This window comes from Phascolarctos cinereus, unplaced genomic scaffold (assembly GCF_003287225.1).
Source record: "Phascolarctos cinereus isolate Bilbo 61053 unplaced genomic scaffold, phaCin_HiC Scaffold_9;HRSCAF=440, whole genome shotgun sequence".
In the NCBI taxonomy this organism is placed as follows: Eukaryota; Metazoa; Chordata; class Mammalia; order Diprotodontia; family Phascolarctidae; genus Phascolarctos; species Phascolarctos cinereus.
In genome coordinates, this window is record NW_027556402.1 from 96,626,723 (window position 1) to 96,685,610 (window position 58,888).

Below are 58,888 nucleotides of genomic sequence, written 5' to 3' on the forward strand. Positions count from 1 at the left end.
CCCTTTACCCCTTTCTCTGTGTTTGTATATTCTTCTTACACACCCCAATAATGAGAAATATCAAATTCTACCCTCTTCTTCTCTCTACTAGCATATTTCTCTTTTTGTCCTCCCCCTTTTTTCCTTTTAAAATTCCCCAGAACAGAACAAGTCTGCTCCCAGGACTTCTGTTTTTCTTCAACTATCTCATTACTCTCTGAAAACATTAAACTTCTGAAGAGAAAGTTGTTTCTTCTCTTCCTACTAGGATATTTGTATTATATTATTATGTAGCTCCTTCCAGTTGCTCAAATAAATCAGCCTTTCTAGTTTTTTCTGTATTTTTGTGTTTATATTTCAAAGTTTTTGTTCAGCTCTAGTTGTTTTTTTTTTTTTATCAGAAATGCTTTAAAGTCTTCTTCCATTAAAGATCCATTTTTTCCTTGTAGAATTATACTCAGCTTTGCCTTTTGGAATATTATATTCCAGGATAGCCTCTGGTTTTCAGTAGAAGTTGCCAGGTCTTGTGTGTCCTTGACTTTAGTTTCTTGTTACTTGAACTGCTTCTTTCTGCATGCTTGCAGCATTTTTCCTTTGATATGGGAACTCTGGATTTTGGCTATGATATTCCTAGGACTTTTTCTTTAGGTGTTCTTTTTAGTACTGGCTCTTACTTTGCTGGATAGGCCCCTCTTTCCTATTGCCCATGGGCTTCTAGCTGACCTGTTACGTAATTTTGTGGTGAAAGAAGTCATTGTAGTTTTTTATTGAAATTTTCAGGCTGGTGCAAACCTCAGGATTTTGCTTGAGCAGATACATGAAAGTTTGCTGGTCTGCTTCTTGTTTGGACTGCCATTTTGGCAGGAAAGAAAATATAACCCATTCCAAATAAAACTTTAATGTGAAATATATTAAGATGTCATTTTGGCATAGAATCAGAAAATTTAGAGTTGAAATGGACCTTAGAGATTGCTTCATCTAATCCTCTTGGTTTAGAGATGAAGAGACTGAGGCCAAAAGAAAAAAGCCATGTGTCCAAGATACAATGGATAAAGAGCTGGGGCTTGTCATCAGGAAGGCCCATGTTCAAAACTCACCCCTGACTTGTACTGACTATGTGACCTTGAAGGAGCTACTTTATCTCTGGGTGCTTCAGGTAGCTCTGTAGGATTTATCTACTAAAGTACAGAGAGACTAGTATTAATGGAGAGAGTTTCCATACCAGCACTTTCCCATTTTGACAAAAATCACAGATTGTTTTTATGTACCTGAATAAAACAGAAGGTAACATGCTATGCTGGTGGAGGGAAGACTACTTTTTAACTAGGTGGCTCATAGAAGGGTTCTTGGATGAGGTAGATTTTGAGCTAGATCTTGAAGGCAGTATTTCAGTAGTTGACCTAAGAAGGAGGGATCACTATAAGCAAACACATGGATGCTTTGGAGAGAAGGATTTCCCTCATTTTGGTGGTAAGACATAAGATCTTTGAGACATTTGAGATTTGAAAGATCACAAGATGACAAATTTAGAGTTGGAAGGGGGGGAAGGAAAGGAAATAAGTATAGCGTACCTATTATGTGCCAAGAACTATACTGTTTTGGGTGGTTTTGTTTCTACAAATATTACCTTATTTGGTCCTTTTAACAACCCTTTGAGGTAGGCACTACTATCCTCATTTTACAGCTGAGGAAACTGAGGCAAACAAAAGTTAAATGTCTTGCCCAAAGTCATACAGCTAGTGTCTCAGGCTAGATTCAAACTCAAGTCTTCCTGATTCCAGGCCCAGAGCACTATTCACTGTACCACAAGCTGCCTCTAGGGAAGGAAATTTGAATTAGTACACAACCACTTCATTTTATAGATGAGGGAACTGAAGCCCCTAGGAATGCTCAGGATCATGAAGGTAATAAGTGGCAGAACCAGGACAATTTGAACCAAATTCTCTTGGCTCCCAATATTTTCCTTCTACTCCGTCATTCCTCTCTGGGTTCTGCTCCTGGCTTTTCAGATTTCTTTCTCTCTAATGTTATAGAAGCCTTTTCTTTCTTTTTAAAAAATAATTATTAATTTTTAGTTTGCAATTTTCACTTCCATAAGATTTTGGGTTCCAAATTTTCTACCCATCTCTCCCCTCACTCCCACCCCAAGATGGCGTGCAGTTTGATATAGGCTCTCTATATACATTCATATTGAACCCATTTTCACATTAGTCATGTTGTAAAGAAGAATTAGAACCAATGGGAGAAGCCATGAGAAAGAAGAAGCAAACAAAAAAAAGAAGAAAAAGAGAGAGCGAGCAAATAATATGCTTCCCTCTGCATTCAGACTCCATAGTTCTTTTTCTGGATATCGACAGCATTTTCCATCATGAGTCCTTTGGAGTTGTCTCGGTGCCTTGCATTGCTAAGGAGAGAGGAGTCTATCAAAGTTAGTCATTGCACATCGTGGCAACGTTCTCCTGGTTCTATATAGCAGCCTTTTCACAAGGAACTTTATTCCTCCCCTGTGATCTTCTCACCCTCGAAGCTGACTGTGCCCCTGGTACCCTTCCCTTGACTGGTTGCGACTTCCATTTTAAGGAAAATATGCAAGCCGACATATTCACGCCTTCATTCCTCTCTGGGCTCTTTTTCTGATTACATTTCTAGGCAGGTGCCTCCTCTTTGAGCTTCCTTTAATGTGTTATCTTCCCTCCATGGAATATAAGCTCCTTGAAGGCAGGACTGTATTTGTATTCACAGAGTTTAGTACAATTCCTGCTATATATAAAGCCCTTGAAAAATGTTTGTTGACTGCCTGCCTGACTGCTTTCTACTGTCTCATGCTATATCCCTGCCATCTAGCCTTATGTTGTCATTCATTCAGCAATAGTCTCATACTTTCATAGATTTAGACCTGGAAGGTAGTTAGTTGTCTCTTAGTCACTTAGGGCTAAAAACATTTCCCTGTTGAGGAAAAAAAGTTTTCTCTGTCATTAACCTTATCCTCTGCCTCAGCTGGAAAAGCTTCTTGTATTCCATTCTGGATATATGGCAGCCAGGTGGCAAAATGGATAAAGAGCCGACTTGGAACAGGGAAGACAAGAGTTGAAATCCAGTCTCAGACACTTAGTAGCTGTGTGAGCCTGAGTAAGTCACTTAATCTCTGCCTGCCTTATTTTCCTGATCTGTGAAATGGGGATAATACTAACACCTACCTCCCAGGGTTGTTATGAGGATAAAATGCAAACCTTTGAAATGCTATATAAATGCTCGCTATTATATTGATTTATCCCATGACCAAGCCATAAGCTGCTTGACTTGTATTGAATGAATAAATGGTGAGCTGGGATTTCAAAGCTACCGGGATATAAACTCTATAAGGAGGTACCAAATTATGTACCTAGTCAAGGGCCCTCAATAAATGCTTGGAAAAACAGTTTAGTACAGTGGAAAAGAAGACTGCAATTGGAATTCCACCTCTGTTACATCAGGCAATTCATTTAACTTCCCAAGGTCTCACTTTCCTCATCTGTAAGAGACAACTGTATGCAAGAGCAAGAGATAGGCCCTATGCAAGGGTGGGTGTGAATAGATGTCTTAGCGCCACCTGCTGGAAGCAGTGAGGAACTGCAGGACAACATTGAAATCACCGCAGCCACAGGCTTAGACAGCCCAAGCCAGTCAAGAGTAGCATTCAGCAGGGATTATATACACGGAGGATTTTGCAGGGTGGGAGGATAGCATATTGGGACTGATGCCAGATCAGAAGTCAGAGGACCTTCCTGAACTACTCCACTTTGTACATGTTATGTAAATACTTAGATATGTTCCTTCTCCAGCTCACTTTACAGATGAGGAAACTGAGGCAAAGGATTAAGTGACTTGCCCAGGGTCTCACAACTAGTAAATATCTGAGGTCAGATTTTTAACTTCCTGACTTCAGGCCTGGCATTCTATCCACTGTGCCATCACCTAGCTTCCCGTGCACAGCATGTAGTTGTTGCTAAATAAGTGCTTGTCAAATCTCTAATTCTTGTTATATGTAAGCCCTTGGGCAAGTTATTTGTCTCTTTGGGCTTCAGTTTCTTCATTTGCAAAATGGGGTGGGGGGGGGGGAAAGAGGGTCAAACTAAAATGGTTCATATCATGGGATCTTTGAACTTGAAAAAATATCATATTTTAATACAATGGGTCTCCTTTGTAATCTTAAGTAATTTATTTTATGGGTGTAAAAACAGTGGTCCATAGGTTTCACTAGACTGCCCAAAGGGTTTGTGAACAATGAAAAGGTTTAGAACCTTTGGACTAGAACATATCTAAGGTCCTCTTCCAACATTAGAACCTATCTGTTTTGGACTAAGAGACTTGGAGTTATATAGTTTTTCCGAGAGGTTTAACCACTTAAGAGTGTTTATTTTCCAAGAATTCTGGGTTGTTTGCCTTGGTTTTACAACACAACTTACCTTCTTAAATATTGTGAACTGAGCGTTTGTAAAGGTATTTGTACACTGGTGATTCACCCATATTTTCTGGCTGTTAGCCAAAGAAAAGAAAATTTTTGAAAGCATACCCAGGGGTTAGACTCTATTTGTTCTGAACTCCCCCGACACAGGGTTTTACAGTATTAATATACAATGCAACCCCAGTAGTAGTCTCTCACCTAGTTAACTTGAAATCACAAAACTTAATTCAGTGAAGATGTGAGAATATCCCAATGTCTTTCAATGTAAATTCATGGGAAAGCAGTAATGAAAATAAACACTGATTTTTATTTTTAGACACAGAGAAAGCATACTGTCCTTGTAAGATAGGGGCCAACATGCTTTTATTGCGCTATGCTTTCAGGTATCTTAGTATCCATGGTCATTATCATCTTTCTTCATTAGAAGGACCCCCCCTTTTTTTTTAGCGAGGCAATGGGCTTAAGTGAATTGCCCAGGGTCACACAGCCACGAAGTGTTATGTGTCTGAGGCCGCATTTGAACTCAGGTCCTCCTGAATCCAGGGCCGGTACTCTATCCACTGTGCCACCTAGCTGCCGCAGGAGGACCCTTTTAAAAAATGATTTTTATTGCTTTTGCTTTTACATCACCTAAATTCCCCTCTGCATCTCCTCTTTCTCCTTCTAGAGAACCATCTCACATAACAAACGATATTTGAAGTTTTTGAGGAATAATAGAAAAAAAATTAGCAAACACAATGAACATATTGGAAAACTCTGAAAATATAACATGTAATGTTCTATACCTTTGGACACCCTACTTCAGCAAAACATTGGGAGGAGGTGTCTTCTCACATCACCTCTTCTTTAGGGGAGGGGAGGGGTCAATTTTTAGTGGCCAGACATTTCATGGACCCCTGCCTGATAGTGTTTGTATTATTGATATCCATGGATTGAGAAAATTCACAATAGCAGAATGTAAGCTCCTTGAGGGCAGGGATTGTCACATTTTGTCTTTCATACCCTTAGCAGTTAGTACAATATTCAGCACAGAGAAAATAATTAATGCTTGTTGTTTAGAAATTTTCCAGTCATGTCCAACTTTCATGACCCCATTTGGAATTTTCTTGGCAATTTCCTTCTCCAGCTCATTTTATAGATGAGGAAACTGAGGCAAACAGGGTAAAGTGACTTGCTCAGGGTCACACAGCTAGTCTGAGGTCACATTTGACCTCCAGTTTTCACACTGTATCCACTGTGCCACCTAGCCACCCACATATGGTTTAGCAGCCCCCTAACAATAACTGGATTTCTGAGTCTCCCCATAGATTGGGAGCTACAGTTCTAGAAGGTAATATATAAAACATGTGACTGCAGAGCAACAGAATTGATTAAATGGGCTCTGATAGTATAGACTTAATTTGGAGCCAGAAGGCCTGGGTTTGAATTCCAGCTGCTTTTTACTAGCTTTGACTATGGAAAAATCACTTAACCTCTGAGTCTTGATTTTTCTTATCTGCAAAAATCTGATAATTTAAAGTATCTGATAATATTTGCCCTTACTGGGGGCAGAGCCAAGATGGCAGAGTAAAAGCAGGGACTCGCTTGAGCTCTCCCCCAAATCCCTCCAAATGCCTGTAAAAATGGCTCTAGACAAATTCTAAAGCAGCAGAACCCACAAAAAGAAGAGTGAAACAAGTTTCCAGCCCAAGACAACCTGGATGATTGACAGGAAAGGTCTGTTGCACGAGGCTGTGAGAGGAGCACAGCTCACTGCCACACAGGCAAAGACAGGGCCTCAGCGAATCTGGAGTAGCCTTAGGGGAATGAATAACGGGGCAGCTGTGTTGGTTTCTAAGACTTCTCAACTCACAAATGCCAAAGACAGCTTAGGTCAGTGGGAAAAGTGTGTTGGACCTGAGTGAGAGAGGAATACAGTCCTGGTCCCAGCCCTGGCGCAGCTCCAGGGCGGCAGTGGTGGTGGCTGCTTCTGGAGCTCTCGGTCCAGATGGTGGAGGTATCAAGTGGCTGACCAGTGGGGCATTGCAGGGATTTCTTTGCTGGTAATGAGGCAGGATTATTTCCCTTTGCCCATGCTTGGATCTGGGTTGTAGTCCTGAGTGGCAGCTCTGGGGCGAGAAGGAGTGCTGGCATGTTGGAGTTTATGGTGGTGGAGTTCCAAGGCAGAAAGATTGCTTGTGGTCATTCATAGACCAGAGCACAGACCAGGCAAGGAGTAAACACATCTCCTTTGATCATTCCACCTTGGAAGAACTGAAAATTTACAGATCCCTAGAAGTACCTCTGAAACCAGCTGCACAAAACCAATGAAGCTTGGGACAGTACACTGTCCACACTGGAAGCAGAGCCCTACCTTAACAATTTAACAAGAACTTGAAAGTCGAATAATTGGCTGGGAAGATGAGTAAACAACGTAAAAAAACTCGGACTACAGAATCTTACTTTGGTGACAAAGAAGATCAAAACATACAACCAGAAGAAGACAACAAAGTTAAAGCTCCTACATCAAAAACCTCCAAGAAAAAATATGAATCAGTCCCGGGCCATGGAGGAGCTCAAAAGGGATTTTGAAAAGCAAGTAAGAGAAGTAGACTAAAAATTAGGAAGAGAAATGAGAGTGATGTGAGAAAATAATGAACAACAAGTCAACAGCTTGCTAAAGGAGACCCAAAAAAATACTGAAGAAAATAACACCTTAAAATAGACTAGACGAAATGGCAAAAGAGGTCCAAAAAGCCAATGAGAAGAATGCCTTAAAAAGCAGAATTGGCCAAATGGAAAAGGAAGTCCAAAAGCTCACTGAAGAAAATAATTCCTTAAAAATTAGAATGGAGCAAATGGAAGCTAATGACTTTATGAGAAATCAAGAAATTATAAAATAAAACCAAAAGAATGAAAAAATAGAAGACAATGTGAAATATCTCATTGGAAAAACAAGTGACCTAGAAAATAGATCCAGGAGAGATAACTTTAAAATTATTGGACTACCTGAAAACCATGATCAAAAAAAGAGCCTAGACATCATCTTTCAAGAAATTATCAAGGAAAACTGCCTTGATATTCTAGAACCAGAGGGTAAAATAGAAATTGAAAGAATCCACCAATCACCTCCTGAAAGAGATCCCCAAAGGAAAACTCCTAGGAATATTGTAGCCAAATTCCAGAGTCCCCAGGTCAAGGAGAAAATATTGCAAGCAGCCAGAAAGAAACAATTCAAGTATTGTGGAAACACAATCAGGATAACACAAGATTTAGTAGCTTCTACATTAAGGGATTGGAGGACTTGGAATATGATATTCCAGAAGTCAAAGGAGCTAGGATTAAAACCAAGAATCACTTACCCAGCAAAACTGAGTATAATCTTTTGGGGGAAAAATGGATATTCAATGAAATAAAGGACTTTCAAGCATTCTTGATGAAAAGACCAGAGCTGATGCTCTAGATCATTACTGATTAGAGATATGCAAATTAAAACAACTCTGAGGTACCACATCACACCTATCAGATTGGCCAACATGACAAAACAGGAAAATGATAAATGTGGGAGAAGATGTGGGAAAATTGGAACACCAATGCATTGTTGGTGGAGTTGTGAAATGATCCAACCATTCTGGAGAACAATTTGGAATTATGTCCAAAGGGCTATAAAAATGTGCATACCCTTTGATCCAGCAATAGCACTTCTAGGGCTATATCCCAAAGAGATCATACAAATGGGAAAAGGACCCACATATACAAAAATATTCATAGCAGCTCTTTTTGTGGTGGCAAAGAATTGGAAATTGAGAGGATGCCCATCAATTAGGGAATGGCTGAGCAAGTTGTGGTATATGAATGTAATGGAATACTATTGTGCTATAAGAAATGATGAACAGGCTGACTTCAGAAAAACTTGGAAAGACTTATATGGTCTGATGCTGAGTGAAGTGAGCAGAACCAAGAGGACTTTGTACACAATAACAGCCATGTTGTGCAATGACTAATATTGATAAACTTAACCCTTCTCAGCATTACAAGGATCTAAGACATCTCCAGAGGCCTCATGATGGAAAATGCTATCCACATCCAAAGAAAGAACTATGGAAGTTGAATCACTATCATTTTTTTTCCCTCTTCTGTTGAGTTTTGTTTCCTCTTTCTGATGGTTCCTTCTATTGGTTTTAATTTTTACTTACAACTTCACTAATGTGAAAATATGTTTACTAGGAATGTAAATGTATAGCCTATATCAGATTGTGAGCCTCTTGGGGAGGGTGGGGGGGGAGGAAGGGGGAGAAAAATTTTAAACTCAAAAGCATATGGAAGTGATTGTTGATAAATCAAAATAAATTAAAAAATTAAAAAAAAAAGACCAGAGCTGAATAGGAAATTTGACTTTCAAATACAAGACTCAAGAGAAGCAAGAAAAGGTAAACAGGAAAGATAAATCATAAGTGACTTATTAAAGTTGAACTGTTTACATTCCTACATGGAAAAATGATATTTATAACTCATGAGACCTTTGTCAGTGTTAGGGCAGTTGGAAGGAAAATATATATACATATATACACACACATATACATAGAGGGCACAGGATGAGTTGAATATGAAAGGATGATATGTAAAAAAATAAAATTAAGAGGTGAGAGAAAATCATATTGGGAGGAGGAGAAAGGAGAAGTAGAATGGGGTAAATTTTCTCACATAAAAGAGGCAAGAAAAATCTTGAAGAGGGGGGAGGTAAGATTTGGCTTAAGGAGGGAATAGCATACACATTCAATTGGGTATGGAAATCTATCTTACCCTTCAGGAAAATAGGGGGAAAGGGGATGGGGGGTGGGAGGAATGATAGAAGGGAGGGCAGATTGGGGGAGGGGAGAATCAGAGGCTAACACTTTTGAGGAAAGACAGGGTCAAAGGAGAGAATAGAGTAAATGGGAGAGCAAGATAGGATGGAAGGAATTATAGTTAGTCTTTCACAACAAGACTATTTTGAAAGTGTTTTGCATGACTACACATGTATAACCTATATCGAATTGCTTGCCTTGTCAATAAGGGTGGGTGGGGAGGGAGGAAGGGAGAGAATTTGGAACTCAAAGTTTTAAAAATGAATGCTAAAAATTGTTATAACATGCAACTGGGAAATAAGATACACAGGCAAAGGGGTATAGAAATCTATCTTATCCTACAGGAAAATAGAAGGGGAAGGGGATAAAAGAAGGGGGGGGTGAAAGGGAGGGCAGATTGTGGGAAGGGGTATTCAGAATGCACGGTGTCTTGGGATGGGGGGGAGGGAGAGATGGAGAGAAAATTTGGAACCCAAATCTTTGGAAGTGAATGTTGAAAACTAAAAATTAATTAATTAATTAATTAAAAAAACCCTTACCCTTATTTATCTTACCTGCACATAATTGTGGTAAAGATGAAATTAGATAGTGTATATATTACTCTTATTACTTTATAAATTAAAACCTATGTATGTGTATAGCTGGACTGTGAAGATAGATAACATTACCCTTGAATTCATTCAACTTAATCTCACCTGTTTCAGATTCCATGGGTCCATTTCCTGAAATTGTGACTATATAAAGAATGCTTCCTTGAAGCTGTTCCAGTGGCAGATAAGGTCACCTCCTCAGTCACCTGACAGATGGATACAAGCTCTCCTGTGTTGGGTGAATGTTATCTGCCTGAATTGGTGAAAGATTAATAGAGTTCAATTCTGAGAACTAGGGCCTGATTTCATGAGAAGACTGTTGAAAAAGTTTTGGTATATAAGCCTCACTCTCTGCAACAGCTATTCCTGTCTGGGTTCCAGAGTCTGGTTCTAAGAGAAGGCCCAGAATTTAAAAAATAAAATAGGGGTGGTCACTTAAAGGGGAACAGTTGGCAGTATGTCCACAAGCGTAGATGTTACAAGCACAAGGTTTTGCCTGTTTCCCTCTCCCTAGTCTGACAATTGGTCTACCCTGTGGTAGAATTTGGTTTGGCTTTTTCATTTGTGGCCATTTTTTGAGTGGGTAGAAATGTGGCTAACCCTCAGAGTCATGACTTGATTGCTTCTCCAGTCCAAATTCTCCTTCTTCACTTTGAATTTCTGATCCCCAGCTAATTTCCTTCACCTAGGGCAACCATCCCAAGCACTTCCCCAGAGTTCTCAGAAATCCACCACACTTAAAACTTTAGGCTTGGCACACAGAACAGAGGGATGGAATCACAGATGGGCTAGGTTGGCTGCTTAGTGGATATTTGTTTTTTTTTTTCCCCATGCTTGTCAGTTCCCAATAGTGGGAGATGGTGATTAAAAAACTGGGATCCTAGACAATGGGGATGAGTCAGAACTTCATAGCCACTGTAGTCTGAAATTCTTTCCATTAGGATGTGCTAAGAACTGTGATTGGCCATGACTATGATATAAAAAGAATCCTTCTTTCATGTTTATAGCATCCAGAGTCAGAAGGAACCTTAACTTTAGAGGATGGCTAGTACAACCCTGTTTTTGTAAATGGGGAAACTGGGCCTAAAAGGTGAAATGATTAGCCCGCTGTCAGACAGGAAGTAGAATTTGACTCCAGGATTCAAGACCAGGTCTTGATTCAAAATCCAGTGTACACTTTACTACATTACACTGCCTTACCAAAGAGTATGCGATTACATCTTCTCAGAATAGGATCACAGAGTTAGAGCTGGAGGGACCAAAAAAGTCATTTAAGTCCAATTTGCTTATTTCATAGATGAGGAACTTGAGGTCAATAATTTTGAACATTAGAGAACTGACCAATAAATGTGATGCTTTTAGTGATATTATATATGTCAATACATCAATTGTATTTTTAATCATTTGACACATGTGCATTATGTGTGCATTATCTTCCAGGCTGAAACTACTCCATTTGCTTCCTTTCAGTTGGTCAAATTCTCTCATAATTGTAGAAGTTGTACCCCAAGTGGGACAAAATTTCCATGAAATATGTACAAGTCATTCATTAATAAGACTACCCTGCCTGTTTCATTTTCTAAGTCATTTTTTCATTTGTCATTATTAAGAACTTCATATTCAGAGAAGAAACTTCTGAAATCTGAATGAGACAGATTATTTAGGGAGAAAATCTGAAGTTGGAAATTTGGTTAACATGTAAAATTCATTTCCTCCTTTTACTTTATCTTTAACTTTTCTTGCTCATAAATGAATCTGATCCTCACTATAGCCCTGTGAGACAAGGAAGTAAGTTATCACTGTTGATAGTATTGGGTTTAGACCTTAGAAATCATCTAGGTCATTTTAAAAAGGGGGAAACAGTGTCAGAGGAGTTAAATCCACTTAATATCACATAAAGAAATAGAGATGGGAATCAAATTTGTGTCTTTTCATGTAGTTTTCCACCACACCTCTTGTAGTACATATCACTAGATATTTGAAAACTATTTAGATCTCCCAAGATAAAAAAGTCCTAAATAAAGCTCCATGATTTAAGTTGCTTAGCCATTCAGCTTTCTTACTTGCAAAATGACAGCAATAATAATCAATATTCTGTCTACCACACAGGTAGTGGGAATAGGATGAGGCTGGGTATCTGGGAGTACTTTTAAAAAAATAGAGTGTAATGTTTTATGTGAAGACCTGTTATTTTTAAAGCTCTATCAGCCTAAAATCATCCCAAATTGTTTGTTCTTAAAAGTCATGTTGCATACAACTAATCAATTTGAAAACTGATTGTAGGTATATATATATAAGGTAAGGTATAGATAGAATGGACCAAATTTAATGACCATATTAAAATAATTATAATTTTATTAAAATCAGAACAGATTGTTACTTTAATCTTATATTTCATCATTATTTCTGATAGAGCTGTATTTTTAAAGACTCTTTTCTTCCTCTTTCTAGTATATGACTTGAGGCTAAACACATGCCTTTTTTTCTAGTTTTGCCTCTGGCATAGACACACATAGACAAGTTTAGAGGGGTTTCTATAAGGTGCACCTTTATCAGTCTCAACAGTTTATTGGCAGTTTTATCAGAATAGTAACAGAGAAAACTGGTAGTGACTGTCAATAAAAGAAAAGTGACAGTGTTATGTTCTACTGGTAACAGAAGCAACTCAAGTTCAGAGAAGTAACAGCACAGTCATCCTACTCTTAACATGTGTACTTGGCAACTGAGTAGCTATAGAATGTTGTGAATAATGAAATGTGGGTGATTATTGGAATGTAGATAAAGAGCATCACTGGCCATGTTCCATGAGGGGATATGGGAATGAAGTTTGAGGAGTGACCAGAAACATATTCTAGCAGCACCTATACCTAAACGTGCAGCTTTTACATTCAAAAAGGGCCTTTCTGATTAGTTATCTGGCAAAATACTGCAGTAACAATAATCACTCCCTCTAACAATTCATATTTTTATAGTGCTTTAACATTCATAAAGCATTTTTATCACCACAACCCTGTGAGTGAGGTAGTGAAAGTATGATTATGCCCATTTTACTGATTAGGAAAATAAGCACAGAGAGGTAAATTCAAGAGGTAAATGGGAAAGCCAGATATAGACCCCAGCTGGCTTGACACCATGGCTGCATTCTTTCAGCTACCCTATTCTGCCTGCTCCTAGAGTTGTTTGTGTAGTTGTACTTTATTACAGAAAGGGAAAATTGGAGAATATCACCAAAAAGATGGACTTGGTATGAAATCATGCAAATTTCCCCTAAAGATTCACAAGTAGGTTTTAAAAGAGGCAATTTGAGCCATTTCCAATTTAAGAAATTTCTTTTTAAAAAATTACCAATATTCCAGTTCCTAAAGCACTTGTTTAGCTAATGACTGAAATGACAAACACATGAAACACTCACTGACTCTGCCTACATTTTTATCACTTCCTTTATATAGGTAGAAAACAGTCTACGTTTAACAGATGTTATAAATGATCGATGTTTATTTTACAGCCATTGAGGCAGAAATGCAAATGGCCAAACAGATTAAGGCACAGAAGAATAAAGATAATGCAGCTTATAAAAAAAATGTTTACATAAGAACATTGTTTTTGTTTTAAAAGTATGCACTGACTGTACAAAGGCAGCATGAAGTCTATTTAAGGGTGTCCTTGGATATTGCATTTGTTCCATAATACAAGCCTGCAACAAATACGGAACTTAGAATTCCCTACATCTTACAGTCTAGTAGAAGATAAGAATTATTCTTAATAAAACTGTTACAAAATAGTGTAAAATCTTGAATTTTTACAACAGCTTTCTGCATAGTTCACATAAAAAATTTTTTTTTGTATTGGTCACGTCCTGTCTACCTGGAAAACATTTGAGATTTACATTTCTGTGCAAAGCAAGTGAAGGAAAAAACCATCAGCTTTAATTTTCATAATGTAATACTTCACTGAGCTTTTTGCAGTTAATATAGCAATCTGGATTTCTAATTGTCACTGTCTATACATATGTTCATATACTGTCTTTGATAAACTAGATTTTAATGAAATTTCATGTAATCTTCATTTTTTTACAGACTGGATAACTTAAAAATGATTCATTTATTGAAATCCAAGGAGAAATACTAATAATGATGATGATGATGATGATGATGATATATTGGTTTTCAGGCTTCAAATCCCCCAAGTTATTCACCCATAAAAAAAGTGTGACTCATTGACAGCTAGTCAACTTCATACATGATAGTACAATTGACCTATGGCATTTGTCTGAAGAATTAAACAGGTCTAAGTGGGAAGGAATTGCACACGTCACCTACTTCTATAAATGAACCCCGTTACAGCCCCTTCTGCTTTTCTTCAACTCATAGTGTGTCCCCCTTCCTCCTCTCATAATGTCCCATTTCTCTCTCTTTTCTTCTTTGATTCTCTTTAATTTGTAAAAAAAAAATTATTTTAGGTCTATAGAGTAATGCTTTTAACTTCATGGGAAGCTCAATCTCATTAATAGCAGGCTGCAGGGTAATTTCCTAAGTATTTAAAAAAAAATAACTTAAAGCTATGTTTACTATGAAATGTTAGGGAACTACCCATCAAGCAAACCACCAATAAATGAAATTAAGTGAGATTAACATTACATTCCATTGTAAGCAGGTCCTCCACCACCTTCTGGTACCACCCAGTTAATATTCTGACTTGGATCTTTAATATCACATGTTTTGCAATGGACACAGTTCTGAGAATTTATCTGTAATCGAAATCCAACACTCTTTTCCAAAGGAACAAATTCATAAACTCCTGCAAAGTAAAAATGTTATCTTAATTTAGCTATAATTTGGGGGGGATTATGAATGTTCATAATTCAAAATTATAACTTAGCTACCCTTCCATTCCTTTTCAGTAATAGCAGTTACAGAAATCTTTTAATTTTGTTTTCCAAATGTTCATTCATTCAAAATAACTGCTGTGATATAAACTGCTATAGATACAACTATGATGTGGCTAGCTAAATAATTAGGGACAAAGCTAGGCTGGCCTCACTAACTGGGGGAAGGTAAGTTCTGAAACAACTGTGGAGAGAAACTAAGTCAAATGGGAAATTCCTCATTTCTCAAGCTAGTTAAAGGAGATGATGATTGTTGGAGAGACACCTGGAACAAGTTTCAAGTTCAGGTGGAAGCTGGGCCACTCTTTTAAACCAGCAAGACTTTTCTGTGTATGCTTAGCAATATGAATATTATGGGAAAGAAGAAAAAATAAAAGTACTTGCCTGCAGGACAGAATCGTTGTTCTGGCCCACTATATATCACCAAATTCCTATCCACAGGTAAGCTGTCATCCTTCAGTGTTAAGTGTGGTGGCTGGTTCTCTTCATGATTAGTACCACTAAGAGCCACTGAGGAGAGGAGGTCAAAACTGATCTGTCCATCAGGTTTTGGGTACTCAATAGGTCTACAATCCTTAGCTGGCTTTAGTTGATCACAGTCAGCACCTAGAAGGATTTTGAATTAAGTGGTTAACAGAATACAAACTCTAGTACCACAAAGAATAAAAACAACAATCTTAGTGAACCTTCTACTAGTTATATGGAGAATGTAGCAAAAACTAACAAACATTTCTTCATTAAAAGATTGTTTCCCTCCTCACTGTTTTCCCTTTGAGAAAGTCAGTCAGTCTATGAGTATTTATTAAGTACCTACTACATGACAGGCCTGTGCTAAGTGCTGCGGATACAAAAAGAGGCAAAGAGGCAAAAGACAGTCTCTGCTCTCAAGCAGCTCACAATCTAATGGGAGAGACAACATGCAAACAACTATGTACAAATAAGCTATATTCATGATAAAATAAGAAAAAAACAACAGAGCGAAGGCATTTGAATTAAGAGAGATTGGGAAAGGTTTTCTGTAGAAGGTAGGATTTTAGCTGGGGCTTAAAGAAAGCCAGGGAAGCCAGAAGGTGGAGATGAGGAGGGAGAGTATTCCAGTATAGATGACTGGAGCTGAGGGATGGAGTATCTTGTTTAAAGAATAGCAAGGAGGTCAGTGTTACTGGATTGAAGGATACATGGGGGAGTTTAAAATATAAGAAGACTGGAAGGGTGCGATTGGGTAGGGGTGTGTCACTAGACTGAAGGATACATAGAGGAGCTTAAGGTATAAGAAAACTGCAAAGGTGGGGCTGGGTGAGGGGAAGTACCTCTTTGAAGTTTTAGGTTGGGGGCCTATAGCTCACCTCAGCCTCAACACCAGCCATTTCACAATGACCTGAACGATGAGTATGAAATCTTATGGCACATCTGGCCACATCTTCATACTGCTATCAACTCATCTTCCTCCTCCCAGCCAAACTCTAGGCATAGATGCATCTTTTTATGACAATAGAGAATGTCAAGAAAATCTTTTTCCATACCAAAGAAAAATGAATATTATCCTCAATCCTCTTAATCTACTAGTAAGTATAGTATAATTTCCTTCTAAAGACTTAATGCACTGAATATGAAGACTAAGATTTATAATAACATTATATAAATATCAGTATAAAAAATTCTCTCAATAGCCCACCTACTTATAGAAAGATGACCCTATCTGATGACCCTGTTTGATGACACAAAATTTGATATGATGGCCATATATTTATATTTTATATAGTCTGGGGAAATTAATATAATGCTCAGATTACCTTTATGTTTCAATGTCCATGGTTCCATTCCTCTCAATATCCAGTAAAACAATCCAGTGTAAATCATCCCTCCATACAAACCCAATGGTGAGTGGCAGGCAGGCCTGATGTTTCGAACAGCATAAAGTTCCTTCCACACCCATGATTTCTTCAAACTGTCCTCATACTCAGGCACATGGAGTCCTATTATTCAAAAGTTTCAGCTCAGATAATTTGTGTGAAAGTGCTTTGAAAAGTAGAAAGCCCTGTACCAAGTAGTACTACTAAGATCTGAAGTAATTTTAACCAACAGCAAGAGTCAAGTAAAAATGGCATGAAAAGTATCTTTCGTGTGTAAATATATGTAGCACATTTAAAAAATTTCAGAATTTTATATGTGAAAAATATTAACATCTTGTCATTTAAAGTCAATGAAAGGTTTTTTTTTGGGGAGAGCATGGAAAATTTTCCACCCATCAAGGATATTACAGATCTCTGAAATACTGATAAAATGAACATGAAAAGACAAAGTTACAAAATGTATTATGAATAGGGATGCTTTTATATGGTTTGAACCATCTTACTGTTTTAGTTTAACAATGAAGACTTAAATCATTCCTGAAACTAATCTGATATATAAACATGTTGCTGACATACATTCTATACCTCTTCTATAGACCGTGTTCTCTTGAGTTCTACATCGCAGCCTTTTACTACTACTTTTCCTTGCCTTGGACTCCATCCCCTTCTGTCAAGTTCATATTCTGACTCCAATTTGCTGTTACATCCCAGTTCTGGTCCTTTGTAAGATGCACCATGCACAATGGCATTTAATATTTAATAAGTATATGTGAAAGAGCAGAAGTGTGGCTCTGAATGTTCATATAGCATTTGCCTGGTAAAACTGACACGGCATGGAAAAACGTGTGGCCAAATGATGTGGAATTTCTTAACAGATACAGCTTTTTGGTTGTCTTTTTTATTTTTGTCACTGAACCTTTCTTTGACAACAGTGTTTACTGACTGCTTTCATTTGTAATTTCTGCTTCCTTTCTTCTCTTTATACTTTTCTTCCATTCTGCCTCCTTTTATTTCTCAGTTTTTATTGAACAGGTTGGATGCCAATGAGTAAACTCCTTTCCTATCTGCAAACGCTTTCCACTGCTCTCTGCACCAAAGTTATTTCTTCAACACCAGAAACTCCCCATCCCCTATCCCCCTATTCTGGGTACTTGAGAGGACCAGAAGGTCAGTTTCTGGACAAAAGTTTTGCTGTAAAACTTTTAAAATGGTTCTTCTTCTAGAGTAGGGATTCTTAACCTTTCTTGTGTCACAGACCCCTTTGGCAGTCTGGTGAAGCCTATGAATCCATTCTCAGAATGTTTTTAAATTCACAAAATACCTAATAGCACAAAAGACACATTCTATTGAATACAATTATCCATACACACACAAAACAACAAAAAAAAACACCAAAGGTAGATGTCTAGTCATCAGGAGAATCTGAAGTACAGAAAAAAACTCTTGCTCACATTCTTTTCATAGCCCTCTTGACACTCCACTTTCCTATTTTACAATGAATGATTCTACTCACTTGCACAACATGCTGCTAGCTTCTCTACCTCTTTTCTGTGATGAGCCTCCCTTGACTTCTTCAGTTCATGCTTATATTGTATCTTACCTGGATTACTTTAACCTTTTTTTTTTTGCCAGGTTCCCTAGTTCCAGGCTTTCCTAACTACCAGTGCCATTAGCTATTTTTAAAAAATTAAACTAATAAGAAAACACACACACAGATAAATAAAACCCTTGTAACAAATATGTATATGTAAACCATTCCTGTACCTTGTATCCATCACCTGCCTAGAGAAGTCAGAAAGTGGTAAAAGTCACTACCTCAAACTGCTATCAGGATGAAATTTGCCATCTCTAAACCTGAGCTAATTTTCTTTCTCCCTAAGCTTGGCCTTCCTTCTGACTTCACATGAGGTGTCAGTAATAGCACTCATCAAGTTTCAGATGTTTCTGACTCTTTTCTGTCTAATCTCCTATTCATCAGTTAGAATCCCTTTGATTCTTCCTCTGCCATCTGTCTCACATCTCTTCCTACTGCTCTCACAACTCTTACTGCTTCCCACTTGGATTGTTACAACAGTTTCTTAAAAGGTCCATCTAACCTCCACTCATCCCTACCCCATCCATCTTTTATACTGCTCCTCTTAATACTAATCTTCCTTATGTACAGATCTCTTCACGTCATTTCTGTGCTCAAAAATCTTCAGTGGCTCTCTATTTGCTCCCAAGGAACAAATCACAGAATCAAATTAAGTCAGAACTGGAAGGGACTTTAGAAATTACCCCCCTACCCCTCCCATTCTTCATACTGATGAAGAAACAGAGCTTTAAGTGGTTAGTTACACAGCAAGTGTCAGAATTCCAACTCCTTTGCCTGGCTTTTTAGACACTCCATCATCTATTACCCTGATGGTGGGAAAGATTGAAAGCAAAAGGAGAAGGGGACAGCAGAGGATGAGATGTATAGATAGTGTCATGGAAGTAATAAACATTAGCTTGGACAGACTCTGGGAGATAATGGAAGATAGAAGCGCTTGGAATGCTACAGTCCATGGGATCATGAAGAATCAGACATGACTGAATAACAAAAATAATCTGTTAACAACCTACTTTTCCAGCCTTATTACATATTATTTCCTACCACTAGAGAGCTCTATGGTCCTTGAAAACGCACTGTTTTCTCCTACTTTTGTTATGCCTAGAATGTCCTCTTCTCCCTCTTCTTTGCTTGCTAAATTTCTACCAAATTTTAAAAGCCTAATTCAAATGTCTGTCTCCTCCAGGAAACCTTATCTGGTCCATCCTGTTGTCACCCTTCAGATCTCCATGTCATCACTATGCATTATAGTTATAGGTATAATATATCCCTCTTTAACTATACTGTAAATTCCTCAAAGGAGGGTACCGTTTTTCTATAGACTGCGTATCTCCTTTAGAATCTAACATAGCCATCTGTATTCAGCTGGTGCATAATAAATGTTTCCTGAATGAAATGGATTCTTTCTGCATTTAAATCCCTATGACAGTCTACTAGTTACAGCCTACTAGTTCACTAAAGATTGGGTTCTAAGATCTTCACCTTGCATTTGAAAGCTCTTCAGTTCAAAGTTCCCTTTTGTCTGCTCATCTCATTTCTATTTTTAATCCTCAGTTAAAACAGTGCCTGAAAAGCGACTTTTCTCTCTTGCTTTCCTAGGAGTCTTTTCAGAATGATCAGAGAAGATGCATTCATCTTCAAGTCAGAACATGGAACTCTTATGATTATCTTTCCCATCTTTACCTGATTAGGTTCTTGCCTTTGTTTTCCATACCCATGCCTAAATCGTAGTTATGCACAAGTTATATGCAAGATGAATATGCCAGTTTTTAGTTAAACAGCATATCTTGTTATGTCTGTGTAACACATCTGTACTATCTTGGAATGCAAGCTCTAGAGGGTTTATTGTGTTCTAGGCACAATCACATATTATATATGTGATTTTTACAGAATGGTCTGACAAAGGTAGAACATAACTCAATCTCACTTTAGTTTTCTTCACATCTTAAATGACAAAAGCAAAAGATGTAAAAAAAAACCAACCCAACAACAAACCCTAGATATTTTAAAAAATTTGAATCTGAAGATTACATACATGAGTTTTTACCATAACATATCATCTTATGAGCATAGTTCATTGCTTATATATGAAATAGGTATGAAAATAATAAATTTATGTTAAAATTTTTAAAAGCCTGATTTAACTTAAATTTTTCATATAATTTATATATATATTTACATTATCTCCCAGGGAGCCAATGCTTCTAATGGAGTAAGTGATGGGTTTGCTCCATACATTAACTAGGAAGTTCTTACCCAGTGTTTCTGACTGGAGATTCTCACTGGTTAGTTTGCTGAAAATGGATTCTGCAGCCAAAATGCCACTTTTCATTGCAGTGTGGGTACCTTTGATCTTAGGAACATTCATAAAACCAGGACTACAACCAATTAGCACTCCACCAGGGAAGGTAAGTTTTGGTATAGACTGAGGAGAGAGAAGAGAGAGAGGCATAAAGATTGAGGTTCCAAGCGATATAAGTAACATTAAAAAAACCACACACATCTACCTAAATAAATAAATAAAATTTCAGCCTGTGTAGTTTGGATACTGAAAAATAATTTTCTTTTAGTAAATATATTATAATTAATACACTGAAAAGATTAAAAGGAGGAAAAAAGCAGAGTCAGATGAATAACTACTAAATAAAGAGACATGAACTTTGGTAGTCCTCAGAGAGAGGTTAAACTTTTACTTTGTTTTTTATTTCTTGAGTTCTAGAATAGGGAAATAGAGGTTTGCTTCAGGGTAGCCCCAAAAAGGAATAGTTAATAAAGAAGGTGGAATTCACAAGATCTAGAGTATATCACTGGACAACAGTTAAGTAATTATACTTATTTATAAGCACTCCAAGGATATAGTTAGTAACAATTTTGACTGATGTAAAACTGAAGAACTAGCTAAAAAAAGTGGATTCTCTTAGTACCATATTTTATTTTTTAAAATTACTGATTTATTTAAGATTTCAAAGTACCTTTTTCTCCTACCACACCACAGGCAAGGTGCAAATATTATTCCCATTTTACAGATGAGAAAACTGATAGGCTCAGAGCATTGGCTTTTCAAGGTCCCACAGCTAAAACGGGTCAGGCTAGGATTCAAACCCAGATCACTGTGCCTAGTAAGGTACTGGTGTGACGCCCTTGGGATACAAAATCAGGGATTCAAGGAGCACATTTACTCCCTGTCTTATTCCTCTCCATCTCTAGGAGAAGAATTTTTCCCAATATTTCCCTCCTATTCTTCAATCCATGAGGAAGTGAACATTTATGAATTGCCTACTATGTGCCAGGAGATGGGATACAAAGACAAAAGTAAAACAAAAGTCTTTGTTCTGAAGGACTTTATATTCTACTATAGGGAAAACAATCTGCACATATGTAAGGAAATAGAAAATACCTACAAAGCAATTTTGGGGAGGAAGCTAGGAAGCCCTCTTGTAGAAGGCTGCTCCCGAGGAAGGGGGAGTAAGAGGTACAAATCAGCTAGTCAGTCAGTCTGTCAGTCAGAGGTGAGGAAGGAGATGAAGTCTAGGCTGAGATAGGAGATGGAATATCACGTGTGAGACACAGCAAGGATGCCAGTGTGGCAGGGGTGAGTAAAGGAGAATCTGGAGAGTGATTATGAATGGTTTTAAATGCTAAAGTGAAGAATCTACATTTGATTCCAGCGGGAACAGGGAGCCCTCTGAAGCTTTTCAAGGAAGGGAATAACTTGGACCTGCACTTTAGGAATATTACTTATTTTGGCAACTATGTGGTAGAAAGATAAGAGAAGGGAAAAGACTTGAGGTATGGAAACCAATTAGGAGAATACTGCAGCAGACCAAGTTAGAAATGATGATGATGAAGACCTGAACTAGGATGGTGACTGCATGAGATGAAAGAAGGGAATGAAGGTGAGAGATGCTGTGCAAGGAGAACTGACATGACTTGGCAACTGAATGGATACATGGGACAAGGAAGAGTGAGGATGGCTCCAAGATAGTGAACCTCAGTGACTAAAAGAATAGAGGTGTCCTTGATAAAAACAAGGAAGTTTGGAAGAGGGATGGGTTGGGGGAAGGGAGAGAAGTTAATGGGTTCTGTTTTGTACATGTTGAGTTTAAGATGCCTATGCGACATCTAGTTTGAAAAGCCCAAAAGGCAGTTAGTGATATGTGTGTATATTTTGTGGGATGGGGGATGGGGGAGGGAGGGGAGAAGCTTCAAGGTCAAGAACTCTTGCACTGAATCTTCTTATTAGCAAAGTGGGGCAAGATGGGGAGTGAGAGTAGAATAGCATGAAGCCTTGTGATTCCTAGGGAAGCAGAAGTTCTTCAAGGGAGAGAACTACTATTCCAGGGACAGCAACAACATGGATAGCCATTTCTATAGGCAGTAATGACGACAACTCCAAAAGACTGAATCACTGTTAGAAAAGCAGTCACATATAAACATATAAAATCAGGGGTTCATAAGTTCAGATCATGTACTAGAAATCTCTTTTTAATGCTGCATAGCAGAATGTCATAAAAGGTAGGTACTTCTTCATATCTTATTTAAGAGAATTTAGTTACAAAGGCAACAAAAAAATCTCATTATAAGGTGCTCTCAAGGCAAGGGACCCAAAAAGAAAATACTGTTTTAAGGCTCTAGTGATAATGATGCAATAAAAGGGAAATGTTGGTTATCTGTGACCTTTATGGACATGAAATCATATATGTTTTACTTCACAATAATATTATAATACTTTCAAAGATAGATTTATAGTTACATATAATTAATAGATATAAACTGGCATATAGAATTTAGTATTGTAAATTATGGATTTTTGAAGTATTACTAAAATTTTTAAATTTCATTTTGAATTTCAAAATTCAAAATTATTTAAACATTTTTTATGAATTCTACCTATTTACTAAAGGATACAAGGTAGGCTACAGAGTTAAATGAGATATAAAAATAGAACTTAAGCTATCTAAAAGGAGCAAAAGGAGTAAATGTAAATAAAGTAAATATAGTAAGTAAATTCTTAACTGGTCTCAGTTTGCTCAAAGCTAAAGTAATAGAATTTTCATTGATAATTTGTCAGGATAGAAACTTTTTACTTCAACTAAATTCAAGAAAGAATTTATTGCATTAGGGCTTTGCATAAAGGAGAGTGGGCAAGAGTAGATCAATTATGGTTATACAAAATATAAAAGCAAAAGGCTGTAAAAATTACTTTTTAAAAGACAATTTGCCTTTTGGGAAGGCTGACACAGTATTTGATTTACAATTTAAGGATGCTAACAATTGTTACATCCTTTAAAATAACGACCAAGTAAGATAACATATTCTTAAACAATAGGTGGTTTGCAGAAATTCTATAATTTTTTTCTTCCATTTTATAATTCTTTTCATCTCAATTTTACGCCAGTTTCAATATTAAATTTATGATAACAGAGATATACAGTATACAGCAGAGAGGAAAAAAACAAGGAAAATAACTTTGTGCTAAGAAAAGGAAAGAATAAATATTACCTGAAGGCCACCTTCATTGAGAGCTCGGGCTCCATAGGCAATCCTTTTCCCACCTTCCAGGGTTGGCTGAATGCTAGGATGGTGTTTCCACCTCTGAAACTCTCTAAAAGGGCTTAGGTATGGATTTTGATAATCTAAACCAACCTTTAAAAAAAGTATTTTTATATTTTAAGTCAGGCAGACCCTATCAAATTAGCTTAAATTCTATATGATGTCAAGTTAACTAATATTTACTCATATCACCTGTGAAAGCATTTAACATCTTAATAACTGGCTATCTCAATTTAAGAGAATAAATAGCATGTGAAATCTGTGTAGGAAAGAAGACCAACAAACAATATAGTAACAGATTTTTTAAAAAATCAACAGACATTAAGAAATCAGAATAATTTAATAGTATTCTGGAAAGATGTGACATACCATGGTAGATTTAGCTATGGAATAGACCTTAGATATCTGTTCCTTTCACTGATAAGGAAATTGAGGCCAGAGAGGGTAACTGATTTGCCTAAGATTACACAATGAATAAGTAGCTGACCTAGGATTTGTCAAGCATACAGAAGGATCAAATCCACTTCTACTTTGTTTTGATTTCTGCAGATAATCTAATAGAGAATATTCTAGGTATGCCAGTCATAATTACATATGAGAATGTACTTAACACATTCTTATAAATAATGAACATTTTTTATTTCTCTAAGAGTGATATTGATGGAAGTGAAGTGTAAACTATTAGTTTTTAAAGTCTTTTATGTCCTCTTATTTCTTTAACAAAAAAGATGCTTTAAATGAAACAAGTATTGGGGAAAAGAAATAACTTACCACAAAACCAAGAGCTACCATTGGTTCACTCTCATTCAAATGGTAGAGGAAAGACCCTCCGTAAGTATGTCTATCCAAGGGCCAACCAACTGTGTGTTCTACTTTTCCTGGTTTCCAATTCTTTTTGTCAATAATCCATAACTGCAAATAAGACACAGACATATTTAATGTCTTTCTTTGTTTCTCAGCAGTGAAAATTCCTTGGAAAAATATATATATGGACCATATATAACCCAAATATATACATATATGTCTATGTGTGTGTTTGTATATCCCAATTAAAATTTAATAAAAAGGATCAGAATTTTAAAAGTTTTTTTCAGGTGCCAGTTAATTCCTAAGTATATCTATTATACACGTATAAGAAGGACAATACCATATTAGGCCAATTCAATGGTTCTTTAAATGGTTTATTTTCCTTTTAAGGTTTTAAGTTTTAGTTTTCAAGGTTAATTTTCTTCTTTTACTTAAGAAAGTTTCAATAAATGCTATATCTTTATAAGAATTTGTAAGCTTTCAAAACAACGAAAATTCCCAGTATGATGCTGGAATTAAAAAAGTACAAGATCCAAGGTCTAGTAAACGCATACTTCAGCAATTTTTAATATCATGTGGCAAAAAATCAGGAAATGAAAATATCCCAACGTTCTTTATTTTCTTTCACACTATGGAGTTAAGAGTATGAATGGATATGACAAATGGGGTTATTTCAAATGAAATCAAATAAATCAAAGTAAAAATATATATTCTGTAAAATTCAAGAAATTGAAGATTTAAAGGAGAAGATAAATTAAACAATGTCATGCAAGGCTGACTACCTAAAATACAAGCCTTATTTTAAGACATATTACTAACAGAGACACAGATTAAAATCTGTTACAAAATCAATTAAAGATTAATTAAAAAGAAAAAGCTCTGAATAACCAGTACAGTTCAAGTCTTAGTCATTTAATTCATACAACATTTGATAAACACTAAATATCAATATAATAAAATGACCTGGACCATCTCTGCCGTAATGAGATTTGAACTGTAAATACTTTAAAGCAGATTACAAAATATTTCAAAGGCTCTTTACTACCTTTACAATAAAATAATTCAATTCAATTTAAAAAAATGTATGTCTATTTGCCATGAAAAATGGCTGTGTAATAATAACAACTGACTTAAACTTTACCTTTCAACTACTAAAATTTCTAAAATGACAAAATGTTACCTCCTTTAGCCCAATACCATAGGTCTGGGGTTCACAATTGGTCCTCAAATTAAACTTCTTATACAGCTGCTTGGCAAGATGTCCGTGACAACCTTCGCTAAAAATGGTCACTTTGGCATGTAGCTCTAGTCCTCTTTCAAATGTGTCCTGTAAAAGCACAGCATGCTATAATCAGCATTGCCTCCAACTATATGCTACAATGCAGACTTGTTCTCTGGGTGCATGAGGTTATGGCTATATACCTATCCTCAAAAGATCTCATTTCATTGGTCCACACTCTAGGAGGCTGTTTTATGAACTGCTGTGACCAAGAAAATCCATCATCTGGTGGTCACTGCCCTGATGATGAGCCTTTCTAAATTTAGCTATGCTGCTTGTCAGCTGACAATCCATCTACATGGCTCTTATCTGAAGAAGGCTTTTCTAGCTTGCTAGGACTTTTACTAGCAGGGCCTTTGAGAACCCATGCTAAACCTTAATAACATGAAGCATCAGAGTAGGGTCAAAGAAAAAATGTCAAATTAGGGCTATTCAAAATTTCAGATTATGAAGCTCAAATGACCAAGATTCTACTTATACCACATTCTTTTTGGATTAAAAAATGAAAAAAGTAAAAAAAATTATCAACAAATAAAGGTATGAGGAAGATAGCACGTGTACCCCAGAGCAAGACAATAACGTAAACCTCACTTCATAGGACTAGATTTGTAGCTAAGAGATGTCCAACTAGTTTTGTTGAGAAGTTTCTCAAGTGGGGCCAGCAGACAAAGCTGATCTTCTGGAAGGGAGATGTGCTTTAGTTTTGGGAAGGACAAGAGATATGGAAACAATGGGATTCACTGCTGAAGGGAAAAGGTCCTGGAACAAAGAGTCACAGTGAGGTTCCAGCATCATCTTGGCTTACCATATCACCCCCCACTCAAGGGATTTCTATCTTGAAGAGCCAGAGTCATGTGAAATTATAAGACAGAGGGAGCAGAAAGGACACTTGGCCTTGTCACATGGCCTAAAATGCCTGCAGGTCTCAAACCTATTTTATTTACAAGACTGCTTCTAGAGAGGCCAAAAAATAAGTGGAAAGAGGGCTAGCCTCAGCAGGGTTCAACTTCTGTCTGAAGCATAGACTTGCTATATGACTCTGGGCATGTCATTTAACTCTGAGAGGTTCAGTTTCCTTATCAATAAAATGAAGATAATAATGCACACACTACCAATAATCTCAACTGGTTTGTTATGAACAAAATGCTTTGTAAACCTTAAAGTTACTTGTAAACATAAATTTTTAGTATCATGATTAGGGATCAGAGCTTCAGAAAAAGGACAAAACCTTGGCATAGATACCTCTATAAATTGGCTATTGGCCTTTAAAGATAAATAGATCAATAAACTGGGCAGATGGTGATACCTCTCTTTTTAACCTAATGATTTACTTATCTGATGGCTGCTTTCTTCATTATTGGTTGCTAGCATATCAGAGCAGTTTTTGAGTCTAGCAAAGTGACAGACTGCACTTGTGTTTATTCTTTTATTACCAAGATTAATAATGGGAGGATGTTTTAAAAAGGATACATGTGGACTTCCAGGAGCCAAGATGGTGGAGTAAGAAGTAAGTCGATCTCACTCTCCCTTACTAACCTTGAAAATACTGGAAGAGTGGAGCCAGCAGAAAGACAGGGTATGGCAGTTTTTTAGCTTGTGAGGCTAGGGGGATTAATGGAAAAGGTTCCTCTTGCTGTGGCTCAAGGAGACCAGTACAAGACAGGAGACATCCCAGAAAGTCAGTGGCAAAGTCCCACCTCAGCAAACCAGCAGGAGATCCTGAGTCCCAGGGAGGTGGAGGGGGTAAGTGCCAACACCACGACCTCCTGTATGCCTTGACACAGCCAGGGGAATTGGTAGACACCAGGGCACAGAACCACCAACTGTGCAGCAGATGGGCTTTCACTAGTGGCTCAGCCTACCTGTGCTCTAGCACAGCCTTGGGTGAGGAGGTGACCTCCAGAGGCCAGACCACCCCTCTCCCCACACCCCATCCTGAGAGCTTCAGTGTAACCCCAGGGAAACGCAGAAAAACCCCACCTGGCCTCGACACACACCAGATACCACCACCAGCTTCAGCTCAGCACTAGGTAAGTTACAGCGTCTACAGCCTCCAGCTGCCAGAACCTAAGGCCCTAGCACACAAAGCCAGTAACCAGGCCCCTAGTCCCCTGAACAAGAAGTGTGGGACAGTGCCCCCTCTGTGCCCTAGAAGCAGAGATCAACTTTAAAAGCCAGGAAAAAGGCAAACCATAAACAAATAGCAACAAAGAAAAACAAAGACCATAGGTTCTTACTGCTACAAGTAAGTTATCTCTTACTTGGGTCAGTGTTCCCTGTGCTCTAGCAGAACTCAACTTTTTTTAAAAGTCTGGAAATAGGCAAACACCACAAGCAAGAAGCAGAAACGGACAGTGACCACAGATTCTTACTATGGGGACAAGGAAGATCAATGCACAAATTCAGAAAAGAACAACATTGTCAATATACTCACATCTGAAACCTTAAAGCAGAATATGAACTGATCTCAAGCCCAAAAAACCTTCTTGGAAGAGCTCAAGAAGGATTTTAAAAGTCAAATAAGAGAGGTGTAAGAAAATTGGGAAAGGAAATAAGAGGTATGCAAGAAAGACTCAATGCTTGGGAAAGGAAGGACAAAAACTGACTGCAGAAAACAAGTCCTTAAAAAGTAGAATTGGCCAAGTGGAAAAGGAGGCACAAAAGCTAACTGAAGAAAACAATTCGTTAGAAATTAGAATTGGGCAAGTGGAAGCTAATGACCCTATGAAACATCAAGAATCAGTCAAACAAAATCAAAAAAATGAAAAAATTGAAGAAAACATAAAATACCTTATTGGAAAAACAAACTGACCTGGAAAATAGATCCAAGAGAGATAATGTAGGAATTATTGATCTACCTGAAAGCCATGATGAAAAAAAGAGCCTGGACAGCATCTTCCAAGAAATCACCAAGGAAAACTGCCCTGGGGTCCTAGAACCAGAGGGTAAAATAGTCATAGAAAGAGTCCACTGGTTACTTCCTGAAAGAGATCCCAAATTGAAAATGCCAAGGAATATTATAGCCAAATTCCAGAATTATCAGGTCAAGGAGAAAATACTGCAAGAAGCCAGAAAGAAACAATTCAAATATCATGGAACCACAGCCAGGATTATGTAGGACCTTGCAGCTTCTACATTAAAAAATCAGAGAGCTTGGAATGATATTCTGTAAGGCAAAGGAGCTTGGATTACAACCAAAGATCAACTATCCAGCAAAATTGACCATAATCTTTCAGGCAAGGAAACGGACATTCAATGAAACAGGGATTTCCAGAACTTCCTGATGAAAAGACCAGAGCTCAGTGGAAAATCTGATCTTCAAATACAAGACTCAAAAGAGCCATAAAAAGGTAAACAGGAAAGAAAAAACAAAATGCTATTCAAAAAGGGCAAACTGTTTATATCTCTATACGGGAAAATTATACTTGTTAACTCTTGAGAACTATATTTTTATTATGACATTTAAAAAGGATATACATAGTCAGAGGATGTGGGTATAAGTAGACTTTGATGTGATGATAAAAAACCTAATTAAGGGGTGAAAAGGGATATTAATGGGAGAAGAAGAAAGGAGGCAGAAAAGGGTAAATTACATCACATAAAGAGGCATAAAAACATTACAGTAGAGGGAAAGAAGGGAGGGAGATAAGCATTGTTTGAACCTTACTCTCATGGGATTTTGCCGAAGGGGAGAATAACATACTCAGGTATAGAAATTTAACTTGCACTACAGGCAGTAAAAGGAGAAAGGGGAAAAAAAAGGAAGGAGGTAGCTAGAAGGGAGGGAAGAAGTACCAAGGGAAAAGAACGAAAAGGGAGAAGGCTGATAGAATGGAGGGAAGATTGAGGGAGGCTGTGCTCAAAAGCAAAACTCTTTTGAGAAGAGAAAGGAGAAAGAAAAGCATAAACAGGGGTAAAATAGGATAGAGAGAAAGACACAGATAGTAATCATAACTATGAATGTGAATGGGATGAACTCTCTTATAAAATGGAAACGGATAGCAGAGTGGATTAAGAACCATAAGCCTACAATATGTTGTCTCCAGGAAACACATTTGATGCAGAGAGATACACATAGAGTAAAGGTAAAAAGCTGGAGCAGAATATATTATGCTTCAGCTGAAGTAAAAAAGCAGGGGCAGGGTGATCTCAGACAAAGCAAAAGCAAAAATTGATCTAATTAAAAGAGATAGGGAAGGAAACTATATCCTGCTAAAAGGCACCATAGACAATGATGTAATACCATTATGAAACATACATGCACCAAGTGGTATAGCACCCAAATTCTGGCAAGAGAAGTTAAGGGAGTTACAGGAGGAAATAGACAGCAAAACTATACTAGTGGGGGACCTCAACATCCTCCTCTCTGAACTAGATAAATCTAACCACAAAATATACAAGAAAGAATTTAAAGAGGTGAATAGAATTCTAGAAAAATTAGATATGGTAGACCTCTGGAGAAAACTGAATAGGGATAGAAAGGAATATACCTTTTTCTCAGAGGCACATGGTACCTACACAAAAATTGACCATGCACTAGGGCACAAAAACCCCATAATCCAATGCAAAAAGACAGAAATATTAGATGCATACTTTTCAGATCATGATGCAATAAAAATTATATGTAATAAGGGGCCATGGAAAGATAGACTAAAGATTAATTGGAAACTAAATAATCTAATCCTAAAGAATGAGTGGGCCAAACAACAAATCACAGAAATAATCAATAACGCCATAAAAAAGAATGACAATAATGACACAACATACCAAAACTTTTGGGATGCAGCAAAAGCAGTTCTTATGGGAAGTTTTATATATCTAAATACTTACATGAATAAAATAGAGAAAGAGGAGATCAATGAATTGGGCATGTAACTAAAAAAGCTAGGAAAAGAACAAATTAAAAAGATGTATTTGTAGATATATCTTTTTGAAAAGGAAAAAAGTTCAATTCAATTCAAACATTTGTATTTCATAAGCATTTGCATGGGGGAAGTATATATTGGTTGCTGTTGTTCAGTCCTGACTGACTCTCTGCAATTCCATTTGGGCTTTTCTTAGCAAAGGTATTGGAGTGGTTTGCCGTTTCCTTCTCAATCTCATTTAATAGATAAGGAAACTGTGGCAAAATTACTTACCCAGAGTCATACAGCAAGTGTCTGAGACCAAATCTGAACTTAGGCCTTCCTGACTTCTGGCCAAGTGCTCTATTCATTGGGCCACCCAGCTGCCTCCATATATACAGGTAGAGTTCATCAATTCAGAGGGGAAAATAATCAGTCATAAGCATTTAAGTCCAAACATTCAAAAGAATGAGTTTGAAATGTTCTCTGAAAAGAATATTTGAATAAAATGAATTTTTTAAAACAGCACTAAACAGATATTTAGAAAACATGCAGACTCAGCTATAGGCCCAAGTTCTGCCCAAAGCCTGGGGATGAAACAATGACACTTGCTGGGATACTGGGGAAAAGATTGTTCTATACATGAAACTGAAATGGGTATACCAAAATAGTACCTCATTGCTGTCACACCTAGCTTCTAGCTCCCAAACACTATGACCTTAGGCTTTGAGCTGAGAAAGATTTAGAGGTCCTGATAAGAAAGGCCGTAAAAATTTCTGGGCTAAATTCCCATCATGTGTTCCTCAGGAGTAATTCCCAGGAACATGAGATCAGAGGCTTTCATGCTATGTTTTAACGGAAAAAAACAGGAGCCAAGGAGTCAGGAAATTGTATGACCTTAGGCAAGCAACTTAACTTTGTTGGGCCTTAATTTCCTAATCTGTAAAATGAGGGAACTAAACTAGATGTCACTTCTAATTCTAAAATTCTGTGAATCTAGAAACATTTAAAATTATGTTTTAAAACACCTTTTAAATATTTCAAGAATCAATGATTTTACTGGTAAGTAAAATCCTTTGGCCAGGGCAAATCACAAGTTCCTCCAAAAGTTGGAACAAGAGACTACAGCCAAAAAATTAACCTTCCTAAAGCTAACCTAGTGATATTCTCAACCCCTTAGCTAGGTTGGTTCTTGGAGAATAGATATACTGTTTGATGTCAGGCAGTAACAGAAGCCTTTCATTGCTTGTTCTTTGTGGCACAGCCTTCAAGAACCCAGGATCATCTACTTCCATTCACACCATGACGAGGTACAGAAGTAGGACTTTTGTGTAACACAATTCCAAAAATATGTAAACTCTATCATATAACCACATTGGTAGATAGTAGGATTACCTAACTGCAGTGAAAGCCCAATTAAGGTTGCGTAACATAAATCTATAGTGGACCCAGTCAGAATGGTTGTGTAACTTTCTCTATGGGAGTAATCCAAGGCTAAAGCTTGACAGGGCACAACTGGTGAGTCCAGGGCCTCAAGAAAAGAAGACAGTGGAGAGTTAAACCACTTCATCAACAGGTCAAGATGGAGAAAAGGGGAGAGAGTGGCTAGTGCAGGGGAGATGGCCTAGGAGAAAATTGAGGGATTAGAGGCTGTGGTGTGCACAAAGAGCAAGGTTTGGTAGAGAAGACAGAGGGAGAGGTGAAAACCCAGTAGATTATGGTCACATAAAGGGATTTCAGAATTCTTGAACATGGAGGTGGTACATTTGTGGGTGACTGCAAGATCAAAGTCATGGCCATCTTTATGTGCGGTTGAGGTGGGTGGAAAAGTGGGTCACAGAAAGTCAGTAAGTTGAGGAACTGACTTGTTAAGATGAGGGAGAATCAATGTGTATGTTGAAGACTTCTAGTATAAGGGCAGGGGTTAGGTAAGAAAGAAAATTTGAGAGCCATGAACTGAACTCATTGAGCAAAGAAGGAAGTGAACTAGAGGTCTGTAGACAACAGCTACCAGGATTTTGATTGGGTAGTAGATATAAATAGCATGAACCTCAAAGGAGAGGAGGTTACTGAGTGATGGAGGTGATGACAACCTGGAAGTGGCAAGAGGGAGCAAGAAATATTCAACTTCTCTGCCTCAACCAAAGAGCTGAAGGCAAGGCCAGAAATTCAGCTAGTACTGGAGAGGGTGTCCAGAGAGGCTGTGGCATCAGGGGGCAGCCAGGTCTCAACAATGGCTATAAGACAAAATGAATGGTAGAGGAAAAGATTTAGGGTGAAGGGAAGTTTGTTGCCTAAGGGCACAGTGGAATGGGTGGGTTGGTGGTTTGGGATGGGAAGGTGGATGGGGAGAGAAATAAGAAACCAGATGATGGGGGATGGGGAATGAGGTTTTTTGATGATCACCTACATGATTTCACAATCACTGAGGTGTGTAGATCATAACCAGGTATAAAAGGGGCCATTCTTTTTCTCAAAGGAAGTTGAAGATCAGGGTTGGAGACCAATACAGCACAAGATGGAAGGCAAACAAGAGATGGTCAAATGAGGCCCCATTTCACTACTTCGCCTCCCTCTAAAGGCTGTAGATTAGGCAGAAAATGGTCAGTAGGAGATGGAAGTCCTCTCCTTTGACAAGCACAGCAGGAAATGGAAGGCCTGGGGTCAAAGGAGTCTTTGCAATGGAAGTTTTCCACATTGGGGCTGGGAGATCAGGCTGGAAGCAGAAGGTAGAATTTGTCTTGTGCTAGCACCACGGAAATCATCCTAGACAGGCCCCTTGCCGCCTTCCCTTGGGAAGGCTGCCAGAAAACTTTTGTTGGTAGAATTTGTCCTCATTCCTTGGATGATGTGTTTTTTATTTTATGGTGTGTTTAAACATAAACCAACTCAAGTTCTTCTGGATGTAAAGAAAACATAATTCTTAAATAAGTAGTAGGTATAACTTGAAATCAAAAGAATAGTCTTTGGTGGCCACAGCATAGAAAGAAAGTCTGTCCCTACTCTGAGCTTTTCAATTCCATGTCTGAACATAGAGAAAGTAATCACTGCCAGTAATGCAATTTCCACATGTGGATAGCATATACTATATATAATACATGCATACAAAATGTAGCTATAGACTTCACATTAAGGTACTTATTAAGAACCAAATATGTGTGTAACTAACACATAAATATATATATCTACATATATAAATATATAATATATACACAGACATGTACGTACACACATATACAAACATATATGAATGATAGGAAGTTTGGCTTCAAAAGGGATTAAGTACAGACTGATTCTTTGTTCATTCCTCTCTTGGACAACTTCATACTATCATGTATGTACCTCAGGTCTTTAAGGCTCTGAACCTGAGCGCCTAAGCAATATTTCAAAGTTTCTTTTTTTTTTTAAATCATGAGAGGATTCTGGGAAGATGGTGGAATAGGTCAGAAAATTCTAAGCTCACCAGATTTTCCCCCACAAAAGATAAAATAGCTCCGGTGAACAAAGGAGGTGTGTGTGTTTGTGTGGTAAAAATAAATAAGAATAGGGGCATAACTGGGGTACTTCTGGGGACAATCAGAGATTTGAAGAAAAACCCCAGGACAAGGTTTGGTTCCTGTGAAAAGCAAACACCTTAAGGCTAGGGTCCCCTTTAACAAGTGGCAGGCTGCTTAAACAAGCCACAAGTCCTGAGATCAGCAGGTGCAGTCCTCTGCAGCAGCCAAAGGAACTTTTACCCTGGGAGTGTAAGGGGAGTTGGGTGTCTGAGCCAGGGAAGATCGAGGGAACCTCTGCTGACAAGGAATGGCAGACCCAGCACAATGGCAGACCCAGCTGTGCTGCAGAGAGAGAAGGAAAGAGGACATGCCCTGCCAGTGCTGAAGCAGTGGGGCAGGATATCGTTGGCTATGGACACTCACAGGAGGCTGGAGGTTTGGCTTTGATTCTAGGGTAGAGGGGAGAACTGAATATTTGAGGCAAGTTGCACCATTCCACATACCCCAAGACTAGAGGTGATTATAAAAATTAAGTTACTACCACCAAAAATGCATAGGTGAAAAAGAAAGAATCCAACCACAGAAAATTATTATGGGAATAGAGAAGACCGGGGTTCATTGTCAGAGGAAGATATTGAAATAAAGAAACTCTCTTCTACACCAAAGAGTAATGCCAAATGGTCACCTGCCCAAAAAGAATTTACAGAAGAACTTAAAAAGGACTTTAAAAATCACATGACAGAGATTGAGTAAAAACTAAAATAAATAAATAAAAACGATCCAAGAAAAATAAGAAGATTATGAAAAGAAAATCAACCAATTAGAAGAGGAGATTCAGAATCTTAAGGAAGAAAACAACACCTTTAAAATTAGAATTGGGCAAGGGAAAGCTAGTGAAGTTAAAAGAGACTAAGAAATACTACAACAAAACATAAAGAATGAAAAAAAAGAAGAGAAAGTGAAACATCTTATAAGAAAAACAACTGATCTGGAGAGCAGATCAAGAAGAGAAAACATAAGAATAATTGGAGTACCTGAAAGCTATGACCAAAAAGAGACTCTTGATACTGTAATACAAGAAATAAAGAAAATTATCCTGAAGCATTAGAACAAGAGGGGAAAGTAGAAATAGAAAAAATCCATGGATCACCACTTGAAAGAGACCTTATGAAGAAAACTCATAGGAACAGTATAGTTAAATTCAGAAACCCCCAGCTCAAGGATAAAATATTAAGAGCAACAAAAAGAAAACAATTTAACTATGGCAGTGACAGTTAGAATCACATAAGACCTAGCATCGGTGACCCTACAGGACTGCAGGTCTTGAAACATTATATACTGAAGAGCAACAGAACTGGGGTTCTGGCCAAAAATCTCACACCCAGCAAAATTCAGTATAACTCTGAATGAAAAAAAAATGGACATCTGATCAACTTGTCAAACTTTCAAGACTTCGTTAAAAAACAAAAAACTGAACTGAAAAGAATATTTGATACAGAAGAGCCAAGAGAAACATAAGGTACATAACAAAGACCAACTATAAGCAACTCAATAATGGACGGACTGTTTACCTTTTATGTATGTAAAACGTATGTCTAAGATTGTTATTAGTAATCGGGTAGTTTGTAAGAAAGATTGGGGTAGACCTGAATATGATAATGACTTTAAAAAGTAAAACTATATAGGAATAGCTAAAAAGAGTAATTATCTCTCACAACTGAAGCTCGAGAGGAAGAAAGTACATAGAGGATTTAGATAGGGGAGGAGGGCTGGTAGTTCTGGTAACCTACTTTTATCGGGAATGGGTTCAAGAGGGAATAATATATATGTAATATATATATGTATGTATACATACATACATATAGACATATGAATATAAAAGTCTTCTAAATTCAGAAGAAATAAAATGGTAAGGGGATGGGGGGAGAGGATAAGGGAGGGATTTTTAGAGGGAGAGTGAGGGAATAGGTAAAAGGGGGGTATAGAAAGGTGTTTAGATTTACAGACTTGGGAGGCATCACTGGAGGTAGGGGTAGGCTTAGCAACAGGAGGGCAAGGTAGCAAGCAGAAGTAAAGAAGAAGAGTCAGGAGGGATAGGAAATAAGAGACATGAACAAACATAAAAACAAAGATCAGGAGTAGAATCTGTTAGGGAAAGTATACTCTACATATGTATCATAGGTATATATATAGTTTTGGTTAGAGTAAGGGGAGGAAAAGGGGGAAAAAGAACAAATTGAAAAGTACACAGCAGAGAACAAAAAAAGCTTTCAAGGAAGCAAAGAAAAGATGAACAGCTCTCAACATAACATGTAGGATAGGCTTTCTTGATACTGACATTTATTGCTATGTATTTTGAATCCTCTCTTTATCTTCTGCTGTGCATATGACACTTTTTTTCCCTTTACTTTGAATTTAGATTTCAAAATTTAAGTTTATGATATATTTCTTTTTCTTTTCTCTATTGTGTATTTGAGTTTTGGTGTTTGAGTCCAAAATAAAATTTGAAAAAAAGAAAAGAAAAAAGTTCTGTTAACTAATATTTGAGAATTCTCTTAACTATTTGGGCAATTTATGGCATCGTTAAATTTTTTTTGTCAAAATGTCAAATGCATTTTCATCATCTTTAAGTTCCTTTAACACTTTTATCAATTTCTGAAAATTACATTATTATTAAGAAGTTTACCTTTGGTGCTCCATCCTTCTGTATGCCTACATCATTAGTAGCAATTCCTTTTACACTGCCATCTTCATGATATAGGACCTTATTTTTAAAGACAGAAACAAATTAATCACTATTTTTTTCTATAAAACTAAAATGTAATTCCTTTACATGAACAAATCTCTTCTCATGCATACATCTTATTAAACTACAACCTTCAAAATAAAAATGTCTCCTTATTAGGATCGTGGAAGAAGATTTCATTACCTCTGCAGCTGCATACCCTGGGTATACTTCAACACCAAGCTCTTCTGCTTGCTGTCCCATCCAATTAACCAAATGGCCTAAGCGCACAATATAATTTCCATGATTATTCATTGGAAGACCTACAAATACAGAATGTATACTCTTAAGTATTTACTGGTAATATATTTTAAAATAATATTCTTAAAAATAAAAATTAAGTAATAAAGATCTGAGTTTAGTATTTATTTATTATTTACTCATTTCAACATATTTATTTATCCATTTATTATTTATTTATTTCAATACACTAAGGATCCACGTTTCATCATTGTATGGGTTCATTCTCCATAATGTAGATTACAGTTCCTCTATCCCTTATCTATCACTGCTTCATGAGTTAATACCATTCATTATTTCATCTGAATATCACTTGATGGTCAAACTTCTAGTGATACGTCCCTTTGAAATTAACTAAGGCTGGTGGAACTGTGAACTGGTTCAATTTGAATGCAGTTTGGAACTATGCCCCCAAAGTCATTAAACTGCCCGTATCATTCAACCCAACGATACAACTACTGGGCATGTGTCCTAACAAGAAAAAAGAAAGAAAACAAAAGAAAGAAAAAATATAACTGCTATGGGCAATAAATATTCATAGCAGTCTTTTTAATGTAGCAAAGAACTAGACACTAAAATGATTTCCATTAATTGGGGGAATGGTCAAAAAATTATGGCATGTTAATGTAATAGATTATTACTGAGCCATAAGAAATGATGAAAGGGGCAGATTCAGAGTCAAGTCAACCAACATTTATTAAGCAATCATTAGATATCAGGCACCATGCTAAGCACTAGGGATACAAAGAAAAGCAAAAAATAGTCTCCGCTCTCAAGGAGTTCACAGTCTAATGGGGGTGGCAATATACAAACCACTATGTATAAACAAGAAATACATAGGGTAAACTGGATCAAATCAAATCAAAATCAAAGGAGGGAAGGTACTAGCATTAAGGGGAATTAAGAAACATTTTTTATAGAAGGTGGGATTTTAGCTGGTCCTTGTGAGAAGTCAGGGAAGCTTGGAGACAGAGATAAGGAGAGAGAATCTAGGTATGGGGGACAGCTAGTGAAAACGTGTAGGAAAAATGGACTGTCATATTCCAGAAACAGCAAGGAGGCCAATGTCACTGGATCATAGATTACATGGTACATGGAGAGGAGTAAGGTCAAAGAAAGTTATGAAGTACTTTAAAAGCTGAATAGATTTTTATATTTTATCCTGAAGGTAATAGGAGAGCCAATGGAGTTTACTGAATAAGAGAGTGATAACGCCACCCATATCCTTTAGGAAGATCAATCTGACAACTGAGTGGAGGATGGACCAGAGTGGGGAGAGATTTGAGGTAGGGAGACCAATCAGAAAGCTATGGCAACAATCTAGACATGAAGGGATGAGGGCCTACATCAGAATAGTGCTCATGTCAAAATCAAGAAAGGGGAATATATGAGATGTTACAAAGGTAAAACTGATAAGACTTGGCAAATTGATTGGATATGGTGAGAGAGAATGAGGAATTGAGGATGACATATAAGATTTGAGTGTGGGTGATTGGGAGGATGGTGATATCTTCAACACTAATAGGAAAGTTAGGAAGAAAGGAAAGATTATAAGAGAAACTTGTGAAAACTTCTATGAATTGATGAAAAGTGAAGTGAGAAGAATCAGGAGAATGAATCATACAATGACTACATCGCTAAAAAGAAAAATAACTTTGAAAGACTTAAGAACTCTAATCAATGCAATGACCAATTATGACTCCAGAGGATTAAGAACAAAATATACTATCCCCTTAACAGAGAAGTGATGAATTCATGGTATAAAATAAGATATGTATTTTTAGACATATCCAGTATACATTTATGTTTTGTATGTCTATGTATATGTTATAAGTGAAAGTTTAAAAAAAACTGGGCGGGGTTAGAAGGACTAAAGAAAGCAAAAAGCATTAATAAAACATTTTTTAAAATGTACAGAAGAGAAGGGGGTTTAGAGTGAAAACATTAACAAGCAAGATAGCTTTTGGGATTAGTGTGCTGAATTTAGCATTTCTTTTTTAAACCCCAAATCAAAAAACAATCAGTACATAATGATATTTGCAGTTTCACATACAAAACTCTTTTTCTGTTCTTTTTATATGAAAATATTTGCGTCTGTCAAATTAAAAAATAAAATAAACTTAAAAAAATGAGCCCAGCTCAGATGACAGACACATAGCTTATCGCTGAAGACCTTCCAATTTGTTAGGTGCTGTCAGAATATGTGTCTTTGACAACCCAGGGTTACTTCCTTACCACCAAGACGGGACAGAAGATCATTTGAATTGGGAGACAACAGACATAGAAAGAAGAAGTACGTATATTTTCATTACAGCTATTCATCTGTCCCAAATCTAACTTCTTCAGTAATGCTTCCATTATTTCGTTACATTTTGGTCTAGATTTGTGCTTATATTGAAATAAAAATCAAATTACGGCAAAGGATTTTAAAAAGCAAATTAACCTATACAACTACAGTACTTACCTCATTTCCACTTTCCTACCTTCTCATTCAGTGCTCAGAATCCCTCATTTCTTACCTGGAAGTATTGGCACAGGAATTCTAAATTTCTCGGTTAAAATTCCAAATTTATCTTCTGTTACAGGAGTGGTGAGTGGAGCCTTTATATCAAGAATGAGGAAAATATAGAAAGTTATTCACAAAAATATTTATTTTACACTTAAAATAAAAACACTGCATCCCTTTTTCATCACTTTATGGGGATTAACAGATTTTATATTATTTTAGGTGGTGACAGATCTCTGAGTTAGAACTTATAAAACAGTCAACACACTGAGAGACCTGTGAAGAACAACTTTTCTTTTTATACCAGAATTGGTAACATTAATCTAAAAAACATGTACTTCAGTTATTATATAGAAAAGAGGAACAGAAACCATTCTGGATCCGATTTGCTCAGCATGAAATGCACAAGGATGGTATACATTTTTTAGCTTTTTCCTAAGAGTTTTCTCATGTTACCTTATTCTATTGTCAGAATAAGGTAATATATTATAAAACTACCCTGTGAGGTAAGACATCACCCTTACAAATTAGGAAACAGGTATGGAAGTATGTGCCCAAAGTCAAGTTAGCAGCAGAGCTAAGAATAGACAACAACTATTAGACATCAATTTGCTCTAGTCTATGTTAGTTTATACATCTTGAGTACTTTAAAAGATGCATGATTTTCTTGGTGTAGCAACTCCTTTCCATGTGCTTTAAAACACTGCCTTCCTGAGTTCCTATGGCTGAAAAAACATCTCCTAGCAGCCAACTTTCTTCTGATATGGGGGAGGAGGAGAAGGGGTGATAGAGACTGTGAGAAAAAGGGACAGGGAGATATAGAAAGTGTGAAAAGGGAAGGAAAGAGAAGAAAGAGAGGGAGAGGGGCTGTATGTTTATTTTCAAAATTTAAGTTAGCTTCTCTGGATTGGAAGCATTGTTTCAAGGTTATAAATAAGATTTGAAGAAGAAGGATTACATAACAAAACTTAATGAAAATCCTCTTTTTTTTCCAATACAAACGGTTCAACTTTCAAACGTAGGTTGTATCATAAATCCTATAAATACGCAGAAAATACTAAATTAAATTAAAATCTCAAAATTACAACCTTGACACTTAAAAATAATTTTAGTCCTAGTTTTCTCTTTATTCACTAAAAATTTTCATAATTACCCACTGAGAAAACTTTTTTAAATGAAAAATATTTATACAAGTATTTGGATTGGAGATGATTTTAAAAAACAACCAATAGCTGTGCATACCCCTTTCTCTTTCCAGTCTGGGAAGAGTTCTTCAAAAGCAGATGGTTCAAGACAAGCACCAGAGAGAGTATGGGCTCCTATCTGAGCAGCTTTCTCCACTAGACATACTCGAATTTCTTTTTCATGTTTAGCAGCCAACTGTTTTAGACGAATAGCTGCAGAGAGACCAGCGGGGCCTCCACCAACTATTACTACATCAGCTTCTTCTGCAAATCTCTCCATGTTCACTCCTTTAAATGAGGTTTAAAAAAAAAAGAATTAGATATTATTTTCAGATATTTTTGTTAGATATTATTAGATATTATAAATTCTAACTTAAATACAATATTTATAGTAAGTATATTGCTGTAGTAGGTGCTTCCTAAATCCTGGAATAGTGTTGATTTTATTAGCCTTGTTGAATCAAGTGTCAGCTTTGATTCTTCACATATACCAGGCATCTAAATGTCAACTTACCTAGGGATTAGTATCTAAGAATGTACTTGGCAGAAGTACAATTTAGATACACTGAATACAAAATGTAAAAGTTGACCTATCATGGGAAAACTATAGATATGTCATTCCTTAAAAGGAAACTTTGAAATTGTCCCATGCTTAGTGTTTTCACACTGGCCTTACCTAGAAAAACTTGCAACAATTTTCTGCCACTTCTTACTTACCTTCCCATCGACTGTCTTTTTCCCGAGGACAGACTGTATAGTGTGTGGTAATACGAGGTACCGCAGAAGCTGAAGCCCATCTTGCAGCAGCAGGACATAGCAGACAATCCTTCTTGATTATTTTTAGAGCATGTAAGCACTGACGTGCTGCATAAAAATCAAGGACATTACTTTTGTAATTTAATTTTCATGGCAAATAAATCCCTGTGAAGCAGCAGGGCACAGTGGAAAGGACACTGCATTTGGAATGACAGGGGCCTGGGTCCAATCCCAACTCTGCCACAGACTCACACCTGGGCCAAGTCTCTTCATTTCTCTAGTATCAGCCCCTTATCTGTAAAATGAGGGGATTGGGCTAGATGTTCTTTAAAGCCTCTCCCAGCTTTAAAATTCTACAATTCTATTAAATATCACTATTCTTCCAATCAAACTATTCTACACACCATTCCAGGAACACAGAGAATAGACTAAAACCAAACCTAGAAAGACAGGCTGGAACCATATTGTGGAGAGCGCTGAATACTAGGCAAAGGACCTATTTAGCTATAATGACCTATATCTTGTTTGTTTTTTCTTAATAGCCAAAATGCCAATATGTATACGTTTCAGGTTCTCCAGAAGTATATCAACTTATCAGTTCTCAGACAGATCTCGAATGTAAAGAACCAGTAACTGAATTAACGTTCATAGTCTAAAAATGCTGACCCAGCACTTCCTGCAAACCATCACAGTGGAAAAGGTGTGCACAACAATGAGGGCCAATCTACAAACATATCTTTTTAATATGGCTCAGAGAGAAGTACAATGATTTGCTGGTGGTCACAAAGCTTATAAGTGTCAGTCTTAGGATGTGAACCCAAATCTTTTCTGGGTCAAGTCAAATGCTCTTCTACCAAATGCTGGTGGATAACCACAAAGTTAAAGCCCAAACCCAAAAAAACTAGGAGGGCTTCTAGCACATTAGGTAAATCCTAAGGATTTATGGATCTATGGAAGAATACGGCAGAGAATGCACAATATTAGAAGATATAAATCTGTACTTTTCTCATCATAATTCTGAAATAGGTAATATAACACTTTTGGGGTCACTCAGCTAGTCAATATCAAAGTTAGCACTTTCTGACTCTAAGATCAATGTTCTTAACTCTACAATTCAATGTATAATATGCTGTCATATGTTGAAAGAACTGGAGATGTTTGAAAAAAAAAAGTTTGGAAGGACCATAATGACAGTCTTTAAAGATATGAAGGGTTGTTATGTGGGAGACTAATTAGGCTTTGGGTGAATGGATTACACTATGGAATTAAGGTTGTGAGATCATTCATTTAAGTGTCTTATTGGTCATTAAAAGGCCAACCCCTTTTTTATATATGAGGAAACTGTTGCCACAATAATTACACAGATTATAAGCAGCAAAGATAGCATTTGAACCCAGGTCCTCTGAATCTCAATCCAACAGCCTTTTTACTATAACATGTTGTGCCTCATGTTCTCTGTGGTCATTGGGGACAGATCTTGAATTTAGAGAACCAGTAACTGAATTAATGTTCAAAGTCTAAAAACATCGACTCAGCATTTCCTGGCTTCCTTTCTGTCAGCATGCCATCACAGTGGAAAAGGTATACACAACCAAGGGGCAGAAAATATAAGGAAGCAGATATTGGCTAGGGAAAGGCTTCTTAAGTTAGTTATCCAATGCCCAAAGGGCTACAAAAATGTGCATACCCTTTGATCCAGTAACAGCACTTCTAGGGCTGTATCCCAAAGAGATCAAACAAATGGGAAAAGGACCCACATGTACAAAAATATTCATAGCAGCTTTTTGTGGCGGCAAAGAATTGGAAATTGAGAGGATGCCCATCAATTGGGGAATGGCTGAGCAAGTTGTGGTATATGAATGTAATGGAATGCTATTGTGCTATAAGAAATGATGAACAGGCTGACTTCAGAAAAACTTTGGGAAAGACTTATATGGTCTGATGCTGAGTGAAGTGAGCAGAACAAAGAGGACTTTGTACACAATAACAGCCACGTTATGCAATGACTAAGATTGTTAAACTGAACCCTTCTCAGCATTATGAGGATCTAAGACATGTCCAGAGGCCTCGGGATGGAAAATGCTGTCCACATCCAAAGAAAGAACTATGAAAGTCAAATCGCTATCACTTATTTTTACCTTCTGTTGAGTTTTGTTTCATCTTTCTGATGGTTCCTCCTATTGGTTTTAATTTTTACTTACAAGTTCACTAATGTGAAAATGAAGGCAGAGGGGAGGAAGGGGGAGAAAACTTTTCAACTCAAAAGCATATGGAAGTGATTGTTGATAAATCAAAATAAATTAATAAAAAAAAAGTTAGTTATCCAAAATCAGAGTGTGCTACTGACTATAGGGTATGGCATGGAAGGGATAACTGAATGTATTTGTATGGGTGGAGGTGGGGAGATGGCACTATGAATTCCTCATGAGAAGTCTTCTGAGGCTAGATGATCACAAGCTGGAAATGTTCTAGACAGAATTTATGGTATGGATAGGTATTGATCTAGATAACCTCTGAAGTCTCTTTCAGCTCTAATATTATATAAGTCCGCATATTAGCTAGGGGAAGGGGAGACAGGACTGCCTAGGGAGGCTTATTCCTGCAGGTAACTTCATCACTATAATTCTATTTATCCGGATACAACAAGCTTTGAATTTTCAAAATTCAAACAAAGCCTGTTTGGGTTTTCTGAGACCAAGATATTTTAGAAAAATAATTAACAGTGGGGTGGGGGTAGTTTCCACACCAGGAGTTCCCCACCCAGATGAAAACACAGGTGTGGATTAAATAAACAGTAATATAATTACTGTAGTTGTAACAGAGTAAAAAGCAAAACACCACTACAACCAATAAACTTTTGGCTTTTTAAATTGTATAACACTTTTTTATTACATGAAAAACTTTTTTCTTCCACTCCATGCTAGGAATCACCACACACAGAGATGCACACAGACACCGCCCCCCCACCTTTAAATTTTATAACACTTTTCTTATTCTTATTTTTCTCCTGAACTCCATGCGAGGAGCTGGGAGGCTGATTTGGGGGCATCTCGTGGGCACCTTAATCGTGGGGTGACCACTCCCTTGGGCGCTGGGCCGGGAGGGTCCGACGCACTTGAGCCCGGCCAGGGTCAAGCAGAGGGCAAGCTCCGGACTGAGGGGGGCGTGTGGAGAGAAGCCGGGGCTGACACAGGTCCCCTCTGCTTTTACCTTTACCCCAGATACCAGCCCTGCCTAGGGCGGCCCCGAGGCGCAGCTGCTCCCGAGGCAGGTGGGCAGAGACTGGGAGAATCAGTCCAGGAATCACAAAGACTGGCATGACCTTTGCCCTAGTTTGGGGGGTGGGCTAGGCATCCCGCTTCCTTTCATTCCCAGCTCTTCTTCCTCCTTTCCCAGACCTCACTAGGGTCCCCAGCTCACCGGGGCTGGACAGCTTCGCCAGAAGCACCAACATGACGACAGGCACAGGTGGGCTTCTCCGGCTCCGAGCCGAGCAGGATGAATCTACTAACTCTCAGACTCCGCAGGACATCTAGGCCGCGGGGTGCCCCATGCACTCTTCGCTGCACTGGCGCCTCTACTGACTTTCCACAGAGTCGCCTCATTGACCCCGCTTCGCTCCTTTCCCGCCTCTCTGGGATTCTGCGCAGGCGCAAGGGCCTCATAGCCTGACGGAATATGGAGTCCATTAGTTCCTCTACTGAAGTTCGGCGCCTCTCTAACGTGAACTTAAAGGTCACAGTTTGGGGGAAGTCCGTGAATCCCATCATATGACGCGAATGGAGAAGGGAAGAAGACAAGGCAGAGAAGCACATATTGGGATCTATAGTGCTCCGGGACTAGCTCAAGGGAGCTCCCCCTGGAGCAAATCTCTTTGCGCAGGCGCGATGGGCTTATAAATGGAAGCCTATGTCTGGGATCTTATTGGTTGGTTCCCGGTGCTCAAGTTGATTTTGCTCTTGCTACTCACCCCCCCCCCACCCCCCGCACCCCCCGTTCCCCCCGGACTGGGAGGGCGGTGCGAGACAGAGGGAGGAGGGGGAAGGGAGAAAGGGGCGGGGCCCCCGTCTTGGGCGCGCGCAGTTGAAAGGCCGTTACCCTGACCCTGCTCCACCTTCTTGACACTTCTGTTCACCATGGCCGAGGCCCGAGCTTCGCCGCCGCCGCCTCCTCCTCCCCCGTCTTCTCCTTCGTCCCCCTTGGCCCGCGCCGCCGCTTTCTCCTTGTCCCCGGAACTCCCGGCGGTTTTGGCCGGGAGAATCCAGAACCGGGGACGGGGCCGAGCCATGGAGCGCCGTCCGCGGACCCGCTGGAGGAGGTCGAGATGCAGATCGATGATGTAAGTCCGGCGCCCGCCCTCGGTTCCCGGGAGTCTCTCTCTTCCCTCCCCTGCTCGGCCCCGCAGAGGGGGTGGGAGGCGGCCGCGGGTGGGACTCCGGGTGATGCTGCCCACCCGCAGCCCCAGGTTCGCCAGGTCTGCTCTCGAGCGCCGGGCCTTGGGCAGTGAACGGGTTAAACCCACTAGGCCCTTCCCCCCGAACGGCCTGTCCTGGACTTCGGGTCTGTCTCGTTCCCCATCCCTCCGAAGCTCAGCGGCGCTACTGAGTCTGCGTGGGAACCCAGCCCCTCTGGGCGGTGAAACCTGCCCTCCCGAGCTTTGGGGGATTTTCTAGAGTTGTTCCCGGAACTTGTCCTTCTGTCTCCGGACTTTGACTCCAACTCTGCGCAAGGCACGCAAGGGGTCACGATCTCACTGACGGGATCAGATATATTTGAGAATCAGTCTACGAGCATTTATTAAGAACCTGTTATTTATGTGGCAAGCTTTGTGCTAGAGCCTGGGGCGGGGGGGGGGAAGTCAGAATGTTTTAAAAGTCTCAGCTCTGTACGAGCTCTTCTTCGGTTGGGGCGTTTGTTAAGCCACAAAACCTCAGAAAGGTAAATAGAAAGTTCATACAAGAGTAGTTACTTGGATCAGGAAAGGTCTCTTGTAGGAGGTGGCACCTTAGCTGTGCTTTAAGAAGCTAGAAAAAAGGCATTGCGTTCCATATTTAGGGGAGCCACCAGCATGTAGCTGGAACTTAATACTTGAAGATGAGGTAGGGATTCCCACCTGCGTACACGAGTCTTTAATGTTTAACTTGACCCTGGTTGGATGCGTGATCTAGAGCAAGACACTTGTCAGCCTCAGTTTCTACAGCTGCAAAATGGGGATAATTAGCACCTACCTCCCCATAATCGTGAGGATCAAATGAGATAATATTTGTAAAACCCTTAGTAAGTGCCTGGCACATAATACAGGGACTTGTTTGCTATCTTCCTTGTTTCACTTCCGACAGTCATGTGCTGGACAATAGGAAGGTAATGAAGATTCATGAATCCCTTTGGTTTCTGGACAACCCCCCCCTCCCGTGAGGAAATAACTGTGAGCAATTTTTAGCTTGGTTGATTTCAGTAAATAGTGGTTATAGATACCTCTTTTGTATCCATCACCTTGCATAGCACTCTGCTCCAAGCTAAGATTTTTAAGATTCTTTCAAGTTTTACATCGACAGACTCTTGTGAGATCCTTTCCTGCAGCAATAACAAAAAAAAAAGGTATTTGTTTCCAGTAAAAACTGAACAGAGGGAAATGGATTTAGATTGCAGAAGGAGGAATTATAGTTATAAGGGATTTTAGGGAGTGATTTATTGGGTTAGGGAATCACTTTCTTGGAGAGCTTTTAAGAATGAACTCATTTGTTCAGAATGGAAGTAGGGGAATGAATAAACCAGGTTTTGTTCGATATATATTGTTGATTTTTTAAGAAAAAAATTAACTTTAGATGCCTATTAGATGCAATTATTTTTATTTTTCCCCCCTCTAGATAATCTTAAGAAATAATAGGACAGCCTTCTTCAGAAAAGATGAGTTAAGTTTCTTGTTGAGGAAATATATGTCAGTACCTGAACATGCTTTTATACTTATTGGTGTACTTTTAAAAAGCATTTTAAATAAAGGTTACTTATACTTGGGAAGAATAATTTAGTTTTTGGGAGTAGGGTTGTGAAAACTGTGTTCTAGAGATAAATATCCTGCAACAATGGGCAAAAATGTTTCCTAGAATCTTTTAGATCACAGATCAGGTAGGTAACCTGTGTTACCTTGGGCATGTTATATAACCTCTTTGGGTCTCAGTTTACTCAATATGTAAAGAGATAGTGTTGGATTATGATTTCTTAAGTGTAATTGCATAAAATACCAGGTGGTAGCTTATTGCTTTCCTATGAACTTAACAAATATCAACAAATATGAACATTTCCATATACAAAAAATAACAGAAAAAAGATTACATGAAATGGAATCTCATATAGTTTTTTTTTAAAATGTTATCAACTTTACTCTGTAACTCTGTCATTACCTACTTCCGTGCTCTCCCTTCTGATAAATAAGTATAGTAGAAAAAAAAATTCACATGTTGGCCTTTTCTGAAAATGGATGTCTCATTCTTCACCTCTGTCTAATTCATCTTCTCTCTGCCAAGAAGTAGGAAGTATATATCATCCTCAGTCCTTTGGAGTTATGATTGGTAATTATAGCAGTCACTTATTCAAATACCACATTTGTTCAACCATTCCCCTACCTAATAGGCACCCACTTTGTTTCCAGTTCTTTTCTGCAACAAAAAGTGTTGTTATATACCACAAGTTGTTCATCCGTTCCCAATTGATGGACATCCCCTTTAATTTCCAATTCTTTGTCACCACAAAAATAGCTGCTATAAATATTTTGTATAAATAGATTCTTTTCACTTAAAAAAATTTTTTTTTGGTGTACAGACCTTTGGCCATAGTTCCAAATTGCTCTTCAAAATGGTTGGATCAGTTCACAACTCCACCAACAGTTAATGGATTTTCTCTTTCTATTTCCGCTGGACTTTGTTGATAACATTGGTATGACCTTTAATATCCATTTTGAACTTATTTGGATAGGTTGTGTGAGACACAAATCTATTCAAATTACTTTGTTAAAAATGTTAGTCACTCTGAAATGAGATCTTCTATAGTTTTTTTTTGCTTTATATTTTTAATATGGAATTTCACACTAAAAATCTTGAGTATATTGTATATTTGTTGGAAGGGTTGTGGTAAAATGACCACTTATAATTGTGAAATAAGCTACAATACTTTGATTCTTGTTTCTCTCTCTCTCTTTTTAATTTCAGGCAGCCTTTTCATTAATTAAACTTCTTGAGGCCACATCTGCTGTTTCAGCCCAAGTGGAAGAGCTGGCATTCAAATGTACTGAAAATGCACGATTCCTTAAAACATGGAGGGGTCTGCTAAAAGAAGGCTATGATTCCTTGAAACCAGACAACCAATTCAGCACAACCAACTAGATGTTGAAATAATGACTGCTTTAGGAAATTGGGGGCAGATTTGCTACATGTATAATGCTTGCACTTTTTCCCATGTGATATTTGCACCTATGGATGTATAAGACTTTATTTCCAACAGTTATGGGTATGACACTTTGCTTTGTAACTGAATATTAAGACTTTACTTCCTTGTGTATGTTTCCTGTTTTAAAAAAGGAAAATATTTACTTAATTTTGACTCTGGATTATATTTGATCTTGTTCCTGAGTCATTGTGCCTACTAAACTTTCACAGGCTTGTTTTACTTTTAAAAATAAATTTTATCTGTGATTAAGAAACTCAGAAATAGAATAACTCAGTTTTAGAGTGCTTTAAAACTTACAAATGCTTTCCCTACAACAGTCCTCAGACTAGGCAGTACAGGTGTTATATTTTAGTACTTCAGTAGGCCTATGATCTCATCAGTGAGGATACTCCCCCCAGCAGTATAGATCACAGCCTATTCATGCTTTCTCTGCTTGTGTGGCTTTTATTTATGTGCTCTCAGCAATTTGCCCTAAGGTATCCACTCAACTTGCTGAAGGTCTTCCTTGCAGTCTTTTAAAATTATGCTGGTATCAGAGCAGTACTCTGGGATGTTCATCTATTGTTCCTTACTTTTGCTATTTGGTTGGCCCACTTTCTTTTCTGATAATTTATCTCTAGGATGATACCTTTTGGGCTGCCACTTGTATACACACCATTGTTGGTGATGTGTTATACTACTGGTTTGTACTCACTGTATGTTTCACTTTTGTCCCTTTGGGTCACCTAAATTTTTAGATATTGTTATGTTCTGTGATTCATAGCTGTATTGTTTCAGTGGAAGAATGTTGCTTTAAAAAAAAAAGGGATTTTAGTTCAGGAAGCAGTTTGGACTTGTTGAAAGTACTGTTATTTCTGAAAAGCATTTCAGTCTGTATTCTTGCTATTCAGTCCTGGGTCTAGTTCATTGTCAATCTGAGAGTATGTCTAAGATACTATTAGCCAAACTCAGTACCTGGTCACTTGTATATCGTAGGTCTAGGATAATGACCATTAGGTCATTCTTCATTCACATAATTTTTCCTGTCTATGTTGTTGGGTCAAACTCTGTGTACTATATGTATATATATCCTCATTTTCCTGATGAAGAAACTGAGTCTCAGAGAAAGTGGGAGAGCTAGAACTTGAATTCCAGCACTTCTGGCTTCTAGTTCTATATATTCTTTCTACCAAATCACACTGTCTAGTATTAATTCTTCCCTGGTTCAATGCTGAATTGCCAATAGAAATGTTATTTTTTTTTTCTTCATGTTTCTAGAATGGAAATATTGGCCAGTGAAAGTACTAGCCATTTCCCCCTCCTTTGAATGTATAATCTAAAGCTTCCTTGAGTGGGAGAAAAAATTTTTTCTTTAACATATGTATAGATATATTCTTTACATGAACCACTGCCTTACTTCATTTAAATATATGTAAACACAATAGATGAATACTTTTAAAAATATGAATGATGAAAGTTTTTTTTTAAACTTTTTATGAAACCTGGGATTTCACTCAAAACATTTTTAAAAGTTGCATGGGACACATGTATATCCCCCATGTTTCTCTACTTAGCTCTATTTTTTTACTGACAATTACAATTTCTTACATCTAATCCTTTTGTACACTTGATTATTATTTTTAAAGTGCCTTATGCTTGTATGGTTCTAAGATAGTATTTGTGGATGTATGTAAGTTAGTGTTTCTGTAGTAATTTGTATGTAACTTAGTGTTTCTATAACTCCTTTGAAAGCAATGAATTGTTTTAATTGTTTCAGTGTTACTGAATTTAAAGTTCACTCTTAACTACTTTTTGTAAATTTTTTAGGGGTCCAACTGTGATAACCGCAGTTTTTTTTCCTGAATCTTTTGTTGCTCCTTTGGTTAGTTTACACTGTGTTGATACCAAAGCTATCAAACTCTGTTACATAAAATCTGTGAAATCTTTGGTGGCATAATGTTAAGAATTTTGTGTAAATAGGTGCTTAGAGAATTAAGTCCTGCAACCCCTTAATGGGAGAGATAAAAGGAAGTAACAGTTGCTAGACTACCCAGAGTCACAGTTCTGTATTTTATCTGAAGAAGATAAGTTTAGAAAAAGAGCTGGTGGACCATTCTGTACTGTGTTCCCTGTACCAAAAAGGTAGTTATTTCAATGGTAGAGGAAATATTTTTAAAAGAATGTGGTAGAAACAATTTTATTTATGTAAAAATAAAATTTTTTCATAAAAAAATTTTGAAGCTTCCATTTATTTTAAAATTGATTTAACAAAATGATTAGTAGCACATTCAACCCATATTCCCAACTCTGTTGAATTTCTTTGGAATTTTATAATCCTTAATAGGCAAATTAGTTAAAATTTCATGTCTTCATTTCACTTTTTCTCACCTTTTCCTACCTCTTTCATTTTTTTAAAGAGCCCTTGCTAAGTATTGTACCAAAGCAATGCCATCAAGAAGCAATGATTTGTCATTCTCCTATAATTTATGGTCAAAGAGTCTACTTGACATTTTATTGCTAGGTTGTCAGAACCATAAAATTTCCAGGCAATAATCCCAGACTTAATAACTTCAGAACCTATGTCAAAGAATTATTAAGGTGGGTACAAAATGTTATCCTGATGGCATGCCTGTTGCTCACTTGGAATGTCCCATAAGAATGGGCAAAGATGAGGACAAATAAGCTCACTAGATGAACTCATAGGTTCAGCTTTCCCTGTGTAGATGATTCCCAAGTCTATATATCCTGCTCTAGTGTGTCATTTTAGCTGAAAGTTCTCTAAATCGCTGCCTTTCAGACATTTCAAACTGACTGTCTACGAATCTCAAGCTCAACATATTTTGTCCTCTAACTCTCCTTTTCTCTGCTTTTTTCTCTGGGGCACCACCGTCTGCCGAGTCACTCAGGATTACCTCAGTGCCAGACTTATCCTGTGTTTCCAAATGTTTCTACTTCATATCTGTCTGTCTCTGTCTCTCTGTCTCTCCTTCACTAACATAGCCACTGCCTTAATTCAGGAACTCAGCATGCCTCACCTAGATTTTTGTACACTCTTCTAATTGGTCTTAAGTCTCTTCATTTATGTACTGAAGTGATTTATAGTGTAGGTCTGGCAGTCTGGTCTCCCTGGATTAAATATACATTTTTTGTCATTTAAAGCTCTCCTTCCCACATTTTGTCTTCTTAGACTTTCTTTTACCCACTCTATAGTCCAGCCATACTTGCTGTTCCTCACATATCATGTTCTACCATTTCCCTGCCTTTTTTTTCTCTTTAAAGACAGGAGTGCAGAGCCATCCCAGTCTGATTGGCGCAGGAGCTTTTAGAGCAAGCTTCTTTTGTCTCTGTCCCTCCTCCAAAGTGTTTACTTCTGATTATACACTCTCCCAATCTGCCCTCTTTTCTATCCCTCCTCCCTTTCTTATCCCCTTTCCCCCTACTTTCCTGTAGGGTAAGATAGATTTCCATACCCAATTGGGTGTGTATGTTATTCCTTCCTTAAGCCAAATCTGATGAGAGTACAGTTCACTCATTCCTTCTCACCTCCCCACTCTTCCCCTTACTGTAAAAGCTTTTTCTTGCCTCTTGTGTGAGATAATTTACCCCATTCTACCTCTCCCTTGCTCCTTCTCCCAGTGCATTCCTCTCTCATCCCTTAATTTTCTTTTTTAGATGTCATTCTTCATATTCAACTCACCCTGTGCCCTCTGTCTATATATGTTCTCTCCAACTACCCTAAGAATGATAAAGGTCTAATGAGTTACAAATATCATCTTTCCATGTAGGAATTTAAACAGTTGAACTTTAATAAGTCCCTTATGATTTCTCTTTCCTGTTTACCGTTTCATGCTTCTTAATGCATTAAATTCCTCTACATCATTAAATATCATTTTTTCCTCTCATTGATTACACTTAATTTTGCTGGGTAGGTGATTCTTGGTTTTAATCCTAGCTCCTTTGACCTCTAGAATATCATAGTCCAAGCCCTCTGATCCCTTAATGTAGAAGCTGCTAAATCTTGTGTTATCCTGATTGTGTTTCCACAATACTTGAATTGTTTCTTTCTGGCTGCTTGCAATATTTTCTCCTGGGAACTCTAGAATTTGGCTATAACATTCCTGAGAGTTTTCCTTTTGAGATTTCTTTCAAGAGGTGATTGGTGAATTCTTTCCATTTCTATTTTACTCTCTGGTTCTAGAATATCAGGGCAGTTTTCCTTGATAACTTCTTGAAAGATGATGTCTAGGCTCTTTTTTTTAAATCATGACTTTCAAGTAGTCCAATAATTTTTAAATTATCTCTCCTGGATCTATTTTCCAGGTCAGTTGTTTTTCCAATGAGATATTTCACATTGTCTTCTATTTTTTCATTTTATTATTATTATTTTTTGTTTTGTTTTATACTTTCTTGATTCCTCATAAACTCATTAGCTTCCATTTGCTCCATTTTAATTTTTAAAGAATTATTTTCTTCAGTGAGCTTTTGGACCTCCCTTTCCATTTGGCCAATTCTGCTTTTTAAGGCATTCTCCTCATTGGCTTTTTGGACCTTTTTTGCCATTTGGCCCAGTCTATTTTTTAAGGTATTATTTTCTTCAGTCTGTTTTTTTTAGGCCTCTTTTAGCAAGCTGTTGACTCATTTTTCATGATTTTCTTGTGTCACTTTCATTTCTCTTCCCAATTTTTCCTCTACTTCTCTTACTTGATTTTCAAAATCCTTTTTGAGCTCTTCCATGGCCTGAGACTAATTCATATTTTTCTTGGGGGCTCTGGATGTAGGAGCTTTGACTTTGTTATCTTCTTCTGCTTGTGTGTTTTGATCTTCCTTATCACCAAAGTAAAATCCTATAGTCTGAATTTTTTCTCTCTGTTTATTCATATTCCCAGCCAGTTCCTTGACTTTTTAACTCTTTGTAAGGTGGGGGTCTGCTTCCAATGTGGAGAATGTGCTGTTCCAAGCTTCAGGGTTTTGTGCAGCTGTTTTCAGAGATACTTCTAGAGACCTGTAAATTTTCAGTTCTTTCAAGGTGGCATGATCAAAGGAGAGGTGTTTACTCCTCTCCTGGTCTGTGCTCTGGTCTGTGAGTGACCACAAGCACTCTTTTCTGTCCTGGACATGAGAGGAGGGTTTCCTCTGTACTGCTGCCACAAGCTCCACCACACTAGCACTCCTTCTCACCCCAGGACTGCCACCCAGGAGTGGACCCAGATCCAAGCATGGACAAAGCAAGAGACTCCTGCCTCAGCACCAGCAGAGAGATCCGTATAATCCCCCTTCTGATCAGCTGCTTGATTTCCCCCCCTCCCCCCATCTGTGGTCCAAAAGCTCTGGAAGCAACCAGAACTGTGGCCACTGTTCTGGAGCTGCTGGCCCGGGCTAGACCATGCTCCTCTCTTACCCAGGTCTGACAGACCTTTCCCTCTGACTTTCTAAGCTGTCTTTGGCATTTGTGGGTCTAGAAACTGCCATAGCTCCGCTTGATTCAGTCCCCTGAGGCCTACTCCAGGTTCGCTGAGGCCCAGTCTTTGCTTGCATGGCCCACACTGAGCTGCACTCCTCTCCCAGCCTATTGCAATGGACCTTTCCCATGGAACATCCGCTGGAAATTTGGGCTGGAAATTTGTTTCACCCTTTGTGTGGATTCTACTGCTCTAGAATTTGTTTAGAGTCATTTTTTACAAGTATTTGGAAGGCTTTTACTCTGCCATCTTAGTTCTGCCCCCTCAAATTGCAAATCTTGTAGATATCTTAAATTCAACAGGTCTAAAACTGAACTCATTTTCTCTGCCCCCCCCCTTCTAACCTTATTACTGTAGAGCAGGCCTGCATAACCCGTGGCCTGTGGGCTGCTTGCCCCATGTCAAAGGATTTTGGGCAGCCCTCCAAAATGTAAAGGAAAACATCCTCTTAGGCAGCAGGTTGTGCAGGCCTTCTGTAGAAGGTACTATCATTCTCTCAGTCACCTAGCCTTGCAACCTAAATGTCATCCTGGACTCAATACTCTCAACCCAGACCTCTATTCATAGCTAATCAGTTGCCAAATCCTGGAATTTCTATCTTCATTAACATCACTTTTATGCTCTCTCTGTCCCCTTCCCCACTAGTAAATTCCAGTAGCTGCTTATCTCCATCCCTCCAGTATCAAATATAAAATCCTCTGTTTGACTTTTAAAGCCCTCCATAACCTGGCCCCTTCCTATCTTTTCAGGCTTCTTATATCTGACACCTCCCCATGTACCTTGTCATCTAATGCCATTGATCTTGATATTTCTCTCTCAAGATACTCCATCTCCAAACTCCTGGTATTTTCACTGGCTTTCCTTCATGCTTAGAACTCTCTGCGTTCTTATTTCCACCTCCTAGATTTCCTGACTTCAAGTACCAGCTTAAGTCTCACTATCTATAAAGAAGGCTTTTCTGACCCTCGTTGCTATTGCCTTCCTTCTGTTGGTTATCTCCAATTTATCCGGTATTTATGTAATTTGTACGTAATTATTAGACTATTGTCTCCCTCTTTAGATTTGACAGCAGGTACTGCTTGTCTTTCTTTGTATTCCTATCACTTAGCATAGTGCCTGGAATTATAGTAGGTGCTTAATAAATGTTTATTGACTGATAGTTGCCATCATACTTCCATAAGGGGCACATCCCTAGACTATAACTAGGCTAGAGGCAGGGCCAGAGGGTGTGTGTCTGTGTCTGTGTGTAAATAAGGCTGTATTAAGCACCTACATGCCAGATACTGTGCTAAGCACTTTACAAATATTTCTTTTGTCTTTACCTTGTGAGTTATGTGACATTTTTATTCCCATTTTATAGTTGAGGAGACTGGGGCAGATACAGGTTAAGCAACTTGCCTAGGATCAGAAAGCTAGTAAATGTCTCTGGTTGGATTTGAATGCAGGTTTCCCTGACCCCAAGCCCAGCACTCTATCCACTGTGCCACCTAGATGCCTCTGGAGGTGAGAGGAGGGGAAGACACTGCCATTTCTAGGACTCTTCACCTGGGTCTGAGAGGAGTGGTAGCAGTGGTTTGACTGGCTGGATCTCACGTCTGCCCTATTTAGGGCATGTGTCTTGCTAACTACACAAGTAATGAGGCTGGCTTTCCTATATCAGTGGTGGCACTTGTTCAGCAGTTGAAATTGGTGGTGGCTGTGTAAGTGAAAATGCCAAGTGAACTTTGGTTTTTATTCACCATTTTGAATCATTTACATATCTGTCCTCTTTTGTTACTGTGTGGTTTGAACCGAGGTACATTTCAGCCCAGCCCTTGTTCAAGTTAGTAAACATTTTTTATATTAAATTGAAGAGCAATTCTGAATGGTCAGATACCTCAATCTTCTGAAACATTTCCTTCAGAACATACTGAAATTCTAGAGAAATTACATGCCCACGTCCTTCCCCTGAGTATTTTAAATATGTTGTGAATCATAGGAAGAAATTGAAAAAGATAAAACTCAATGCTGCAAAAAGGCTCAGGGATTAAAGGCTTTCCTTATTACTAGTAATAGCACAAGGAAACCAAGCATGCCCTTGACTCTTGAAATTTACTACATTTTAAAAATGGTAGGACTGACATTAGACTTTACAACAGAAATGATAATCTTCCTTGAGTATTCTTGTAAAAAATTCTATCAATGGTGTGATATGGCAACTACAAAGATTAGGGCTATGCTAAGTCATGTCTCTTGCTCTGGTCCAATGGCATTTGGATATATATTCACTTCTGGGGCCACATCTTAGGAAGAACATTCCTAACTTAAAATACCATCGAGAGAGGTGACCATGATGGCAAAGGACCTGGAGATAACACTATGGGAAGAGTGACTCAAAACCCCCCCAAAGAAATGCCTATCTACTTAGCCTGGAAAATATATGACTTAAAGGGAAAAAGGAGAACTGTTTTCAAGTATTTGTTTATTTTTAAAATTTTTTTATTTTTAGGCAATTGGGGTTAAGTGACTTGCCCAGGGTTACACAGCTAGTAAGTGTCAAGTGGTTGATCTGAGGCTGGATTTGAACTCAGGTCCTCCTGACTTCAGGGCCAGTGCTCTATCCACTGCACTACCTAGCTGCCCCTATTGTCAAGTATTTGAAGGATTGTAAGGTGATGAATGGATTAGATTTATTTCCCTTGGTCTCAGTGGACAGAACTAGAATCCATGTGTAAAAGTTACAAAGAAGAAAAGTTAAGGTTTGATGTAAGGAAAAAACATTCTAACAATTAGGGCTTATGTGAAACTAAATTGGATTGTCTCTGGAGGTTGTGGGCTCTCCTCTGCTTGAAGCCTTCAAGCAAAGGTTAGATGAGGACTTGTTTGGCTATGTTGTAGAGGAAATTACTGTTCAGATAGGGGTGGACTAGATAACTTTTGAAGTCCCTTCCAATTCTGAGGTTTTGTGATTTGTGAAAAATATAGTTTGGGGGCACTTAAAGTGTGGGTGATCTCTGGGAGGCAACATGACTTCATTAAGAGCAAGGAATGCCAAACTAACCACATTTCCCTTTTTGATAGGGTTATTATAGATCCTTATGGAGGTAGTGTGGCAGAGCTGGTAGAGAGCTGCTTCTGGATCCAGGGAGACATGGTTCTTGCAAGTATTGCCTCTGACATAAATCAGTATTGTCACCCTAGGCAAATCACTTAACCACTCATTGTCCCAGGCCACTGTAGGATTACAATTTGCTTCAAAAGTACTGATTTGAACTGGTAGAGAAATTTTCTTTCTGGGAATTCTCCACAGCAATGAAATCCCAAGTCTGGTCCATATCATACCATACCATGTTGTATCCAGATAAAGAGAATGCTGTGAACATAGGGTGATTTGATTTTAAGAAGACATTTTTGCAAAATTTCTTGTGATATCCTAGTGTAAAAGGCATGGAAAAATGTGAGTTGGATGGTAGTGCAAATAGTTAAATGGAGTTAAAGCTGATTGAGCAACTGTGTCCAAAGTGAATTGATTGAGGATTATTAACCTGGATGAAGGTCTCCAACATAGCATGCAACCACATTTTGTATTTAGCTTTGTCTTGTTTTTACCTTTTACATTTTTTTAACCAATAACTTACATGAAGACACAGAACCAATGGCATTGGAAATCATCTGCTCTAAATCCTTTTAAAGATAGGGAAACTGAGGGTTAGAGTCTTAAAATGACTGGTTTAAGGTTCCATATCTCTTTAGTGACTACTAGGTCAAAACCAGGTCTAGACCAGGCCTCCAGTGACCTTCCATTATAGTATGCTATATCAAACACACGTGTCCAATTTTTAGAGAAATAAAGCTGGGTATTATAGTAAATGTGATGAATGACAGCATGAATAATAAAAAAATCTTTAGAGGCTGTCTTATATTTCAATTATTTATTTTGAATTTAATGATCACCAAACAACAGCAAAAAACTCATTTCCATTTACAAAGTGGAATAAAAAAGAGGATTATATGTGAAAATGTGATTATGTACAGCTTGCTTTAAAAGAAGTATGTAAATTTAACATGTTTCAAAACTGATCTGCTTGTCTATGTTTTCTTCTGAGCTTCCTTTAGTGCATTTAAAAAAATACTTCAATGGCCCTCTTATTTTTTTTTTGCAACTATTGTTAGTTCTACCTATTTCCCCTTCCTCACACCTTTCTCCCTACTAAAAGAAAAACTCAGTCCTCATATCAAATATATCAAGTCAAGCAAAACAAATCCTCCCTGTCAGGAGACTTGGTAGCATGTTTCTTCATCAGTCCTTTGGATTCACAGTTGGTCATTGCAATCATCAGAGTTTTTACATCTTTTAAACTTTTTTTTTTTGAAACAGTAATGTTGTTCAATTGTGTGCAGCTCTTCAT

The 58,888-nt window shown here is 37.9% G+C and overlaps 2 protein-coding genes across 2 annotated transcripts; one reads left to right on the forward strand and one right to left on the reverse strand.

Annotated features, from left to right (window-relative positions):
• Positions 1 to 13,316: 13,316 nt before the first annotated feature.
• On the reverse strand, positions 13,317 to 45,170 carry ETFDH (electron transfer flavoprotein dehydrogenase). Its single transcript, XM_020994037.2, has 13 exons — positions 45,040 to 45,170; positions 41,581 to 41,727; positions 40,922 to 41,151; positions 39,693 to 39,774; positions 37,078 to 37,196; positions 36,835 to 36,912; positions 25,709 to 25,855; positions 24,493 to 24,633; positions 23,671 to 23,814; positions 20,425 to 20,593; positions 16,518 to 16,700; positions 15,109 to 15,330; positions 13,317 to 14,636 (listed from the first exon to the last, which is right to left on the reverse strand). The coding sequence occupies exons 1-13, from the start codon at positions 45,071 to 45,073 to the stop codon at positions 14,473 to 14,475; spliced, it is 1,860 nt and encodes a 619-aa protein (XP_020849696.1). The 5' UTR covers positions 45,074 to 45,170; the 3' UTR covers positions 13,317 to 14,472.
• A 438-nt stretch (positions 45,171 to 45,608) lies between these two features.
• On the forward strand, positions 45,609 to 50,505 carry CUNH4orf46 (chromosome unknown C4orf46 homolog). The gene is given in 3 exon segments (XM_020994039.2): positions 45,609 to 45,909; positions 45,912 to 45,958; positions 48,825 to 50,505. Coding segments are annotated over 3 exon segments (375 nt in total). The 5' UTR covers positions 45,609 to 45,755; the 3' UTR covers positions 48,999 to 50,505.
• The last annotated feature ends 8,383 nt before the right edge of the window (positions 50,506 to 58,888 follow it).

Bases quoted from the DNA above. Each gene is read 5' to 3' on its own strand.
- ETFDH (XM_020994037.2), bottom strand. From the start codon at position 45,073: ATGTTGGTGCTTCTGGCGAAGCTGTCCAGCCCCG. The intron at 25,856-36,834 runs GTAAACTTCTTA...GTGCTTTTACAG, and splicing joins AGAAGGATGGAGCACCAAAG to GACACATTTGAAAGAGGACT. The intron at 23,815-24,492 runs GTAAGTTATTTC...CTTTTTTTAAAG, and splicing joins TGGTAGCTCTTGGTTTTGTG to GTTGGTTTAGATTATCAAAA.